At 35.1% G+C, this 72,089-nt stretch overlaps 3 protein-coding genes across 5 annotated transcripts; 2 read left to right on the forward strand and 1 right to left on the reverse strand.

The window, feature by feature from the left end:
• The first annotated feature begins 10,608 nt into the window (after nt 1–10,608).
• On the forward strand, nt 10,609–24,845 carry LOC121264610 (ERBB-3 BINDING PROTEIN 1). 2 transcript variants are annotated; one of them, XM_041167873.1, is made up of 11 exons: nt 10,609–10,619; nt 18,713–18,721; nt 18,919–19,019; nt 19,169–19,253; nt 19,391–19,540; nt 19,686–19,839; nt 23,388–23,603; nt 23,918–24,054; nt 24,148–24,239; nt 24,326–24,505; nt 24,627–24,845. In XM_041167873.1, the coding sequence occupies exons 3-11, from the start codon at nt 18,929–18,931 to the stop codon at nt 24,707–24,709; spliced, it is 1,188 nt and encodes a 395-aa protein (XP_041023807.1). In that variant the 5' UTR covers nt 10,609–10,619; nt 18,713–18,721; nt 18,919–18,928; the 3' UTR covers nt 24,710–24,845. The 2 variants fall into 2 exon arrangements, with proteins under 2 accessions (XP_041023807.1, XP_041023806.1); XM_041167872.1 differs by lacking the exon at nt 10,609–10,619 and having other exon boundaries at nt 18,620–18,798; nt 18,901–19,019.
• Nucleotides 12,149–15,429, forward strand: LOC121264611 (mitochondrial succinate-fumarate transporter 1). The gene is made up of 2 exons (XM_041167874.1): nt 12,149–12,831; nt 14,732–15,429. The coding sequence occupies exons 1-2, from the start codon at nt 12,430–12,432 to the stop codon at nt 15,266–15,268; spliced, it is 939 nt and encodes a 312-aa protein (XP_041023808.1). The 5' UTR covers nt 12,149–12,429; the 3' UTR covers nt 15,269–15,429.
• Nucleotides 24,846–27,688: 2,843 nt separating the features above from the next.
• On the reverse strand, nt 27,689–52,264 carry LOC121264612 (importin-11). Of its 2 annotated transcripts, none has more exons than XM_041167875.1 (24): nt 51,825–52,264; nt 51,594–51,703; nt 51,098–51,170; nt 42,589–42,650; nt 41,389–41,530; nt 40,940–41,158; nt 40,748–40,811; nt 39,236–39,635; nt 38,605–38,752; nt 38,313–38,473; nt 37,256–37,355; nt 36,309–36,383; nt 36,038–36,172; nt 35,525–35,614; nt 35,083–35,259; nt 34,889–34,993; nt 32,609–32,767; nt 31,672–31,716; nt 31,362–31,583; nt 29,949–30,055; nt 29,800–29,856; nt 29,643–29,730; nt 29,299–29,551; nt 27,689–27,982 (listed from the first exon to the last, which is right to left on the reverse strand). In XM_041167875.1, the coding sequence occupies exons 1-23, from the start codon at nt 51,963–51,965 to the stop codon at nt 29,390–29,392; spliced, it is 3,042 nt and encodes a 1,013-aa protein (XP_041023809.1). In that variant the 5' UTR covers nt 51,966–52,264; the 3' UTR covers nt 27,689–27,982; nt 29,299–29,389. The 2 variants fall into 2 exon arrangements, with proteins under 2 accessions (XP_041023809.1, XP_041023810.1); XM_041167876.1 differs by having other exon boundaries at nt 29,643–29,715; nt 51,825–52,263.
• Nucleotides 52,265–72,089: the final 19,825 nt, after the last annotated feature.

Raw genomic sequence — 72,089 nt, forward strand, 5'->3', positions numbered from 1 at the left:
TTGGTATTAAAAATTCTGGTACTTAGTTGACTTATTTATATTACCCGCTGCGATTTTTGTTGTGCACTTTTGCATATTGCACACACTTGAGCACATTTCATTGGAATGTGTGATCCGTGTTGTCATCATCTCGACGTCACGATTCTAGCGTTTCCGTACGTCGGAGTCGGGGCGTCACAATATATATACTGGTCAACTGCATTTTCAACAAAACCAAGTGAAATTACAACCTCATCAAACTTCAAATACAACTGTTGAGATGCTTGCTTCAGGGCATATAAGGATTTATTTAACTTACAAACTAAGTTTTCTTTTTCCTTCTCAACAAAACCTTCAGGTTGTCTCATATAAACTTCTTCATAAAAATCTCCATTCAAAAATGCTGTCTTTACATCCATCTGATGAAACTCCAAATCATAGTGTGCCACGAGTGCCAGAATAATTCTAAAGGAATCCTTAGACTAAACTGGTGAAAATGTTTCATTATAGTCAATGCCTTCCCTCTGAGTGAACCCTTTTGCAACTAATCTTGCATTCTTTTGTTCAACATTCCCTTTTGAGTCTAATTTACTTTTGAAAATCCATTAGTTGTCAATGGCTTTAGCATCTGGAGGAAGTTCAACAAGTTCCCATACTCTATTCTTTTCCATAGAATTCATTTAATCTTCTATAGCACTTAACCACTTATCTGACTCAGGACATGTCAAGGCTTGCTTAAAAGTGACAGGATCAACTACATGCCCAATATTAAAATCACTCTCTAACAAATAGACAATGTAATCATTAGGCAATGCAGACCTTCTTTCTCTTTGAGATCTTCTGACTTGTGACTCAGAAACTGACTCAACCACTGTTGATATGAACCCGCGGGAATGAATTCCCTTGAACCCACAATCAATTTGAAAACTCCCCAAGAAAGCCAAAAATCAAGTCAAGGATGGAGAATCTAGACCCGATGAGAACCCGTTTCAAGAACCTAGATTATATTAAAATCTAGACCCGTTGAAAAACCCGTCTCAAGAACCCAGATTACAAAGGAGGAACGCCACAAAGGTTGTGATTTACCTTTGATAAGTTCAAGAGTTCAATCAAGAACAAGAGGAGAAAACTCAACTCACAAATAAAATTCAATATTGTCTAACCTTCAAATGAGGTTACAAGGAGTATTTAAACTAAACCTAATTAAAACCCTAGCCAAAATAAAGTCTCTTTTTACCCAAAATGCCCCTGATGAATAGTGTCGCACTACAGTACCGCGGCTACAGTAACGCTACAGTACCTCTTAAAACCCTAATTCCTAAAAAGTAACTTTCCAAATAAGCCCTTGGCCAAAATACAAGGCCTTCTTGAAAACCCTAGTTCATTGAAAATAAGACGTGTGGGCCAGGCATCTTCAAGCCCACTTATTCTAAACTAATAAAATAAATCATTTAACCAAATTTGAAGTCTCCAATAACAATAGGCCCTATCTCTAAGTCACGTCTTCCACAGCTTGAATCAAGTGGATCAAAGCTGGTTCTCCTTCTTTCAAGCCCATCTTGAGTGTTGGGCTCTTGCTAGCTTCATCCCAAGTGGATTGCACCAATCCGTGCATTGCTTCCTTGATCTTCTTGGCCCTTGATCTTGTAATTGGCCCATCTGGAATTTGCAAATGATCTTTAAGACTAGGCCCACCTTGGTTCCCATCATTCCCCCTCTCCTCAAAATGATTCGACCTCGAATCTCCACCTGGATCAAAAGGAAAAATGTTAGTAACATTGAAAATAGCAAAAACTTGATACTTACTTGAAAGATCTACTTCACGTGTATTTTCATTAATTTTCTCAAGAAATTGAAAATGTTCATCCAAGCTACTCCTATCATCAACAAGCAAAGCCATCAGAGGTAAATGAGTAAGTGGATTAAAACCATAAACAACCTCCAATGGAGAATAAGAAATAGTAGTATGCAAGGTTTTATATGCACACTCTAATAAGGGCAAATGATACTCACGCAAATGTTCATCTAGCAAGTCAATGAATGGCAAAAGATACTCCCACAAACGTTCATGAAACACACCTGAAGTTTTTCTTACACCACTCCATTCATATGCAAACTCAATGAATGGCAAGTAATACTTCCACAAATGTTCATGCAACATGTTGAAAGTCTTCCTTACACCAAAGTTACCCAACAAACTACCATGTCTATCACACACAAGCAACTTAAGCATAAAACTAGTTGGCACACAAAATCTATTCTCTCTAAACAAGTACCAATCTAATTTATAGAACTTACCAAACGATGCTTTTTCACATGTTCCATAGACACTAGCAAAGTCATCATCATTAGCATGCAATTCCTTATTATATGCAAGTCTCAACAATTTTACATCTAAAATGAAGATAAAGACGTACCTTCTTGCTAAAGCATCAACCACAAAATTTTCCATACCTTGTGTGTATTTAAATACATGAGGAAAAGTCTCAACACAGTCCTCCCACTTAGCATGCATTATAGTCAACGACATACCTTGTCCCTTCAAGTGTGTAAAAAACTCATGTTCTTCAAAGAAAGGTCGGTTAGGAATTGTCGCACCTGGCACAAAATCAATGTAATGCTTTATCTCCCTAATAGGTGGCAATCCACAAAACACGCCGCTAGGAATCATGACCTCATATCCCTGCAACAAAGAAACAACAACACTAGGCAAAGAGTTGTTAAATTTGTTAGTATAAAAGTTTGCCTTAGCATAAAAACTCACTTTTGTCTCTCTGTTTCTCTTTGCAATCTCTCTTTCTTTTTCCACTTGTGGCACCACTCTTTTTTCTTGACTCTCAGCCACCTCTATATTTTCTTTTTCACTCTCTCTTTCTCTTGATGTTTCGGCCTCATTATCTCTTTTCATCTCACTATATTTTTCATTTGCACTCTCTTTTTTTCTTTCACTCTCCTCTTGTTCTTGATTGAACTCTTGAACTTATCAAAGGTAAATCACAACCTTTGTGGCGTTCCTCCTTTGTAATCTGGGTTCTTGAAACGAGTTCTCATCGGGTCTAGGTTTCTCCATCCTTGACTTGAATTTTGGCTTTCTTGGGGAGTTTTCAAATTGATTGTGGGTTCAAGGGAATTCATTCCCACGGATTCATATCATTTGGTATTCAGAGCAAGGTTTCCAATCAGGTCTGATTCTATCTTTTAATTTCTTGCATCCTTAAATATAATTCTAGGGCTACATTGTTCTAGAGTTGCCAAAAAAAAAAAAAAAAATTGCAGAAGCGAAAAGTAGGCTGCCAAAATTCTAAGGGTTTTGGGTTTGGCTGAAATTTGCATCACCTAGGGTTTCAAAATTCTAGGGTTCAATGCATATCTGAGTTTGTCAATTGCTTGGAATGTCGTTCCATTGATTCTCTTCTATTTCGTTGTCAATTCTTGTGTGCTTCGATTCAATTGCTTGATTTTTACAATTGAGTATTTCTGTTTGTGATTGAATTAGAAAAAAAAGAAAAGAAAAGAAAAGAAAGGAAAGGAAAAGAAAAGAAGAGAAAAGAAAAGAAAAGAAAGGAAAGGAAAAGAAAAGAAAAGAAAAGAAAATTCAAAAAAAAAAAAAAAAAAGGAGAAGAAGATAAAGAGAGGTAGCATATTTAAAGGTTGCTACATAGTTACAACAAAGACAAGGAAAAATATTTGTTGATTGTGTTTTATCGTCAAATGAGTTGAATACATATTTGTAGTTGGTATCTTGTTCTATAATTACTCTTTCCCTCATATAAATTCTTTGAGTCTCGTGTCGTTTTATTCTTTCCTTGTTTCTTGTTTCTTGGATCTATATTACTGGTTGGAATAATACAAGGTTGTATTGTCTTGATTTAGTTCAACTAGTTCTTAAAGAACTTGAGAGGGAAAACTCTTGAGGTAAAAGGCAAGAGAGTGTGAGACTATATTTATCAGGAAAAAGCCAATTAAGAGTGAAACACAAGTGGAGTGCCATTATTCGAGTTTAAACACGTAAGGGAGTGTGTGAGGTTTTCTTTTTGCCACTAACATTCTTTTGTGCAGCACCTTATAATGTCTCAGCGGAGTAACGCATCACCAAGGGGGAGAGCAGATAACTCATCCTACGTGTTGCAAGCCATGCAACAGCAGTTTGAGCGATTGAACTTTGTGTTGGGTGAAGTGAGAGATAGGATGGATCATCAAGAAGCAGCGATTAGAAATCTTCAATGTGGGAGAGATAGGAGGCGACGTGAGTATAGAGTTGAAAATGAGTATGAGAATGAGGGAGATGGTGAGGATGAGGAAGACTTAACATATGAAGTTGGATTGGGTAGACATAGAGGAGTTAGGCGTGGAAGGGGACTTAGGGCAAAGCCGGGGGGTCGAGATGGAGTAGATAAGAACCTTGGGAGCATCAAAATGAAAATACCATCATTTCAAGGTAGAACTGACCATGTTGATATGAACCCGCGGGAATGAATTCCCTTGAACCCACAATCAATTTGAAAACTCCCCAAGAAAGCCAAAAATCAAGTCAAGGATGGAGAATCTAGACCCGATGAGAACCCGTTTCAAGAACCTAGATTATATCAAAATCTAGACCCGTTGAAGAACCCGTCTCAAGAACCCAGATTACAAAGGAGGAACGCCACAAAGGTTGTGATTTACCTTTGATAAGTTCAAGAGTTCAATCAAGAACAAGAGGAGAAAACTCAACTCACAAATAAAATTCAATATTGTCTGATCTTCAAATGAGGCTACAAGGAGTATTTAAACTAAACCTAATTAAAACCCTATCCAAAATAAAGCCCCCTTTTACCCAAAATGCCCCAGATGAACAGTGTCACGCTACAGTACCGCGGCTACAGTACGGTTACAGTAACGCTACAGTACCTCTTAAAACCCTAATTCCTAAAAGTAACTTTCCAAGTAAGCCCTTGGCCAAAATACAAGGCCTTCTTGAAAACTCTAGTTCATTGAAAATAAGACGTGTGGGCCAGACATCTTCAAGCCCACTTATTCTAAACTAATAAAATAAATCATTTAACCAAATTTGAAGTCTCAAATAACAATAGGCCCTATCTCTAAGCCATGTCTTCCACAGCTTGAATCAAGTGGATCAAAGCTGGTTCTCCTTCTTTCAAGCCCATCTTGAGTGTTGGGCTCTTGCTAGCTTCATCCCAAGTGGATTGTACCAATCCGTGCATTGCTTCCTTGATCTTCTTGGTCCTTGATCTTGTAATTGGCCCATCTAGAATTTACAAATGATCTTTAAGACTAGGCCCACCTTGGTTCCCATCAACTGTTGGACTTTCTTCTTGTTGTCTAGGTTCTTCACTAACAATTTCAATTGGCGGAGAAACTACTCTTTCTTGTACAACATGAACTGGAACAACAACCGGATTAGGATTAGGAAAAAGTTCCTTCAATACAGAACTCCCACTGACACCAACATCATTCTCAAAAAATTTTGCAGTAATGGACTCAACAATTCTGGTGCTACGATTAGGACAATAGAACTTATATCCTTTTGATCTATCTGAGTACCCAATAAAATAACCAGGAGTATATTTTGGGTCTAGTTTCTTTTCAAAAGGATTATAAATCCTAACCTCTAAAGGACATCTCCAAACTCTGAAATGAGCCAAACTTGGCTTACGGCCAGTGCACAATTCAAAAGGAGTTTTTGAAACAGCTTTACTGGGAACTCTGTTTAAAATATACATAGTAGTTTTCAAAGCTTCACCCCATAGATATTCTGGCAAATTTGTTCTGCTCATCATACTCCTAACCATGTCCTTTACAGTCCGATTTCGTCTTTCAAAAACACCATTCTGCTCAGGTGTTCCCGGCATGGTGTATTGAGACACTATTCCACACCATTGTAAAAATTTTACAAAATCGCCCATGTTTTGACTAGACTCATCATACTTTCCATAATACTCACCACCACGGTTAGATCTTACAACTTTAATACTTTTTCCACATTAATTTTCTACTTCTATTTTGAATATCTTAAATTTCTCAAGAGTTAGAGATTTATCATTAATCAGATAAACATATCTATAGCGTGAGAAATCATCAATAAAAGTTATGAAGTACTTATGCCCACATATGGTAGAAGGTAAAGGTCCACTAATGTCTGTATGTATTAAGTCCAAAATACCATCACTCCTAGTAGAACCCTTTCTTATGGATTTAGTCAGCTTTCCTCTTATACAGTCCACACATGTGTTAAAATCTGAAAAATCAAGAGAGGAAATTATCTCAACTTTTACCAATCTCTCAATTCTTTCATTTGAAATATGTCCTAACCTCTTGTGCCACAACATAGAAGATAATTCATAGATTAAAAACTTTTTTTTTGCTACATTGGTAACACAAGAGACTTCACCAAAAGAAGCCAAAGACATTCTATATAAACCATCACACAAAAGACCATTTCCAACCAAACGAGAATCATAAAACAATTCAACTTTTCCATTGCCAAACTTAAAAGAAAAATTAGATTCATCAAGTTTTGATATAGAAATCAAATTCCGTCTCATTGACGGTATAAAAATTGTGTTCACCAAAACAAGAGAAAAACCAGACTCCAAAGATAATTTTACTACTCCCATAAACTCGACTTTCACTTGAACTCCATTCCCAACGCACAAGCTCACTTCATTCTCACTTGGCATCCGTTTGCTTACGAACCCCTGCAAGGAATTCGCAATATGAATACTTTCACCTGAGTCTATCCACCAAAAATTTAAAGGCACATCTACTAAAGAAGACTCAAAACAAACTAAGGCCAATGAGATACCTGCCGAGTTCTTCTTTTTCTTCTCCAACCAAGCTTTAAACTTAAAACAATTCTTTTGCCAATGACCCTTCCTTTTACAAAACTTACATTGATAATTTTTCTTTATAGTTTCTTTAGGACCACCAGAAGTCTGACTTTCAAACCTTTTACTGTGCTGATTTCAGTGTGACTTATTTCCCTTGTTGAATTTAGACTTATGATTATGAAATGACCCATTGTTCTGTTGTGGCTGAAAAGCTAATTGCACAGTTTCAACAGTCTCACGACGCATCCTACACTCCGCTTGGGCATATGTTACTATCAAATTATTTAAATCTTATTTATCTCGCTAAGCACTGTAAGCTACATTTAGCTGATTAAACTGGTTAGGAAGACTGTTAAGAACATGATAAACCAGAAAAGGCTCAGCAATAGAAATTTTGAGGGCTTCTAGCTTAGAGGATATATGTATCATTTTCATAATTTACTCTCTAACTCCACTAGAACCATCATATTTCATACTCATCAGTTTATCCATCAGGTTTCCAGTTTTAGCTTTATCGGATTCAACAAATCTTTATCCTATGACATCCAAAAATTTCTTAGCATTATCATTGTCCGGAATAGCTCCCATAATGGAATCTGATATAGAACGTTTGATGATCTTTAAACAAAGCCTATTTGCCATATCCCACTTTTGATATTCAACCACATATTCAGCAGTGCTCTTATCAGTAGGTTTTGAAGGTTGCTCCTCCAGGGCAAAATCCAATCCCGAAAGACTAAGAGCAATTTCTACGTCTCGTTTCCATCTCACATAATTATTCCCAGTCAAGGTTTCAATAGCAGATAATTAACTTGAAATAAAGGAGGCACTCAAAACTGTAGAAACATGAAATAGTACATTTTATTTAATTATGATCCAAACAAAATGCATGCAGTCAATGGATGATATCAAATCTTTCTAATTAATATGGGTCATTAATTAGACAATCCATAATTAAGCTCAGAACCATATGAGCTTCATTACGGTAAGAGGCTTGGTGCATCATTGTAAAGTCACCTTTGAGCTGACTAAACAACATGCTATAAGGTATTCTTAAAACATATCACAAAGCTAATTAATAAAATCACATCAGTTTTGAAATACCGTCGCCTTTAGGCAGAAGAAAATTTCTAGACTAATGCAATCTCATTAACTAGTTCACACCATTTTCTAAAATATCACACACAATAACACATTTGGGCAAAATATTGTGTGCAATAAATTAGAAAACATAGATATCTTTTTTTTTTTTTAAATATTAATGAGTGTGCCACTTTGGCTATTACCACCCACTAATATTTCAAAATTTTCACTTAATGGAAAAACAAGGATAATTTGAATGCCCATAAATTACAATCACAAAATAATAATAATAATAATCATCAACTTGACACAATCAAAGTTAGAGTTCAAATGTGATTGTGAGACAAAAATAGTGTGAATAGTTCAGGTATATAAGACAACATATATGTCTAAAATTAAATATGAACTTGAAAAGTATATATGTACAAAAAATACTTATAACAAGTTGCAAAATTAATATGCATCCAACACATGCTAAGAGAGAGAGTACATTTATGCACAGATCATATAAGATACTGACTATTCACCATAAAATTTATCATAATATACAGTACACTATAGCCCTTAGAAAAAAGTGAAAATATGTTCAAAAATATAAAAAAGTGTCTTATGATGTTACAAAATTTTTTCAAAAAATATATAAAGAATTAATAGGGCAAGTAAATAAATATATGAAAAAGAAAATGACAAAAAACACTGTTTGTGGGGCTACACGCACCGCAGGCGCCACCTGATGCGCGTGGGCAACGTTCTTTCTGGAGGAGAATTCATCTTCAACCTCCAGTCCAGTCTGAAAATGGGTCACGGATCAGCAATCCCAGTCTATGAGTTTTCAAATGGATTTTTCTCAATTTCTTGCAATTCTTAGGTCAAAAAATAAAATTAATTTAGGGGAAACAATATTTAATACCTGAAAAATACATATATGATGTTTTAAAACAATGGGTATCCATATTTAGTGTGGATTAATCAAACTTTGAAAAGGGTATGAACCCTAGTTTTATAAAACTCATCACGGAAACAAAGCCACGAATTAAACACATCTAAAACAAGTAAATAGTATTCTAAAAACGATTTTGATATGAGTTTGATCAATCGATAATGTAATACGATTTTCTTGCCCAAAAATGGTTCCAAAAAAATATATATATATTAAACGAAACCATAACAGTAAGGCTGCGGAAGGAATGAAGAGAAAATAAAAGCCCAAACGGTTTGAAGATTTACAATAAATAAATTCTACGAATTTGATTTTGAACGATCGATTTGCATAGAGAAAAGAAAACCGAAAACAGAACATCCTCTCATTCTTACGAAAGATTCTAATCTTAGCATGGTGGCTCTGATACCAAATGTAAAAGCACGAAAATACATGCTAGAAAGTAGCATCTGAATGAACCAATACAGAATACGAAAATGGTGAAGATGTACCAGCAGAAGCTATGTTTGGAGAATGCAGACAGACAGATCTTCCCCTCCTTGCTCCTCACAAATTATCAGCTATCAATGGAGCAAGCCAATAGATATATGGAGAGGAGGAGGGACCTAACCTCTTATAAAAGAAAACTTATGGAGTCCTCCCATTAAGGACTCAAATTTCAATGGATCTATAAAAATTTCAGAATAAAGACCATTGAGTTTCCAGGCCTATATAAGTAATTTTACCACAATATAAATAGGATATAATCATATATTACTAAGGTGCAATAAATTCTAAATGATTACTCAATTTAATGGGTTAAAATAAAATACCATTGTGAGCTATATATATATATATGTCTAACCCGTTTTATAAAACATGCAATTAAATGAAGTCCCTATTTAAAATTATTCTAACATTTTTTTGTTAACAGTAGTGGACGGAAAAATTCTAAATTACTCATACCGTAGGCTGTTATTTCTACAAAATATTGACATAATCCCAAGTCGTCCATAACACAAGCGGTGAATAAATTTATCTTAAAAATTTCATAATAGAAGGGAAGTGCTAGGTTTACAGCGAGTACCATAAACGAAAGACTTGCAAAATAACGTGATTTAATTTGGTATGTTCACGACCGATTCATCCACTAGGTAACTTAGGCTGTCTCCTAAGGCCTCTAGTTAAAGAGATCCCAAATAAAATCTTTCAATCCTTCTAAAGTTATAAAAAAAAAATAAAAAAAAAAAACCCACAATTAAAAAAAAGTTGATTAATTTAATAGAGAATATCGACAATATTGAATGGATCATATGTAATTGATTTTTGATATTTATCTCTTTTTCCTTCTCAATACTTGTCTGTTATTCAACTATCTTCCTGTATAGTTTTTCTTTTCTATTAAAACTCACAATTGATCAAGCTTAATTACCAAAAATGTACTCGTTGTAAGTCATTAGTATGAGTTTTGTTTTGTTTTTTTTTTTAATTTTTTAATTTTTTATCTTTTATGATCATATATCTTGTCTATCTCTTTTTCATTTCTAGTGTCGAGGTTGAGACATGAAGTATGATTCCAAATTCTCATCTTTTCTCCGTAGAATAATAATTTTACATACTATCATTTTAAAGGTACATTTGCTTTCTCCGTATAAAATGCCTTTTTCAATTGTTCATATAAAGGTTTTCATATAAATCTTTGAAGAAGCAGTAATCCACTTTTTTTTTTTTTTCCACCAAATACATGGTCGTCTTAGAATATTATTTACAATAATGATCATAATTACTTCTAAAAAGCAATTTGAAAAGTTAAATTTGATAAAATCTTACCTAAATCGATAACGTCTCAATTGAGAAGGTGTATAAATTCTTGTTTTGCAAAAACAGTAGGAGTGATTTTTAAATAAAAATATAATATAAAATTTAATTGAATTAATTAACTTTTAAACATATATAAAAGGGTTAACAATCTATGTTATTAGCACCGTTTCAAGTGACTGCTAGGTTAAATTGATTTTTTTATTTTTTGTATTCATATTTTTTATCATTTTAAGATTTTTTGAAAATTATAAAAAATATATCAATCACTTTTTTAATTATTAAGTAAAAAGATAACTAAAAAAAATTGATTAGACATATTGATTAGATAAAAGTAGCATTTTTCTATATTTATTTGACCGATCCCATAACTTATTTTATTTTATTTTAACAGTAGTTTTAGGGGCAACCGGGGTTGCGTTCCCGCCACTTCCCCACATGACGTGGCATATGCCACGTCATCTTTTTTAATTTAAAAAAAGAAGAAGGAAGAAAGTGGGAAGTGAAATGAAATAGGTCGTGTGAGAGCTATTGGATCCCAAGCTTCAAGCTCTCCTCGTCTGGTCTGTGGTAATCTTTTTTTCTCCTCGTTTCATTTTTGTGTGAGAGCTACTGATTTTCAACCACTGGTAAATCCATTTCCGTCGGCCGTTCATCGTCGTGGGGAGAGAGCGACTTCAGCATCTGGTTTAAGGTATATTATTCGAACAAAGTAGCTAGATCCAGTAAATAGATCTGCTAAAATCTCACAAATGACTCTACATTGAACTGTAAATATCATGTGAGTTGTTCCCAATGAGAGGAGACTCACGTTTATTTGTTGTAGTTTGCATAGATATTACATAGAAAAATTATTGGCTTTGATCGGTGAACAAAATGGAGAGAGATTGTGAATCGTTAACACTAAATGCTTGAGTCAAAAATCGAGAAAATGCTCCCAAGAGAAAATGGGGTGCAGTGCGTACGAGAGAGAGAAAGATGAAAAGGGTTTTGAAGTCCAAACAAATGAAGGAGATTAGGAAGATTTTTTTTTTTCCTTTGTGAGCCACAGTGGCTGAGTCTTCATCAACGTGGGTCTTCGATGCCGTTGGCTAACAGTGGTTGTCGTGGTTTAGTGGTTCTGCGGCTTGGAGCAGCAACAGGAAGAGGATCAAAGGAGATGCGGAGATCCAGAAGCTCAGAAGATATGCAGAGATGGAGAAGATCAAAGGAGACGAACCTGACAAAGATGAAGATGGAGAAGATTAGTTTCAGTCCACGAGCTCAAGACTTGACTTTTGATAGAGAAGCTCAGTTTTAGAGGAAGGATATGAGGAGATCATTTGGATTTCCAAGTGAGCAACGGGCTCAATTCTATTATTTCAAATGAAACGAACCGTTTCATTAACCTCTAACTAACACACGGTTACACACCGATACTGGATCCCAAGACCATTGTATTCAGCATTTTTCATATAATAATTAAACTGCTTAACTTCCATCTTCCGCGTCACGTATGCATTACAATAATCTGCTCGGAAACCGATAGTCCAAGTTGGCGTGGACACCGTACAGTTTACAGCTCAGCAACCACAATCTTGCCACGTGTGTCACATGGGCCGCTTCTTTGCTTAAGAGAGCCAACCCCATAGCCGAGAGGTTCCTGCCTCCTTTTCCGGGAGGAGTGGTCCATTGGACAAGGAAGAAGACAAAACGCAGCTCTCTTTTCCTGCTTCTTTCTTCTCCGCCCCTCCCTTTCAAAACCCTAAAGAGTTTCAATTTCTCAAATCTCAACCCCTAATCGAAGGCTAATCCCAAACCATGAATAAGCAAGATCAACCGCAGGGAACCCCCATGAAAACGATCCCACCTTACGTGAAAGCCTTATCCGGCTCGCTCGGTGGAGTCGTGGAGGCTTCTTGTCTGCAGCCCATTGACGTCATCAAAACCAGGCTACAGCTCGACCGCTCTGGGACCTACAAGGGGATTATCCACTGCGGTACCACGATTGTGCGCACCGAAGGTGTGCGGGCTCTCTGGAAGGGCTTGACCCCGTTCGCCACGCACCTGACCCTCAAGTATGCGCTTCGGATGGGCTCCAATGCTGTGCTCCAGTCCGCGTTTAAGGACTCCGAGACGGGAAAGCTCAGCAACCGTGGGCGGCTACTCTCCGGGTTTGGTGCTGGGGTTCTTGAGGCTCTTGTTATTGTTACGCCATTTGAGGTATGGTGAAGACAATTTTAAGGTTGCTTGAAGAGCGAGATGAAATGAGAATTCTGTGAATAGAAATAAAATAGTTTGTGAATAATAGTAAAATTGTTTGAGTTGAATATTTTTTAGTTTTTTGAAAAAGAAAAAAAAATTGAATAAAAAATATTATAAAATTAAAATATTAGAAGAATATAATTTTATAATATTAATTTTTGAGAATTTGAAAAAGTTAGAATGATTTTTTATTTACAAATTTGAAAATGTTATAATGATTAGTTTGAACAACAAGGAACATACAACGAGGTAAATCTGAAATTTTTTTGTATTCTCTCTTTTTCAATGGTTTTCTATTATTGTATTGAAGAAAGGGAAAGTTCAGTTTTTATCTTTTTTTTAGCCTAGTAGAATGTAATTAGATGTCTCACTTTGCATACTTCTTGTGTATTTGGGCATTGCTTAGTTTCATTCACATTAATAAAGATTCTTACTTGTAAAAAAAAAGATTATGTTTAGAAATAAGATGTGATGAGATAAAATGAGATGAGATGAGAATTTTATGTCTCTTCCCATGTCCCAAACATGTCATTATTAGTCTCTTGCAATTTTTTTTTTTTTTTAAATCTCAATGTACATTTTGTTTGTTTTATTTATTTGGGTGAGGGATATCAAACTCCAAACCTCCATTTTGGAGGCCGGAGGTTATGTCAACCAGGCCACATGTCTTTGGCTCAATGTACGTTTTCTAATTTATTATTTATTTGATTTGGTATAATTTCCAAATCTTGGATTGCTTAGGGTTGAATAAGGTTGATGCATGCACCTGCTAGGTTCTTCTTAGGCTTTGTTTGGATCTCGAGCTTTGTTTGTTATCTCTAAGCTTTCTAATGTACTTGATTCCTTCTCCATAATATCCAAACGTAGAATGGTAAAGGTGAAATCAACTCATTTGGCGCCATAAATTTGGTCTAGTTTTGCGAATGAAGAGGAAATTATGCCATTTTTTGTTCTAAATTGCTTAAAATTAAGTCAATACATGCTATTCATCCCTAAAGAATAAGTTATTATCACAATGGAATTAGACTCGTATATCAAGTAAAGATTCTGTTGTATTTGAGTACATTTGAATCCTAAAAACAATAGAGAATTAATATTGTTACTATAAATATTAATTCCTTTTTTTCCGGGTGTAATATCTCTTTCCATCATTATTAAAATTTCTCTTGCTTTAAAAAAAATGTTTATGCTTAAGAAAATGAAACACTTCCTTAATTATTCTCAAGCCTTCTCCATTTATTTTTTAGATCACGATCCAAATGGAGAATGATTTCAGAATCGGATTACCAGACTTTGTTATACTTGATGTCCACTAATCCAATCGTGATACTATAATACATGTCTTTAGGTGCACCTATTTAAGTCTCTTTTCATTGCGCATGTGTGCTAATTGGTCGATAATCCATGTTGGTCTTCACTACATGGGTGCAACATCAGGTATGGGATGGATTTTTCATCCAAGTGTCCCATTCTTACTTATAGGAAAACAAAGAGAAGAATCCCTTTATCTCTTTCTCATTCACATCCAATTCTTCTTCTTCCTTGTCTTGTTTGAAATGCATCTCGACATAAAACTTACCATGTCAACCAGCACTTCCCCACAAGATCACGTGGAGATTGGCTAAGTTTCCCCCAGGGTAAGATATATGTATAAATGACAAGTTTTTTGTAAATTCTGCTCAATTTGACATGGTATGTTGTATGCTTAAATGAAGTCTACTTTTGGTGATAGGGATACATTAGGAGGTACTACGTTACTTTTTATATTTGGATGGAATGAATGGACTCCTAGCTTACAGGCATTACTTATATTATTACATTCTGTGTCCTATGAGAAAATCCGGGATTTTTGGTGCAGGTGGTCAAAATTAGATTGCAGCAACAGAGAGGTTTGAGTCCCGAGCTTCTGAAGTATAAGGGTCCTTTGCACTGTGCTCGCATGATCATCCGAGAAGAAGGGTTCCTTGGGCTCTGGGCAGGTGCTGCTCCGACTGTCATGCGAAATGGGACTAACCAGGCTGCCATGTTTACGGCCAAAAATGCATTTGATGTACTCTTGTGGAAAAAACATGAAGGTGATGGGAAAGTCCTCCTACCATGGCAGTCTATGATATCGGGATTTCTTGCGGGTACTGCAGGTCCTGTCTGCACCGGACCATTTGATGTTGTGAAAACAAGGCTGATGGCCCAGAGCAAGGTTGGGGGTGGGGTGAAGTACAAAGGTATGATCCATGCCATCAGAACCATATATGCAGAGGAAGGGCTTCGTGCGTTGTGGAAAGGACTTTTGCCCCGGCTCATGAGGATTCCTCCTGGCCAGGCTATAATGTGGACTGTGGCTGACCAAGTGATTGGTTTTTATGAGGGTAGATATATCCGCAGAGCACATTTGTAGTTATCATTCACGTTATTTTGCTCGTACTAGTTTTCAATTCCGTTGCAGGCATGGAATTTTGGATAGTTGCTTTCGACAAATTTTAGTTCTTACGGTCAACGCCAGTTTCAAACTTAAATCAATAATTGGGGACGAGAGTGAACAATCCCTCACTCCGGAAATCTGTTTTGTATTAGTCCTAGGCATTTGATGTTGTCGAGGAATTGGTTCGAGGATGCAGATGTCTAAGATATTTCTCTCTTTAACATCGTTTCGGGACAATCCATTTATTGATACACTATTTAACGTCCATCAATTTTTGGGTATATAGTTGGTATGAAAACTATTATCCATCATTAGCAGGAAAACTAAAAACATCAACACTAATCACATCAGTATTCAGTATTTTCCGGTAGGGGGGAAGAGAGAGGTGGGTGCCGTGCTTTTGGAGGAGGGGAAGGAGATAAGGTGGGAGGAACGTATAGCTTGTGACTGTTGAGGGACGGACAGAATTGCGCCTAATAATTTGCATTAAGCGAGAGCATAACATTTAATAGTTTTTTTTTAATGATATAATATTTAATAGTTACTAGAAATTCTCAATAGATATTATTGATGCGGGAAAAATTGTATAACAGGTCAGAATGAGAGAAAAAGTCATTCATGGCCTACCGATTGACTTGGGTCTTGATTGGTGTTGTTTAGAGCCTCCGACAATGTTTCGATGCTGCTGTAGGGTGTTAATGCGTACGTTTATGATTGTAAATAGAAAATAAGTGCAGAGAAAATAAGAGAGAGAGAGACACAGATTTACGTGGTTCGACATGTTGCCTACGTCTACGGACGTTCGAGGAGGAAAAATGTACTATAATATATTTGTTTACAATCTCTCATGGCTTCTCATTTCTTATTGTACAAAGAAAGTTATATATCTTCTTGCTGGAAAAAATGTCTTCCTCGAGAGGTTGAAGAAGAAGAGTCACCCCGTTAGTCATCCGATCCCTTCCTTTTATCTCACCCCAAAAATTGTACAACATGTCAAAACGAGAGAAAAAGTCATTCACGGCCTACCGGTTGACTTGGGTTTTGATCAGTGTTATTTAGAGCCTTCGACAATGTTCCGGTGCTGCTGTATGGTGTTAATGCTTATGTCCATGATTGTAAATGAAAAATAAGTGCAGAGAAAATAAGAGAGAGACACACAGATTTGCGTGATTCGACATGTTGTCTAGTCCACGGACGTTCTGGGAGGAAAAATTTACTATAATATACTTGTTTACAATCTCTCATGACTTCTCATTTTTTACTGTACAAAGAAAGCTGTATATCTTCTTGCTGGAAAAAATGTCTTTCTCGAGAGGTTGAAGAAGAAGAGTCACCCTGTTAGTCATCTGATCCCTTCCTTTTATCTCAACCCCCATTATGTGTGCCTGCCTGCCATGATGTGATCGATCCCTTTGCGTGTCTGTCAGCGGAGGTGAGGTTTGACCCTTAGCATGTCTGAGCATCCCTTCCTTTTTCCATTTCCTTCTGATTCCCTCCTCTTACACCTCTTACACCTATAATCACTTCTTGTCTGCTACTATATTTCTCTCCATTTTGTCCTCTAGTGTGGCTTGATAGGCTGGTCTAGCTTTGAACATGCCAATATTTTATCCTCCACAGATATATTTCCTTATAAAGTCAGATAAATCTCATATTAATGGTGCCTTGAATAATTGAATTTCATATCTCATATTTTTGGGTATTGAAATCTCGTTTAAAATAAGGAGAAAAATATTAAAAGTTGTTGATTTTTAGACAATCAAACTACCAAAATAGAATCAATATATTATTCGAATTTTTATAAGTTCTTACATTGAACGTTAATATTTTTTTTTAAAGGAAAATACGTTAATTATTATCATTGGAGGAGATGGCTTAGCGTTATAACTTGCCACCGTGAGCAATAATCGTCAGGTCATATTTCTGCGGCTTACGAGAACAAGACTCAAATGAAAAAGAATATCTCCGTTATCTCTATGCATATCTATTTTCTAATGCCATGTCTCTAGGGGTAAGGAAAGTCATTAAGCTATGACTTCCTTATGAGAGCATCTATCTACTAATTTTTTTTTATTTTGACTAATAATGTTAGTACAAATTTTAAGATAAAAAAGTAGATGTTATTAGAATAAAAAAAAGGGAAATGCCACTATAGAAAAAAAAAAAAAAAAGAAGCTACCAACCATTTATTATTATTATAATTTAATGGTTAAAGAAATGTTTTTAATGACTGTAATTTTTTTTTAATTGTTCAAAGAGTTTAAGAAAATGTTTGAAAGAAAAGTAAAAACCAAAAAAACAAAAAACAATTTACAACGTTTTACAACGTTTGGTGAGACTTCTCGGTGGGTGTAGCAGGCTAGCAGCTTCCTAAAAAAAAAAAAAAAAAACTTTTTTACACTTTTAGGTGTATTTCTTTTTATATTTTTAAAATTTAGTTAATATCACACTTTTTTATATTTATCTATTCTATTTAAATTCAATCTTTATATCCATTCACTTTTTATATAATAATAAAATATTATTAATTTAATAATTTTTTTATTTAATTTATTTTTATCACATTTTGTATTTCGATCAATTAAATATTAATAATAATTATATTCTAATTAAATTAATATTAAAAAAAAAGCATATTTTCAAAACTCATTTAATGCTAATAACAAAAAAATATTTGATTAAACTCATTTAAAATTCTATCTAAACTTCTTAATTACGAACTAAATAATATTTTTGCTTTGAGTGATAAACTAATATTTTAATGTTTGGTGAATCAATTGTGGTTCTCTATATTTGGCCAACCACTGCAGTAAAAGTCTAAATTATTTAGATTTATCCAATTCAATGTAGAATGTTTTTGACATCAATTATGCAAATTTTAGCCAACCTCTTCATTTGGCCAAGTCAATAAGGATGCTCTTATATAAACATATTTAGGCTCCTTTGGGATATAGAAATATTCTCAATCAATCTCATCTCATTTCATCATTATAATTTTTTCAAATTTCTATACAAAATATAATAAATAATTTAATTTTTTCAAATCTCAAAATAATAATAATATTAAAAAATAATATTTTAATAATATTTTATTCAACTTATCTAAAATTATCTCATTTTCCTATCCAAACGAACCCATACTATATACTATTTACAAGCATAATTTAATTTATAAGATTTAAATTTTAAAATTTATTTTTTAAATTAGATTATATGAATGTGTGATGTAATGAATTTGTATAAAAACTTACTATTTATATATAGAAGGACGGGGCCACGGCCAAGCTTATTTAACACACCAATCCCTATATAAGACAACGTTGCGCAAGGTGCTCGTAACCCTAGCAGCTTCTAGTGAGCCAACTTTCATTCTGTTACCAGTACTTGTATTTTCTTATTATTTTCTCTGATAAACCCTAGTTCCCAAATTCTACCTTATTCCCTCCATCGCCCGTCAAGTTCATACGTGCAAGTCCTGGTCTTTCGTTCTTTCAAAATTTTCCAGTGTAAAACTATCTGATGCTCTTTGTTCGGCAACCAATTCTGGTTTCTTTCTATCATTTTATGGTTCTTGGTTCCATGTTTTCATTTTCCTTCTCAAATTTCAGTTGCAGGAGGTTCTGAAGCTTCGTAACGATGTCGGACGACGAGAGGGAGGAGAAGGAGTTGGATCTTACTTCTCCTGAAGTCGTCACGAAATACAAGAGCGCCGCCGAGATCGTTAACAGTACCACCCTCTCTCTCCGTCTTCATTTATATATATATAAATATTTCTTGCTTGTTTATTATTATAATTATGGCTTAGTTCGTTTATAGACTCTTCTATTTTGTTGTTTGATTGTCGTATACACTGATAAAAGATTTGGAAATCTGCAGAGGCTTTGCAGCTAGTTGTATCCGAATGCAAACCTAAGGTCAAGATTGTAGACATTTGCGAGAAGGCTGATTCGTACATCAGAGAGTGAGATTTTTTTTTTCATTTTTCTGAAATGAAAAGTTTGTTATTTCATTGTGCTTGCGTCTTCAAGGTTGTAATCTTGCCTTCAGTAATTCTCTGTGTGATGATATGTGGGTCCTGGTGTGTGTATAAAAATGAAGGCAAGCTGGCAACATGTACAAGAATGTTAAGAAGAAGATCGAGAGGGGCGTTGCTTTCCCAACTTGCATTTCTGTAAACAACACTATCTGTCATTTTTCTCCGCTTGCCAGCGACGAGACTGTGTTGGAAGAGAGTGATATGTTAAAGATGTAAGCTTTCTCTCTCTCTCTATTTCTTTAAAAGAAATTATCTCAATTAAACATAATAGTTTAAACGTTGTGTTCATGATGCTAAACACAACGAATTAATTCTTGGTAATTTCTCAGTACGACGGTTCTATTTTTCTGGATACAGTGATATCGGTTGCCATATAGATGGTTTTATTGCTGTGGTGGCACATACTCATGTTCTTCAGGAAGGTCCAGTTACTGGGAGGGCAGCTGATGTAATTGCTGCTGCTAATACTGCTGCAGAGGTTGCTTTGAGGCTTGTGAGGCCGGGAAGAAAGGTATCTATAAGTATAGTTTATCTATTGTACTCCTAGGATATGAGACTTTTATTTTTATGCCTATATGGAATTTGAGATTTTTTATGAGATACAAGTTTTATTTATGTTCTTGTATTAAACTTATGCACGCTTTCAAAATCTTACTCCACATATGCTGAACAGATTCTGCTATGATGTTGATTTCCAAGTGCTCTTATGAGTTGCGTTATCATAGAAGTTATTTAAAAAACTTCAAGTGAGGCTTTTGTCTTGCTTGTACTTTTGGTTCATCAATTTCTCTGCTTTTAGGCACGTTCTCGGGTTGTTTAATTCATCCTTTACTCTGCTTTTAGATAGTGAGATGAGAATTTTTGGTTTTAGATGAAAGTTTAAAACCCCTAGGGGTTGGCTCAAGTGATAAAGGTCTTGGGCTTGGGGGTATGCTCCCCCAGGTCCAAGGTTCAAATCCCCTTCGGTGCAAACAATCTCTTGCAGCCACACCCCTCGGTGAAAAACCAGCGATTTAACTAGTTCCGTGTATGGAAACTTTTGAAGGTGCGGTACACGGGACCGGGGTTTACTCTGTAAGGGTGGGTCCGAAGGGCCCTGCATTGGAGAGGTTCCCCGACATAAAAAATAAAAAATAAAAAAAAAATAAAAAAAAAAAAAGATGGAAGTTTAAAATTTTATTTTCTAATATTATTATTATTTTGAGATTTGAAAAGTTGAATTGAGATTTGAAAAAGTTGAATTGTTTATTATATTTTTGTGGGAATTTGAAAAAGTTGTAATGATGAGATGAGATGAGAATTTTGTGTCTCATCCCACTTGCCAAACCTATCATAGTTTCATTTAATTTGTGGAACTTATCAAAAAGAAGTTTCATTTAATTTGTGGTACCTCCAAACATTTCTTTCCGTGATAAAGTTGAGAATTTATAAAATCTTTTGTATCACGTTATTTTTTCTTATCGTTTTCTTATGACTAGCTCATTTCAAATGTAGTATTATTCCATCCCAAAATTTGTTTTTTGGTTTAGTAACAAATTTCTCTCTCCCATTTTAAAATTGGAAATTGTTTGTTTAGTTCTTGGTTTCCCCTAAATGATGAACTTCTGTAATAAGCCATGGATATACATCCAGATGAAGCTTTTGTCATAGTTACTCTGATAGGGGGAATGCTATGCCTCATGACACTTGTGAAAACCTCCATTTATTTTGGGATTGACTTCCTGGATTAGTATTAGTCTCTCTGCCTTTTCATACGCTAGTACTCATTGTAGTTCTGGTTGGTGGGGTCATATTTCCGTGATTTTGTCTCTAATGGTGGATCTAGAAGGCTGTGTCTGGGTGAGGTCTGTTCCACATCATAAAAAAAGGCTAGTACTCATTGAGCCTAAATGAAAAAATTGTTGAATTGTCTTGTGAAGTTTCCATTGTAGTTGCGAAAATGCTGTCAAATTGACTTTTTTTAAGGTTCCCGTGTTTTTGAAAGTTCCCATTTGTGTGCATGAGAGAGAGAGCACAAGCGGTTAAGATGGGAGTTATATTTTGTTTCACATGCAGTTATCGTTTTGAATCAAAGCACAATTTCTCTACGATGATTTCAAAACATTAAAAACAAGGCAACTTTGCCGAGGTGATCAATGGCTTGTTGATTTCCTCTTTTCCCTGTTGCCTATATTGTGTCTGGCCATGCTTGGGGTGCTTCTGGTGGAAACCTTTTTATTGTCAAATTCTATTCCCCCATGTTGGCTAAATCGGTTCAAAATCATTAGGGCAACTTTGATTTGGGTATTGTAGGCCTTGTTTTGTTACAAAAAGAGTTATAATTTCATAACTGAAAGAATCAAAGCAAAATAACTATAAGATGATGCCAAAACATTAAAAATTAAGGCAACTTTGCCGAGGTGATCGATGGCTTGTTGATTTCCTCTTTTCCCTGTTGCCTATATTGTGTCTGGCCATGCTTGGGGTACTTCTGGTGGATGCCTTTTTGTTGTCAAATTCTATTCCCCCATGTTGGCTAAATCGGTTCAAAATCATTAGGACAACTTTGATTTGGGTATTGTTGGCCTTGTTTTGTTACACAAAAAGTTGTCATTTCATAACTGAAAGAATCAAATCAAAATAACTATAAGATGATGCCAAAACATTAAAACTTAAGGCAACTTTGCTGTGGTGATTGATGGGTTATTGATTTCCTCTTTTCCCTGTTGCCTATATTGCGACTGGCCATGCTTGGGGTGCTTCTGTTGGACATCTTTTTGTCTTCAAATTCTATTCCCCCCATGTTGGCTAAATCAGTCCAAAATCATTAGGACCTTTGATTTGGGTATAAATTTTGTTTTCTTGCACTTAGTTGATGTGGGATATTACTTTTCCTCGGGGACAATTTACTCTTTCTGAACTGAAAATTAATCGTATGTGTTGGTGAGGATTCGAAGCTGTGAAGCAATGTCGTATTGTTTTCATTTAACCTCTATATTTGAGGTTATTTTAATCTTCTGTTTGACATGATCTCTAGATGATGAATAATTATCATGGGCTACGGATAAACTCCAATGAAGCCTCCTTTATTGTCATAGTTACACTGATAGAGAATCATTTTTTGCCCATTTGATTTGCATAGTATTCTCTTCCTTTGTGAGTGATAATTTTCACTGGGATTTTATCAGCTTCTGTAAGCGCTATTGTGCAGCTTGTAATAGAAAATTTGTGATTGAAAAAAGCTAGTTGAATTATTTTCTTTCTTTTGATGCAATATTGAATTCAAGTCACTGAAAAAGTCTTGTTCACCCGCCAGAATTGTTTTTTTTCCCCCTCTTAGAAGTGGTGGTCTAGGGTTCTATTTTCAGAAAGGCTTATAGGACTAGGATCTTCATTACGTGATCTAATCTTCCTATATGATGATTGCCTATGAATGCCAGCAAATGATGTCCAAGTGAGGCAGGCTCCTGACTGATCAGAATTCCTCTGATTGGTCTATTTTTGGGTTGACAGTCTTCCTGAATTACTACCGTGAACACTATTTGTCTAAAATCCTATCCTCTGCTAACGATCCAAGCTTTCAAATCTGTCGTTCGGACTGTATATTTCTTTTTGTTAAGTATATTTGACGTCCACTTCGTTCGTGTTTGATGTTTTCATTGGTTTAGATAGAATAACATGTGTTTCCATTTACTTAGGATCTCCAGTGCTCATTTATTGATTAAGATGGGCAACTTTGTTGATGATGTTAAAATATGCTGTTGTTATATGGATACTTGCATGGATATGTACGCTTATATTTTATTGTTCATAACATAGGTACTTTATTAAGGGATTCATTTTTTCTTTGTCCGATCCATGAAAGGTTTAGTGCTTAATGTTTGGATTTAGTGCTTGATGCTTATATAAAAATATGGATGATATTAACTGATGGATGTATAGTACTTGTTCTTCTTCTGCCTTTTCTTTTGAGTAATTTAAATCTAGCGATTATTATTAGTATATTTTTACAAGTAAAGCAGACTTCCCATCTACTTCTCCTTTAATCAATTTGTTGATTAATCTCTGTTTCCTTGGCAGAACAAAGATGTAACTGATGCTATTCAGAAGGTTGCCGCTGCTTATGACTGCAAAATTGTTGAAGGTGTTCTTAGCCATCAACTGAAGCAGTTTGTTATAGATGGTAACAAGGTTGTACTGAGTGTATCTGCTCCAGAGACCAGAGTTGATGATGCAGAATTTGAGGAGAATGAAGTTTATGCTATTGATATTGTAACAAGCACGGGTGAAGGGAAGGTAATTGTGGATATTAACCTAACTCTATTTAGATTCCATTTGTTGAACATTGAATGCTGCACAAGAAATTCGTAAGAGAAATTATTTGTGCAGTCTTAGGGTGTGCAAGCCCTGCATGCTTACTCTCTTTGGAAAAAAGTGAGCAAATTTGGGATCCACATGAAAAAATCTTTTTTTTTTTTAAAGGTGGGCCTCCTTTTTTTTTTCTTGAAGTTTGGATAAGAGTTTTAGGGGATATTTATCCAATCTAAAATGCCATTTTTGCCAACTTTTTTATATTTTAAGCTGTCAAATCTACTTTATGGAACATGCAGCCTAAGCTCTTGGATGAGAAGCAGACAACTATTTATAAGAGAGCTGTTGACAGGAACTACCACTTGAAGATGAAAGCTTCTAGGTTTATTTTCAGTGAAATAAATCAGAAATTTCCTATCATGCCGTTCACTGCTAGGTATGCTGTGCCTTCATAGAATATCTTTAATATTATCTTTGTCCTGTATTCTTCGACCTTTTTCATAGTGCATATGGAGTTTATTTCCAATAGGGCTCTGGAGGAGAAGAGAGCTCGGCTGGGTTTGGTGGAATGTGTTAATCATGAACTCTTACAGCCATATCCCGTTCTTCACGAGAAGCCTGGTAAGAAACTTCTATCTAGGTTGGAATGATGCAGAGTTGGTAATGAGATGATCTGATAATACTCCAATGGATTGTTGTTTTTGCAGATGATTTGGTTGCACACATCAAATTCACAGTTCTATTAATGCCAAATGGGTCAGATCGAATTACATCTCATCCTCTGCAGGAGCTGCAGCCCACAAAGACAATAGATGATCCCGAAATCAAGTCCTGGTTAGCCTTGGGCACAAAGACGAAGAAGAAAGGTGGTGGAAAGAAGAAGAAAGGTAAGCTGGAACATGACTCCGATTATCCATCCATCCGTAGACTAGAACTTCATTAATTTTGAGCCATTCTTTGTGGATTAAATTTGGTGGATTGTTATTGGGATTTCTTGCGTGCTCTCAGGTAAAAAAGGAGACAAAACTGAGGAGTCAACAGAAGCCGAGCTTATGGATACTGCTACAAATGGTGCTGCTTCCCAAGAATGAGTCTTTTTCACCCCCTTTTCATTTTTCAACCACCCCCTCGTCAATTTTGGTACTTTGTCCGCTCCATTGTATCAGGTTGGATATGAGTTGGTCTATTATAGTGTTTAGACATGAATCCTACATGTGATTTCCTGCATATACGCCCTATGTGTATCTTTTCAATTTCTCTTACTTTCTTGGACAATTAATTTAGAAGCACAGAATGTTAGCTTCGGTCAGCACAAAAAAATGTTGTCACTCAATGAGTAGAAGTCATAATCGGAGGCTCAAAATGAATATTTGGTAATTCGGGTCCCCATTCTGTGGTGGGGATTACGTTGAACCTTGACTTAAGATGATGGACATTAATTATTTAAGATGCCTTCTAACATGGGGCAGTAATAGGGATGTGCAGGTCTAGGAATTTGTCTAACTTGGGCAATTTGTGCCATTGGGGGAATTTTTAGGATCTACAATTATTACTTATGTCACTAGTATCAGTTTATTAGTTTTTTGTCTAAAGATGTGCTATAATTATAAAGAGATCTTACCAAAATAAAATATGGCTTTAATATGATTTTTACAATCTAACTTGTCACATTAAGAAATGTTAGCTTTGTATTTACTTTTATGGCTAAATATTTTGTTTCCCAAAAACCCACCCGTGTTTTTAATTGTGAGCATGGTGGTCACACATTTATGCCATTTTTGAAAGAAAAATTCTAAATGTAAGTTCTATACTCTTGCACACTATTTAAAAATTTGTGATTATATCATTTTACTCTCATATTTCATGAAATATATTTAATGAAATATGCGGGTAGAAAGTGAAATCACATGTTTTGAAGTGGTGTGCAGGGTGTGTAGCTTCTGTACAGCACGACTCAAAAAATTATTTTTCACTACAAATCACGCTCTCTTCCAAGGTCCAGCACAAGACTGACACATTCTAGGGCTATATGTAGCAATAGACATACAAACCTTAGACCAACAAATCTAAAGCTTAGAGATAAAAAAATACAAATCCAAAAATAAATCCAGAGATCTAAAATGTTTCAAATCCGGGCAAAAAATAACTGTGCACTGAGGCCATGAGTCTGTGTAGAGACCCATAATTGCGGATATGTGGAGTGGAATGGAGTAGAGGATGAGAAAGAAGTAAAACAAGAAGAGAAAATAGACATGAGAAAAAAGAGTCGTGGCTGGAAGGGAAGAAACTACGATTGGAAGGGAAAGAAAAGGGCGAATGGTAGAAATATGTAGTTTTATATTTGGGATTTAATATGCATCAGTTATTATTCATTCTCACATTTCACACCTATAGTTTTTTCATAAGATATGAGAGTATTTTTCATAAGGTGTAGAGTGGTGAATAGTAGTTGATAAGAAGAATTTTTCTTTATATATATATATCTAAATGACAGATGAGTGAAAATCTAACGCATTGGATATTCGCCTACAACTTGCCTGTTTAGAGAAGAATAGCTTGAGCTACATGTTTGCACCTATGCCTTAAGTGGGTTGCCCACCCATCCCTTATTAGGACAGGTGGATTGCTAGGACAGGACTTGTCCAGATGACCCGCCCTCCTCATTGGACGAGCAATCTCCCACACTTAAAAAAATAAAATGGAAGCTTTCTAGTTAGAAATACTTTACATTCTAGATTTTGCCATCTCCAGTAGGCTTTGCTAGCCGGGTACATGCACCTTGCTTGCCTGCCACCTCAGCTTGGGCCTCGCCCATCACAGGAGGGTAGTGAGGCTGGTGGGCGGACGAATTAGAGGTTAAAAATAAAAAGTTGGGGCGGGTGCTAAGTGGGGATCCCAACTTGCTCGCTCGCTATAACATATATAATAATATATATTGAAGATATTATTTTTTTTTTTATTTAAGTGAGATTTTAACTTCATAAAACGAGGTCATTCTGGATATTCATTAATTAGGTTCAAGAATATCCTCGCGTGACCCACTCTTTCTACTCTCTCTCAACTCAATCTGTCTCTCGACACCGTCCCAATCTCAGTCGTCGTAGTTTTTGTCATTACCATCTCTTTGAAACCTCGTTCTCTCCATTGTAAGTAGCTCAAACCCGAAATGATCAAAATCCTAAAGTAGTGTTGTAATTCCATGAAATTGGATTGTGGTATTTTGTTAAAGTCATTTAGATTTTGAGATTTTAGATTGAAACTCAAATCTAATTTAGGGATTCAATTTGAAACCCTAAATTAAATTAAGATTTAGGATTGGAGAAGATTTGAGAAAAATCAACATTTTGTTATATGTTGCTATTGTTCTTGACCAATGCTACAAAATTGACGGAATGATGCATAGATTGAAAATTACTAATGAGACGGTATGGTTAGATCAACTTGTGTTAAGGGATAAGAACACCCTTAAGAGGTTGTTTGATGGGTATGCCTCGTTTAAGAAAGTTCCATCATCCATCATTTTGCCTTTTACTAACGTCAGAAAACGAAAATGAGACATGAGGTTTGGTAATACATACGAACGAAAGAATAAGATGGAGTTTAGATAGTAAGTTGAGATGAGATAAGTTGAAATGAAAATAAAATAAAATATTATTTTTTTAATATTATTATTATTTCAAAATTTAAAAAAAATTAAATTATTTATTATATTTTAAGTGAAAATTTGAAAAAATTATAATGATAAAATGAGATAAAATAAAATACTTCTTGCATCCAAACGGAACCTAATTTAAACTGCTAATTGGATTTGAAAATATACTTGTTGGCAAAGTTACACCCATATGTAGTGTTTTGAAAATTTAGATTGATGAAGATAAATGTTGTCAAATATCTCGTCATCAAAGAGATAGCTTGTACTATTTTAGTCATCCCTATTTCTAGGGTAACCCTAGAGTCCATATTTAGTATAGGAGGATGCATATTAGATCTATTTAGGAGTTCATTGTCTCCTACAATTTTGATTTGCATTCAAAACTAGATTAGAGGAAAGCCGATTGAGATTCGAAAGATGGTGAAAGAATCGACTTGCATTTTCTTCCCTTCATTTTCTGGAAAAAAAAAAAAAAAAAGGAATTTCATTTCATTTGTTTGCACTCCTCTCAACTCACATCCGCCATCCTCTACACCCCCTCGTATACAACACGTACAGCTTCGCAACCTATTTACAAAGTCTCATGTTGTCAAATTTGCAAATACAAATGAATTTCAAAATACAACCTTAAACCAAAACCCATCGCAAGCAACAGCAAAGAAAAGAAAGGATGTAGAACTCGCACATCCAATCCCAAAAGCTTCAATATCATCTGGAGGAACATATATATATATATATAGCCTGTTAGATGAGCATAGTCCCCATATGTAACAATATAACAATCTGATCTATGTTGGAAAAGTGAAGTTTAAGGGTCCGTTTGGAAACACACTGTTCTCAAGTACTCATATATTTTCTTTCTAAACATCACTGAAACACAAAACACATTCAATTTAAAATTTTCAACTTTATCTCTAATCATTTCTTAATCATTACAACTTTCCCAAATAAAACACAACTATACTACTTTTTAGCTTGGTTTATTCCAAGAGGATAGGAGGTAATGGGAGCGATAGAATGTTGTGAAAACCTTTAGGGAGTAAAAAATGTTGTGTTAAATCTTTCTTCAAGGTGCTGACAAATTATCAACCCCTTGCGTTTCCATGGAAGGGTATTTGGAGAGTTCATGTGCCTCCCAAAGTTGCTTTTTTTTACTTGGACTAGGAAAGATTTTGACGGCTGACAACTTGAGGAAACGGGGATGATCGTAATGGAGTGGTGTTATGTGTAAGAACAATGGCAAATTGATTGACCATCTTTTTCTACATTGCGAGGTGGCAAGAGAGTTATGGGATGGCCTACTTAGTAGGGCCGGGCTGTCTTGGGTTATGCCCAAGAGTGTGGCGGAGCTCTTAGCATGCTGGAATAGGCATCATCAGAGTCCTCAACTGGCTGCGACGTGGAGGATGGCTCCTTTGTGCTTATTGTGGTGTATTTGGATGGAAAGAAATGAGAGATACTTCAACAAGAAGGAGAGAGCTAGGGGGAATTATGGAATTTTTTTGTACTTTCTTTGATTCAATGGCTTTCTGCTATAGTTTTATAGGGAGAGAGTGTTCATGAGTTTTTGCTTTCTTTTCAGCTTTCCAGTAAAAATGAGCATGCATCAACAATCCCCCTCTAAGAAGACAATACCAGCGGGAGGAAGTATTGTTTTTTGTGTTTTGTTTGGGAAGTTGTAATATGATTAGATAAAAATTTTGAAAATTTTGAAATTGAAAAATGTTTGTGTTTTACTCATGTTTGAGAAGGAAATTATGAGAAATGTTGAAATGAGATAGTTTGTGTTCCCAAACAAAGGCTAAATACCCAAACAAAAAAATAAGAAAAATTCTACTCATCATCCTCACACTACACACCACATAATTTTTTTTTTTCTCTTACTAAATGTATGGTGTATGGATGATGAGTAGAAGAAATCAATTAATTTAGAAAGACTAAAACAAAAAAAATAAAAAAAAAGTGTGGTGTATGGGTATGATGAGTAGCAACGCTCGAAAAATAAATGCATTGGGTTGAAAAACTCACCATATCTCTAGATCTATGGAACAACGGAAGACTTGAAGAGCCTCGGACAAAAAGGGCACCAATTGATGAGAACAATTGAGTGCTTCACGCACTATGGCATCTTCAATGCCTGTTTCAATTGTTCTAATGATGCTGGATGCATGCTACCAATGGCTGTATTAAAAGATTCTCCATGAAGAGTAGCACATGTTTGAAGATTTTCTCTGACTGAAGTCTCTAATGATATCTGATTTATTGGGTCAGAATACTTGATCTACAGAGGGAAGAACAAATCCATCAGGTAAAAAAAAAAAATCCACAATATAACTTTATTCATCTGAATTCAACACTTCCAGGTATGTCACCTGTCTTCTCCTTAGCTCTATACTCGGAATGCTTCCCTCACCATGGGACCTGCTGGAGCTCAGATTCTCACCACTGCCATTCACAAGACTAGGAAATAAAGGCAAAGGATACAAATCAATTCTAGAATGACCACTACTTATCTCGATAACAACATACCTGGACTCTTCCTCAGCCAAGTCATCGTTTCCACTCAAAATTACAGTTGTACATACACTGCATGAATAAAAAGTATCATTACAAGGCTCCTAATTTACCAAATACTCAGATTGCAAATGATTTTAAGAAATACTTGGATGAACCCATACGTCAGAATCTGATCAAGCATATCGAGGACTTGAGGCAGTCTCAACGTGAGAATTATCGAAAGGGCTAAGCCAAATGCCTTCTTTTGTAGGGAAGATACATTGTCTACCTGTGACCAAATGAAAAAATATATATAATAAACAAATGAAGCAAGAACTCAAAGCAGTCAGATAAGCTTGAGCTATTGTGTTATATTCATTTGATTAAAATCATTCTATTATAAACATTTTCCAATTCCAAGCATGTTGCCATGAGACAGACCTCAGAAATTCCCAAAAAGCGGACAGTGCCTTAGATAATCTTGAAATTACTGTACTTTTTTATGTACATGAATGAAATGTGGTACTTTTAGTTCTTAAAAATTATCCTCCTAAAGTCAAATTAGAGCAGGACGATATCATATAAGTTGAAAAGTATTATCTTTCCCCGTAAGGTCTAAGTAACTAAGTTAACTGTACTTAGCAGGAAAAAAAGGTGAAAGTTACAGTTATGTTGCAGTAAGTTTTCTTACTTCCCTTGGTTTGGGAAGTTGAAAAGTTCATCTTTCCCCATCAGGTCTAAGTTAACTGTACTTATCAGGGAAAAAAAAAAGTGAGTTTTCTTACTGTATCAAATGTTGCAGTAAGTTTTCTTACTTCCCAAACCAAGGGAAGTTAGAAAATAAAATCATGGATTAATTACACTTTACCCCCTTGAACTTTCAGGCAATTCACAATGTGCCTCCGAAACTAATAATTGCATTAAAGTGGACTCTCGAACTTTCAAAACTTCCCAATCCCCCCCTTCCGTCTACCATCAGCATCAAATCTAACGAAAATTCACTGCAAAGATGTAATTTTCATCTAATTTACTATCATTAACCATATAAAATATAAAATAATATATGCTGTCAATTAATAATAAATCATTAATCATTATCCATATATAAAATTATTTTATACCTAAGTTGCAAGCAAGTATGAATAATCTATGTACACAATAAAATTATTTGATATTCATTAACCATATATAAATTAATAATTTTTTTTAATGATTTATGATTAATTGATAGCATATATTATTTTATATTTGATATGGTCAATTATAATAAATTAAATAAAAATTAAATCTTTGTAGTGAATGTTATGCACGTGAGCAGCACATGCATTGAATTTCCATTAGATTTAACGCTGATGGTAGACAGAAGGGAGAGATTAGGAAGTTTTGAAAGTTCGAGGGTCCACTTTGATGCAATTATTAGTTTTGGAGGCACATTGTGAATTGAGTGAAAGTTCGAGTGGGCAAAATGTAATTAACCCTAAAATCATATATCTATCTATACTCAGTATAGGTATAGCAATGCAACCTAGGTAGCAAACAAACACTTCAACCATCACCAAAAGTATCCTCATAATGGAAACACAAGCTGTACTGACCTTGTCAAGCCAGACATCAACCAGACAAAGAAGTATATTGTCTTTGATTGGAATACCCGCCTTCTGGAGCAGTAAAAAAGTTGATTGTTCTGATGTTAACTGGGCAAGGTAATTGGTATTCATCACCAAAAGCCTTGCCAGGATGGCAGCAGAAGATGCTTTAACAGCTGTCTTAGAAGGATCACGATCATCTCCTCCTCTCAAACATACAGTAATCAATTTCTAGCAACATTAAACAAAAGGTGCGAACTCTATAAGAAATTTATTGATCGAAATCAGCAGAATCACACAGGCATACAACCATACTTACTTGTAAAGTGCTGCTGATCAATGGAGGCACTTCTGCAGGGAAACACTGCAAAGTAACATAAACAAATAAAAAAGAGATTTGTTGAACAATTATTATCAATTAATGCTATAACAGTTCTAAAGCCTCAAAGCTACAATGAGCACATGTTACGAACTTGGGAAAACGAATCAAATACATTTTGTTTTCTATAGTGCAATTCCTTTAATGTATCATAAAATGGAACCATTACCACATATTCTACTGAAAGTGAATAAAACATCATTCCATTAAATCCTAAAAAGCTAGGATGCACAAATATCGGCAAGGGGTTTGGATCCAGTAGAACCTTAGAAAAATTAGGATTTGATATGACAGGGACATGTTAATTAATTATAATATACTTTTTATGTTTGAAGGAAAGGAATGAACGGTGTTTTAACGAGGAGCGTACTTTGGAGCAACTTTGGAATTTCTTTGTGCGCTCTTTTCTATTTTGGTTTTCTGCTTTAGTGATTAACGGATCTTCCGTTCATGATTTTCTGATGTTGCTTTCCGTTTCCTAGAGAATGTACTTGGGTGTTTTTTTTTTTATACTTCATGTGTACATGGGCTTCGCCTATACATTCGTTTCTATAAAAACTTCTTCTTACTTATATAAAAAAAAAAATGTTTGAAGGAAAAATAAGAATCAAAAGGTTTAAAAGAAACACTAATTATGTTTTTTTTTTATAGGTAAGAAACACTAATTATGTTATAACTTACCCTTTATATATTAAAAAAAATTGTTTCCTTCAAACTGTCAGGCTGCATGGTAAGTTTATTAGAGGTAAAGGAAAGAGGTAGTATTTTAAGGGACAGAGTTCATCAATCATCTTGCAATACAAAACAAAAGAATATCAATGCCTTTCACACTACCTACAACCCGAAAAATCTACTTGCAAATATTAAATTAATGTACCTGTATTAGAGTATCAATGACTGGAAGAGTTGAAAGAATCCCTCTGTCATTGACATTTCCAACAATCAGATCAAGAATTCTAGCTACACTAGAAGCATGCATCTGTAGAAACTCAGTTCCACCCAAAATAATGTAATCCTCAATTACGGTGACAGCAACCTGAAAAAAACAAGGTTAAAAACAATACAAACAACAGATTTTTAATTTTAAAAGTACAATACAAACAAGAATATAAAAGGACACTAAAACTCTAACAAGCAGTTCAAAAGATGAAAAAGACAAAATCAACAACCAAGTACAAAAATCCCAGCGTACGTACTTGAAATTAGTGATACCTAGTCTTGGAGCCAAGAAGCAATAAAGCAACAGAAAAGGAGCACAAAAAGTGATACTGGTGGTCAACAAAGAGAAGCCTCTACATTAAACGAACAAAAATTATGATACTTCTTCTTCTCTCTCTCTCTGAACAAATTACATAGCTAGGCAATACCCGACTTTTTGACAAACCAGTTTTTTTTTTTTTTGGATGTCGGGGAACCTCTCCAAGTCAAGGGCCTTTTGGACCCACCCTGCAGAGTAAATTCCGGTCTCGTGCACCGCACCCTCGGAAGTTTCCCTACACAGAACTAGTTAAATCGCTGGCTTTTGACCAGAGTGTGTGGCCCCAAAGGATTGTTTGCACCCATGAGGTGTTGAACCTTAGACCTTGAAATGGAGTGATACCCCAAGACCAAGGCGTTCACCACTTTGGAAGTAGGTATATGCCCTCATATCTATAAACAAACCTGGATTTCTCACCCAAATCAACTAGTCAGTTGTACCAGCTCCCTTAAATCACATCTCCATCCTAGTTTGAACATTTATTCATGCAATGGATTTGTTGCATCACCATGCCTTTATTGTTTGACAGGTTACAGTTCAAAGTTGAAACCAGAGTTGTTGAAAGTGTTAGGAATGCTAAAGCACAAAACACTGCCTGGAGCCTAAGCATACAGTGGCAGCACGTGCCTAATTGAAGTAAACGCAGATTTCTTTTGAAGAACATATAATAACAAAGTATTCCAAAAATACAATAAAAAAAGGTTGAAAAAGCAATAGAGTAATATATTTGGCCTATTAACTTGATTTGTTAGAGTATCATGCAACATGACAATCAAGATCAACTAAGTACATACAATTTAAACATAACATTTTATGCAGTTCTCTTGTGCTTTAGAACATCAGAGTACCATTATATTAGATAGCCATTATAACAAAAAAGTACACGCTTGAGTCAGAATATACCCAAAAGGCAATGAACAAAGATGCGCAAGAATTGTTTTTTTTTACAAGTAAAAAATTATATATATCAAAAGGAGAAACCAAGTACACTGAATGTATAAGATGCACAAGAATTGTAGGTATTGACTCTATGCTAATATAAGCTATACAATGCAATCCTTAAGTAATAATATCCTATCATTAAGTATAGGGCCATTATCATTGCCATCTAAAGATTTGTAACCCTCATTATCTTCCCTATCTACTTCTTCTAAATTAATGGTCTATACAAGTAGTAATAGTTAATACACACTCACACGCACGCGCACATTTGCAAAAAACTGCAAAAGCATGCTTTTTGAGCTCTGCTCCCTAAAATAGCACCAAAAGCATTCTTAAAGTGTTCTTTTGTAAATGCACTTAGCTTTTGGTAAATGAAGCACTCCGGCCTTGATGCTTAGAGCTCAAGCACACTTTTACTAATATTGCTTGAAACAAGAAATATATTGTAAGACCGTAGATTGAGTATTGGAAGGTGGTTAATGGGATCCCACATTACTTAGGAGAGAGAAGTTCTTTCCCTTTATAATGATTCTTAGGCCTCCTTTGTTTTCACAACCATTCTCATCTCATCTCATCTAATCATTACAACTTTCCCAAATTTCCACACAAAATAAAATAAATAATTAAACTTTTTCAAATCTCAAAACAAAAATAATATTAAAAAAAATATATTCTAACAATATTTTACTCAACTTTCAATTCTTATCTCAACTCATCTCATCTCATCTACGAAAACAAACGAGGCCTAAGAGACTCCAATTGAGACCTTGACTAGTCCTTTTGAAGTATAAGCCCAAATGTGACTTGGGCTTCCATTGGGCTGTTACATATAATAAATATAAAAGAGGGCAAAATCACACAGAAATTCTAATCCACCAGGGAGTAGTATGTGTAAATGACGAATATAACAGCACACCATAGAGGATATCATGCTATCAGACATCCACTGGGTCCAACCTGCAAGTGATCAAAACTTCTTTCCATGATTTCCACAAGATATGGGAAACATGCCAATAGTTGAGGCACCAATGAAGGGGCATAGGAAAGTGTGGCTTCCCATAACTGCACAAAAACAACTGATTGAACTTAGCATGATATGCTACAATGGAATGATAGCCAGTTAAATAACTAAGATCAACTGTCAGACTAACCAGCATGCTGTCCTCTAGAAGTTCATCGGGGCTATTTACATCAATTCCCTTCTGCAAAATGGGCAGTAGCATGTTGTAGCAAACAGGTGATTGACCACCAAGAGCAACCACAAAGTTCCGCAAAGCAATAAGAAGCTGAATCAGTAGCAAGCTTTCACCAGAAGATTCCTCCCAAACCTTTTTGAAATAAGGAAAGAAAAAAAGTGAAGTCTAATAAGTGCAGAGCCCATTAATTTCAAATGAAACCAAAGTTTAATATGATGAAAAAGGTTACCAACCCATTGCTTAAATTTAGTATGACAAACTCAATAATTCAACATCTTGATTGAGATACAATAGGGAATAGTGAACCCAGCCAGAAACTCGGAATCATAACCCTTATATCTGTCATTAAGTGTGTAGTTCGAGCATTAAGTGACTAAAGACATAAAAGTGACAATACCTTTTGAAAAAATTGAACCAAGTTGTCTGCAAATGGAATGACTCCACTAACATGCGCAATAAGAACAGAAATCAAATTCAAAACTTGAACCTGAAATAAATGGAAGGATAACAAGAGTGTCAGTTGGATCACCAGGAAAACATCATCAAAATTCGAGTTTCAAATTTCAATAATTTTAATAATTGTTTATAAGTTTTGAATATAAATAGTATAGTATCCCAAAGTCAATTTTGCCCTTGCAAAACCTTAACCACTGTTTGATATGAAAATTCAAAGATTTGTAAAACATTTGGACAGGAGCACTGCTCTGCAAACACGCAGATATCTGCATTCTTGTATCAAAGAAAATAAAATTATTGAACACCCAAATCTTCATTTCACCACTTTAAACAAGGAGGACATGATCAAATTATGCAGAAGGTCAATAAAAAAAGAAGGGAAACATCATTAATCTCAATGTACAAAGGGTCTTGCAGTGCTACGCACAAAAGTGATACAAAATCCCTGTTTTACCTTTGAGTCAAACTCCTGAACTTCTTCAACCAACTTAAAGCACGAAACCCAACATACTGGAAGAAGATCAATAAATTCTCGTTCTGAAAAGTTTGCATCTTCAACATGTAAGCACAAAGATCGACAGGCTGCCAGCTTTACAAGGAATGCAGAACTTCAATAGGTGAAAGAGGATATAAAGATACAGATTCAGGAGGCAGGAATATGTCGCAACCATTCAGAAAGAGCAGGAGAGTTAATGCACACAAGAAAATGAACCAATGGGGCATACCCTGACAGAGAGGTTTTTGTCTTGAAACAATTTGATCAAAGCACAGTATACTGGTCTTTTTGTGTCATCTTTAATCTGTCAAAAGTGCAAAAATCAGAAACCCATCATCAAATACTCTCTCTCAAATTATTTTTTGAAGTATCAAAGACTCAATTTAAATTGTGATTCAAGTATGCAAAAAGAAAAGAAAAAAAAAAAAAAACAGAGAGAGAAGAAAAAGGCCGTCAAAACCAAAAAAAGCACTATTTGCTATCATAGGATTGAATCCTATGAATTTCCACGACAAATCTCAATTCAGCTGGATAGAGCATCATAGTTTCATTGACCATTGCAAGAGTCAAAAAAAGGAGCATCTTAGTATCCAATGGCACCATAAGAGAACCTTGTCTCTCACTTCTGGCATATCTTACGGGAGGAACAGGCTTAGAACTTCAACCCAGGGCACGAGTATCCTTGCAGAGGACACATACTAGTAATTGATGTAACAGATCAAAAAATTGAGAGTCTAATGTTTATCAGGACTCTTCCAATTTTTTCCCTTCTTATCAATTACTTTTTTCTACCTCGGTTTCATCACTTGGAGAAACATATTTATTTTCCACCTGGATAATGATAATAATAATAATAATAATAATAATAATAATCATCATCATCATTTTATTATTATTAAGGATAGAATGGGCAGTATATTAGTATATTATTATTATTATTGTTGTTGCTGTTGCTGTTGCTGCTGCTGTTGTTGTTGTTTCTAACATAGAAGTTAGAAACAACCGCCTCGGACTCTACAAGGAGGTCAATATGGCATCTTTGTATGTTTCACAGACTATTTTGTGTTGCATCACCACATAGAGGGGAATCCTATGCAAGCACGAACCCTCTTGACAACATTGCAAGTGTAAAAATCACTACTACTAATGCACTACACAGCGTAGAAATTATACTACCTCAGAAACCCACTGTCCCAATATAAGCGCAACTTTCCGATGGATGATATACATATTTGGATGATCATTTGAGAGTTCTAGGGATAATGCTCCATTATACCTGCAAAACGATAGTTTCAGGGAAAAAGTCACAAGTCCATGATTTCCAAATAGACAATAAAAGTGTGACTAAATGAAAGAGCCTATTTGGTAATGTGATTACAATGCTATCTAATAACCTCATAGTACGGAAACAGATACTATAAAAACAGCAATCAATCTTACAATCAGAAGATACTGACCAAACCTCTTAAATGAAAATATAATCTTCTTCCTTTTACAAATGGTAAATAGTAAAGCAATATGCAACTCCATAACAGGAGTCACAGTAAACCATACCACCAAGTTTTAATACTTCCGAACCACATTTTGTTCTATTTAAGTTACACTGGCAGCTAGAAGTGCCTCCACAAAATCTTCCTCCTGCTTCCAGTCATTATTGCATCAACTGAAGTACAGCAAGAAACATGGTACCAAGTGATCACAGACAGAAGTCATTTTATTTTATTTTTATTAGCACCGGGTGTTTGGGAACAGCGTCCCGACTAATTCCAGGGGTGCACAGGCCCTCGACAAGTAGTTTTCCGCAAGTGCACCTCGAATAATTCAATAGAAAAATCCTCCAGTCCAATGGCCCCTAAAGATTGTTTGCACCCAATGGGATTCGAACCTTGGACCTTGGAAGGAGCATAAAGAAGTCATTTTTTAAGTAAAGAGAGATTTTATTCATACTACCAGAAAAATGGGCGAAGCCCAAACGCAAAGAACGCATGCACGAGAAAACACCTAGTTAGAGCTAGAAATATATACAAGGAAATCGAGGAAACTGATCCCATTAAAGGCTAATCCAATAACCCATAGAAACAAAGTATTAAATAAGAGAATTCTATGTTGTTCCAGGGCACAAACAACAGTCATTTGAAATGCTGCATCAGTTAAAATAACTTCAAAGTTTGGATAGGTTATGCAAGATATAATAATTGCCAAACACCATATATATAGCGGGGAGTGGACACACCAATCTTTGAAGCTCAGGTAGTTTGAGAGCTCATAATAAACATAAGCAGCAGCACCATAAGTAGCATCCTTTAGAAGCAACCCTGGCGTGATCTCAGTCACCGAAGTCGGACAACCCTTCATTGCCTCTTGAAGAAGGGAAACCACAACAGGACCAAGTAGCTAAAGCCAAAAATAAAGATCACAAGAGCGCTCATACTTCTTATCCAAAATAATTGAAGTGCTTAAGCCCTAAAAAATAACACAAGATGTTATAGAAGGTAATTTGAAAAAAAAAAAAGAATGCCACCTACTTGGCTATGTTTTTCAAACAATACAATGTATAAAGCTTCAGCACACGGCCTCAATTTTTCAGTCCACTGAACCATATCCTGCTCATGATGAAAAGATTCAGGGTTCTGGTACAACTCCTCCAAATCACTTGCATTCAGAACGAAGTACCTATCGAGTCGTCAATACACAGTTTTTGAGCAACAGTTATCTGAAAAGCACACACAAATAACCAGAGGGACCCAAATATTTTATACTTTTTTCTGCATAAAATTCTTGTGGAATAATAGCACCCAAAACTTACCACCAGACGACAAATCCTAGTACAGTTATTTATTTAAAAATTAATTCACCATACCACTATGATTACAATCAAATGGGTGCACCAATCAAATGGGTGCACTAGCTCACTACGTGCATTTCAGAAGCCATACAACTTGTCTTCCAAAGATTTTTTTTCAATAGATAAATGCTTGATCTTTGGTGGAATAATTGAGTCATGACATCAAGCAGTATGGCTTGTTTAAAATGCATTTTCTCCCCCTATAAGGCCCCTTCCTTTCTGTGCTCAACGGCCCAAAAATGGATAGGAATTTATCAAGCAAAATACTCTGTAGGCAAACCAATATGTCAGTCAGAGATCAGTGTGAATACCTTCTTATCAACACATTACATAGAAGAACTATCCCTTCATCAGGCAAAATTGAAGTCAAAACACCACCAACAGCATTCGAAATGTTTTTCTTGATCTGTTCTTGTGTAATCCCATTTTCATCCATTACCCGACCAGTGAGACTACGCTTGTATTCTTTACATTCCAGTACACACTTCACCATCACCATACATTGAATCAAGAACTGCTCAAATGACAACAAATCTGGCCCAGGCTCTGTTATCTTGTTTAAGCAGAACTCCATAACAGGAAGGAGCACGCATTTATCCCCAAATGAAAAAGGATGCCTTCCCTGTAGTACTACTAAGACCTTCATCAATTTAGTGCATGCCCTCTTTGTGAAGTCCCAAAATTTAGGATGCATCTTCTGAAAAGATGAATCTGCAAAATAAAGAACATATGTAACAAAAAAATATAAGAAAAAAAAATTGCAATCACCCAAGAGGGGGGGGATTGAGATGGATTTAGTTTTCTTTCTCAAAAGGTTTGGAAACAAGATGGCCAAAAATTATGAGGGAAAAATGAAACTTCCCCTTGAAATGAAATGGCAAGATTTCATCCACGGCATATATAATACACTGCTTGTGTGCAGCCGTACACATCAGACCCATAACTTTCCCTCGACCCTTGTTTTTTGGGATGGGCAAAGATGCCAAAACCATTTGGTACAGGTCATTTACAGGTCACATCCTACGTCATTGAACAGTTCTTAATGACTGAACGAGGGAATTGTACAAACCACAAATGAACTCAAATGCTATATCGAACTTTCAGGCATCATTTCATGCAAGGCCAAAACTGAAAAACTTTTTTAAAGTAAAGATGCTTAATACTCCATAGCGGGTAGTATTTTAATATGCTGGATACTAATTCATATTTCAATTCATTTTTTTATAAGTAAATGAAGATTTTATTAAAAGCTGAATACTAATTCATAAACAATTATGGAAGTTCATGGGTGACTTATAAAAAATGACAGCGATTAATTGTAGCTTTTAATAATTCAATTGTTCATATTTAAGATCAGTACACATCTTGGGAGAAGTTCAGACGACAAAGAGCTAAAGATCCATGTATAAGTGAGAGAGAGCTTATTAAGCTCCGGACAGGCCAAATGTAGTGGCATACATGAAAGTAGATCCCTTTTTATTCGATAAGTAACATACAATAAAGTATATCTAGTTTGCTAAACCTTTATCATTCATTCTCCCAAGTGCTCGTCTCCATTATCATTAAGTCCAAGAAGATTAATCATAAAGGGCAATCAACCCTAATTTGAGATGTCATATTTACACCAAATTAGAAAGATCAATATGCCGAATATAAAAGTAAGGGTCTCTGTAAGTATGCAAAGTTATTATTAGTTATGTGAGGCATAAATCAATTGCTAATCATGGTAACATGTAAAGAAGGCGGGGGGGGGGGGGGGGGGGGGGGGGGGGTGGGTGGGTTGGGGGGTGTGTGTGAGAGAGAGAGAGAGAGAGAGATCTCACAGTATGGAAGAAAGGACTGAATCGCATTCAAGAGAACAGGGAGACTCCTTGACTGCCGGACTTCCTAAAGATAGAGCTAAGTCAGTAAAAACACTCCCTTTACTTCATCGGGAAAAGAAGGTGCAGGGTAGGTGCACCAAATCCTGAAACAAAAAATAAGTAAATAAAATTCGCAAGGGAAATATAACCTACCTGTACACATTTTGCATCACTTGGAAACCCTGAAATTATAAGCTGTCGTATAGTCTTTAAGCACAACAACCACCTCTCGCATATTAGATAAAGTTCATCATGATAATGGTTTGGATCAGTCGAATTATAGCTTTGAGAGAGGGTAGAGAAACCATTTAATATGGTCTGCACATCTCTCTGCCAAACATGCCAGCTATAATCAAAGAAATGGGTTGATATCTGTAAAACAAAGTACATAAGCATGATCAGCCCCCAAAAATACATGGTTATGTAGATTTCATTTCTATATGGTTATGAAAGAGTAATTACTTGTCCTTCTATTACCGTAGAATAGGTGCATAAACTGAGCTACACAATGAAACTTTTTTGGCTTCCGTGGGGGAGAAATCTTATGATAATGGAAAACAGAAAAAGAGTCTGCAGTATTAAGAAAGTACAGCACCCTATACCTCTGCAAAGGTCTTTTGGTCTGAAGTAAGACGTTTACTGGACAATTCCTTCAAGGTACGAAAAATAGTCATAAAAATCCGGTGGGAAGTAAGAACATCTGCTGATTGAAGCTGATGTGCCAAAACAGAAAAGAGCTCTGGCCTGGATAAGTTATTGAATTGACAGATCAGAACAGATGGTCAGCTTCCAGAGGGAACATTCAAAATAACTGATGGGAAGATAATGTGCATATCAACAACTATAATAGCCATCAACTATGCTTAAGCAAAAATTTAACACACATTGCTCCAGCTGACCACAGAGGAAAAAGAAAATACCGATAGAAAAACAGCACCTTTATATAAGAACCAAAATAAGACAAGTTTTCACTTTTGGATGAAGCTAAAGTTCATTCCATGCAGTTTGGATCATGGTCAACTTACCACCCTGTGATTTGGAAACAGTTATTCTGCTCCCATGAAGTTTATTTGGTTATGTTTTATTGTGGGAATAGATGGATCATGCACATGAAAGGCACAGTTTCAGGAGGCACAACTGGAATAGCTATCATAATGAGAAAATGTAAACAGAAATAACTCGGGATAACTAGGTTACACTTTCTAAACAAGACACAATAATTATAAGTGAGCCAGAATGCAATGAGGCAAACTGTCAAATCCTTATTTATCTTTTTTCCAACGTAAGGAAAGACGTCACTACTTACTACTCATAAGATATCTGTCCTGATGATTAATTTATCTTACAAGAGGTTAAAAGGTTTTCCACCCAAGAATGCATCCCTAAAAACATATGCTCATCCCAGCCATGCATCTGTCTTGGCTACACACAAGTCTTCAAGACCAGGCTCTTACACTTTAGGAAAGTACAAATAACCGTGCTTGGGAATTTCATAAACATTCTATGTTTTTTTTTTTTTTCTATGACAGGAGAACCACCCCACGGCAGAGCCCTTAGGACTCACCTATGGAACCTAAACCCCTGGGGAGACTAGCACAACAACCCACCGCCATGGCCTCCCACTTAAATCACAATTTGATCCCAAGGGGAATTGAACCTGTGACATGGGGCTCAAGCACACAAGTTCGCCCTTACCATTTGGGCTACCCACGGATGGGTTCATAAACATTCTATGTTAAAGCAGCCTTTATAATTCCAAAAAATTTGAGAATATTAAAGGAGAAATAGGTCAAAATATGTACCATTCTTTGGGGTAATCAATACGAGCAATTTTGGATATGAGCACAGCCAACATTAGAGCAATCTGTGTAGGGACAAACATGGTAAGTACAGGGAATTAGTAAATCTAATCACAAATAGAAAAGATTGCTGAGGCATTTTAGTGTGTGTGGGTGTGTGGGTGTGTGGGTGTGGGTGTGGGTGAGAGAGAGAGAGAATATTTATCTTCGACATCAAGTGTACTAGAGATAATATGAAGAAGGATCTTAATTTCTCAAACTACTGATTGGCAAAGTCATTATCATAGTCATGTAATAAGGCTCTTTTGGGCGTCCCACAAGGATTTAATTGCCCCCATTTGTTTCGCATTGGATTCTATGTGTTGAGTTTATCAACTTCAATGGACCACTTCTACAATGGTAGCCAGTGACTTTTTTTTTTTTTATAATAATCAAAGATTGTATTAAAGAACACAAAAGTTGTGGCACATGTACAAAGAACGCTTACAAGATGAACACCTAATAAGAAGTATAAATATATATATATTTATAAGAAAAGCATGAGAACTCAACCCATTAATATCATAACAGTCGTTTAAAGAAACAAGGAGTGACGAAGAAAGTTTTAAGCTCCTCTTGTCTACACATAATAATCAAAATTCTATAGTTGATTCCCTCCATATACACTATAATAGACATAGGGACTTCTTCAACAATGCTGCAATTTATGGGTTGCCGTATAACCCTTTCCAACTGACAAAAAGATCTACCAACCTCCTTGGCATAACCCAAACCAGCCCAACTCTACCAAAAAACTAGTTCCACGAGGCTTTGGCAGTCACACAGTGGTCTACTGATTCTCTGCTCTTTTTGCACATACACTACAAATACGTCACAATCAGCAGTAAGCGCACTTAAGTGCATAAGCCACCTAGAGCCTAGGCACAAGCGCGCGCCTGAGCTAAGAAAAGCGCGCATTTTTTAAAAATGATCAAATAAAATAAAAAAAGGCAATATAATAATACATATAGCATATTAATTCTTATTACAGTATTATGCAAAATGACAACTAAGTGATCAACTAATTATATAAAATCCAAACATAAAAATTTATATACTTCTTGGGGCTTACAAAATATACACAACCATGATATTTGATAGCCATAACCAAAATAAAGTACAGTTGAATAAAAAATTCAAATGCAAAATGACAACTAAGTGATCAACTAATTATATAAAATCCAAACATAAAAATTTATATACTTCTCGGGCTTACAAAATATACACAACCATGATATTTGATAGCCATAACCAAAATAAAGTATATAGTTGAATAAAAAATTCAAAATACATCTAAAAGACAATGCCCAAAACAACACAAAAAATGTTGGAGTATACTAGAAATTTATACAAGGCAATCCTAGAGTATATGATCATCTGGACTATTTTATTAACCCATTTGTTAGAAATCTATTACTTTTGGTGTCGGGCTAGAGAGTTACGTGCTTAAGGATTGAAGAAACTTATTTTTTCACTAAATGTAACAAAGCACACTTTTTGTGCTTCAAGCTCACCACTAAAAGTGCAAAAAAGCATGCTTAAATAGCACTTTTCGAAATGTGCTTCTCTTTTTTTTTTGATAAGTAAGAAAAATATATTACTCAAAGAATAGGCCTAGCCCAGTATGTACAATGGAGAACCCTGACTAAGAGGGTGCCAGAGAGACAAGAAAATCATGAAGGGCCATGCCATTGAAGTCAACAGCAATAGCCCAAATACAAAGAGTGCTACAAAATGATGCTAGCAGTTCCTCTAGCGATCTCTCCTTGTCTTCAAACGTCCGCGCATTACGTTCCTGCCATAAACACCACATGATACACATTGGAATCATCTTCCAAACCCTTTTAATCTGATGTATACCTCCAATGTTTGGCCAACTAGCCAGCACTGCCACCACTTTCTCCGGCATGACCCACGCCAACTCTACCCTACTAAGTACCTCATACCATAAAGCCTGTGCAATCTCACAATGCAACAAAAGATGATCTATCGACTCACCCCCACCCTGCACATACAACACCAATCTACTATAATAACCCTCCGCTTCCTCAAATTATCAGTCGTGAGTATTTTACCCAATGATGCTGTCCACACGAAGAAAGCAGCTTTAGGGGGTGCCTTATTCCTCCAAAGCCTTCTCCACGGAAATAGAGAAATGGGCTCTTGGGAAAGAGCTTTATAAAAAGAACGAACCGAGAATACACCTTTTCCAATGGGTAGCCACCACAACCCATCTTCTTGTTGATTACTTGGCTTCACAGAATACAGAAGCCTGTAAAAATCTGCCAAGCTGTCCATCTCCCAATCCTGTAATGCCCTACTAAAGCTAATATTCTATTGAATTTGCCCACCCACCATCTCCATAACATCCGCCACTGAAGCTTCTTTAACACCAGCAATTTGAAATAGAGGAGGAAAACGATCTTGTAGAGCATTATCGCCACACCATATATCTTTCCATAATTTAATCCTAGAGCAGTCACCCAACTGAATATGGGTGTGTCAAAGAAAAACCTCCCAACCTCTTCTAATGTGTTTCCACAAGCCCACTCCATAAGATCCTCTAACTTCTTTTGTGCTCCAACACCCCCATGAATCACCATATTTGCACCTAATTACCTCTCTCCACAATGCGTCTGGTTCTTTACTATATCTCTACAACCATTTACCGAGTAACACTTTATTGAAGGTCCTCACATTTCTAATACCCAAACCACCGTGAGATATAGGGCGACATACTGTTTCCCACTTAACCAGGTGAAATTTGAACTCCTCCCCCAAACCTCCCCACAAAAAATTGCGTTGGAGTGTCTCAATTATGTGCGCCACATTTGCAAGTATAGGAAATAGTGAAAGGAAATAGATTGGTAAATTTGAGAGTGTACTCTTAATCAGTGTGAGCCTACCACCTTTCAACAAATACATTCTCTTCCAACTTGCTAATCTCTTCTCGATCTTCTCAATCACTGACTCCCATAAAGAGGGTGTCTGTGCTCTTGCCCCCAACGGAAGCCCCAAATACATCAACGGGAGAGAAGCTAACTTACAACCCAACGTGCTCACCAGTTGTCGTACATTTGGAACCTCACCAATCGGCACCAATTCGGATTTATCAAAATTCACTTTTAACCCGGAAACTGATTCGAAACACAAGACCGCCTTCAACGTACGCACCTGACTTTGATCTGGCTCGCAAAACACTAGAGTATCATTTGCAAACAATAAATGAGATATGTTAATGATCTCCCTATCTGGGGTTCCCACCGCAAAGCCCTCCATAAAGCCATTATTCGTCAAGGCCAAAATCATCCTGGCTAATCCTTCCATCACAACAACAAATAACAAAGGCGACAGCAGGTCGCCTTGTCTCAGACCTCGCGTACTATGGAAAAAACCTGCTGGACTGCCATTTATTAATATAGAGAATTTCGCCGTTGATATACACCAACGGATCCATGTTTTCCACCTCTCTCCAAACCCACATCTCCCGAGAAGGTAGAGAAGAAAATCCCAATTGACATGATCATACACATTCTCCATATCTAACTTGCAAATGATCCCTGTTGAGCCTGCCCTCATTTTGCTATCTAAGCATTCATTAGCAATAAGTGCCGCATCTAGGATTTGTCTACCTTTTACAAAAGCATTTTAAGGCTTGGTAATAATCTTCCCCACCACCTCACTTAGCCGATTTGCTAACACTTTGGAAATTATCTTGTAAACTCCACTTACCAGGCTAATGGGGCGGAATTCCTTAACCTCATTTGCCCCCACCTTCTTTGGGATCAATGCAAGGAATGTGGTATTTAGACTTTTCTCAAATTTACCAACTACAAAGAGTTCTTGAAACACCTTCATAATATCTTCCTTAATAATGTCCCAACAGTCTTGGAAGAAGCCCATAGAGAACCCATCCGGCCCTGGAGCTTTATCCTTAGCCATTCTCCTCACTACCTCAACGACCTCCTCTTCCTCAAAGGCCCTCTCTAATCGAGACACATCATTTAGACCAATGGAATCAAAAGCCAGGCCATCAAGAGACGACGGCCAACTTACGGGTTCAGTTAGGAGTTTGCTCATAGAAGCCAACTACATGGTCACGAATAACATGTTCTTCGCTGCACTCCACACCTTCAATTCTCAACATCTCAATGTTGTTGTTTCTCCTGTGGGAATTTGCTACACGATGGAAAAACTTCGTGCTTCGGTCTCCTTCTCTGAGCCACAATGCTCTTGACTTTTGCCTCCAAGAAGTCTCTTCAGATAAGATAATTCTCTCCATCTCCGCATCCAACAAAGTCTTCTGAGCTACTTCATCCTAGGTAAGGGATTTGGTTTCTTGGAGCCTCTCAAGTTCTTGTATCTCCCTTAACTTGCCTTTCTTGTTTTCTCCTAGATCACCAAAAAATTGCCTGTTCCACAGCTTCAAATCTTTTTTCAACATTCTCAATTTACCAGCCAAGATGAAACTAGGGGTACCTTGAAACTGATACGAGGACCACCACTGCCTTACTCTTTCAACAAAACCGTCAAATTTTAGCGACATGTTTTCAAATTTAAAGTACCTTTGCCCTCCTCGGATGCCACCACAATCAAGCAAAATAGGCCAGTGATCTGAGCCAATACGAGGCATGCGCTTTTGCCAGACATCTGGAAAATGACTTTCTCATTCTGGCGAAATTAAGAAACGAACCAACCTAGACCAACTTTGGTTATTAGCCCACGTGGCGAGGCCCCCGGCAAGAGGCAAATCTACCAAATTCAAGTCAGAGATGCATGCTGAGAATTCTACCATAGTTGGTCGTCCTCTTCTATTTCCGGATGACTCGCTTGGGAATCTAGTAATATTAAAATCGCCCCCTATACACCATGGGAGGTTCCACCAGCTGTGGACTCCGGCTAATTCTTCCCACAACAATACTCTATTACTGTCTATACTTGGGCCGTAGACACCTGCAAATGCCCACAAGAAGTTATCTGCAACACTCTTAAAAGAGCACGCTACTGCATACCTTCCTATGAAATCCTCCACTTTCTCCACCACTCTTCTATCCCACATTACCACTATACCTCCTGACGCCCCATTGGAAGCCAAATAAACCCAATCCACGTGTGCACAACTCCATAAGCTTCTCACAAGTCTCCTATCGATTAGCTTCAACTTGGTCTCTTGTAGACAAACAATATCCGCCTTCCACTCTCGAAGCAAATTTCTTATCTGACGACGTTTGTTAGCCTCATTGAGCCCGCGGACATTCCATGATACAATTTTGGGTTTCATGGAGACACAGTCAGCCCCTTCCCTTTCGATCTGCCCCTACTTGAACTACCCTCAATGTTCAACAACCACATCAACCTCTTGAGTTTCCGCTGTTTTTTTTAACCAAGTTTCCGATGTTGCTGGTGCCCCACCTCAATAGCCGTGAGCAAGGCCATGAACTGATCTTCATATCCTTCATATTCCAATCCCACAACTTTCTGAATTTCAGCAACCTTCCTAAAAACCCAATCTGAAACTCCAGTGTGCGTAGGGAACATAAAATTTAGCGGGATTGGTTCACCCTCCCTGTTGTCCATTGAGGTACCTCGAGTCTCTTCCACCACCGTAGAATCCACCAAGTCTACTATGGCCTAATCATTTTCATCATCAGAAGACACCCCGTCCTTTTCAGATAGTGATCCTTCTATTTCACAGTCAGTAAAAGCCCCGTACTTTTCGGTGTCCACAGAAATATGCGTAAAGGGGTTCGTCGGAGGCAGGGAGACCTCCTTTCCCTTCATTGGCACTGTTTGGCCCCCGCACGCCGGCGGCAACCCTCCCATACCTGTCGCAACGCCTGTCGCAGAATAACCCCCTGCCTGCCTAATATCCCACACCTGCAAACCGTCGTCGGAGATAGCAGCTGTCTTCATCGGCGATCTCTGAGTGTCGGCCGACATCCCGCCTGCGACGGCAAGTTGTGCGGCATCCCCCCCTGTGACGGCGAGTTGCACGGCGTGCGCTGCGCACCAGACGCACCAGCAGGCGAAGCCCTCGAGCTGTCTTCGCGAGGCTTTGGGTCTCTAGGCCACGACCCATCCGTAATTGAGCCATTGGGCTGAGACCCATTTTGGCCCACCACTTTCGGCCCAGTCACACGTCTCCACCTACGTTTACCTAAGTTGGGCTGGAAGGGTTGTTTCAACTCTCCAACAAGGCCCGGCCCCTGCAGCTCCTTCCCCCTACAAGTATTCCCATCCATATTTCGCCCAACCACCCTTCGTACATCCTCCAACTCTTTTAGTAAGCAAAACGCCTAACCCTTGGGGCTTTGCACTTAAGAGTGCTTTTGACAACACTGGTCACAACAAAATGAAGTTTCCTTAGATCATCCATGGTGAGAATCTTCTCTAAAGAGGATGTCCTAACAAAAAAAGAAATGTGCCTGCAGAGGTGCCTTAAACTACCAAATACTCCTCCAAGGAAAAGAGTCACTATCTTGAGGCATATGGATCTGATAGAAAAAAAGAACAGAGAACTTCCCTAGGGATCCAAAGAGACTTTTATGCACCTCCAAAGAGCATATATGTACAGCACCACATGTTGTCATTATTTATGCATATGCTTTGAACTTGATATGATAGTCCAAGTTGGCTTTCTAGATGGATTGATATTTGATTGTGTACATTAGCATATAAGTCAATACCTATAATTCTTGAGCTTCTTTGGTCATGGGCTTCATGGTATATTTTGATTCAACCATATATTTTGGTTGGAAAATTCGATACACCACACTATCATCCCACTTTCATCCCACTATGTAAGACGTGGCACATTTATCATCATTGGAGGATTTTTTAATCATCCAATGATGATAAATGTGCCACGTCATAATGGGATAAAAGTGGGATAGAAGTGTGGTATATAGCATTGCTCATTTTGATTTGATTCTGACCATCAAATATCATTGATGTTTATATTTAGTAAAGCACAAGGGAAGTATATAAATGTTAAGTTTATGTAATTAGTTAATTACTTGATTTTCACATTGCAGAATACTCTAACAAATTGAGTTGATACATAAAATAGCTTACCATCTTCTTTTAAACCTTTATATTGTATTTAAGGATTTTTTGTTATTATATATCATCTTTAAAAATGTGTGCTTTACTCCAATTAGGCATGCATTTACGTTTTGCACCTAGGCTCTAGACGATGCTTGGGCTTAAGTGCGCCTAACACTTTTACCTACGTTGAGAGCTCGATTGAACAAGAACAACTTTCAAACTCACAAACTTCCCTCAAAGAGAAGAGCACATGCTGACCAAATATATTAGGAGAAATTCGAACCCTTTACCCAGCCAGCTCCATGAGAAACTTTGAAATGGCTTCTCTATCATATTGGTCACACTGGTAGGAGCAAAAACAATGACAATAAATGTATAGGAGACTTGGTGAGAGCATTCTTGATCAAAATGATCCTACCACCTTTAGATAGATGCATCCTCTTCCAACTAGCCGATCGGTGCTCAATCTTCTGTGATACCCCATAGGGCCATTCTGAGTGAAAAGTATAGGTGGTATATTGGATCCCATATTGCTAGGGATGAAAAAATTCTTACTCTTAATAATGATTCCAATGGGGCTCCAATTTTACCATTAATCAGTTCTTTTGGAGTACAGATACGGATGTAGCTTGGGTCTTCCCTTAAGGTGTTACAAATAGTATTAGAGCTTATCCCAACTAGGAGTGTGGGACATGAGCCATGCCACCTATAATGGAATGACTCAATGAGGACATTGGGAATTTAAGAGGGAAGATTGTGATACCTCTTACAAAGCGAGGAGTATAGGTAGTGTATAAGCTCCCACATTGTTTGGGAGGTAAAAGTTCTTGCTCTTTATAATGATTCCAATGGGGCTCCAACTATACCATTGACTAGTCATTTTGGAGTATGGTGGCTTTGGCATTCCCTTGAAGCATTACATCTTCTCTATTATACCATCCCAAATACCTTGCATGCCAATATGCTACCTAAACTATCCACATTAGATATATTACCCATAGGAACTAACTCTAACTTGGCCAAATCCAGTTTTGACCTAAAAATCATTTTTTGATCGGTAAACAATATTTCATTAGGATAGGCAAGAGCCCAAGTACACGGGATAGTTTTGACCTGAAAATCATAAGCACTATTCATATGAACTTAAAATTGGTAGCATTCTAATAAATCATAAAAAAACTATTCATATAATAGATTATGGAAGGGGTACCGACCATTCAAGAAAAATGTACAACATATTCCATGAATCCATATGATTTCCATAAAACAACAAACATTGGCCTAAATGTTGTTTTAATCTAAGAAATACATTGTCATAGTCCCAATTATACACACAGACACACACACACACATACATATTTCAGAATATACCTAAAAACACGAAAAAAGCAGGAAATGTAGGCATGAGAATGAGAACTGGCACAACCTGATAATTCTCCTCTCTCAAGTGCGACAACAGTTTTTGTCTCAGGTGTATTTTCTCCTCGCTGCTGATTCCCCTGCATAGAAATGAATAGAAATCGTTTCCACATTACAATCCTTCCTACAGCAGAAAAGTACATGTTTCATACACAACTAAATAAATATAGCAGTAAGAGACACAAAGCAGCACCGTCATCATTACATTCCAGTGTATCAATTATGACTCTTCAAAAAACTATTTCTCAATTTCAGTCTTGGACGGCAAGCACATTTACACGTTTTCCACTGAAATAGACTTAACAAGAAACGTAAACAGATACACCGATCCTTGCATTCCACTACATCATATGGCACTTTTGAAGACAATCTATAAACAACAATTTCGGTGCCTACCGCAATAAGCATTGCTAGTACATGACCTTTCGACACTATTGCAGAAACCGTCGAAATATAACACTTTCAAAATGATGAAAATAGAAAATAAAAGATGGATGACTTACGAAGAATCGCGCTTATTCCTCCAGTACCGATTAACACTATTCTTGAAATACACCGAAGCCATCAACCGGATATCCACCTGAGATACTAAATCCTTTGCCATAATTACTTCCTGCATTTACATAGATAATACGAACGCGAATTTGAAACATTGAGCTTGGTCTTAACGAATTATAACGAAACAAAAACCATAAAAGAACCCTAGAACTGAAGATTGAAAGGGCTAAGAGTACCAAGAGACAAGAGCAGAAGCCAGGCCTGCTCTCTGACTGAGAGAGCGCCGCCTCGGCCGGTTTGCGGACGCTCTCTTCGCCGCTCATTGAATTAGCGAGCAACGAGTACATCGCCGGTACGTCAGAGGCCGAGAGCGCCATCGCTGTCCGTGCGAATCGAACCGGGTTGGAAAATGGTGATCCGAATCGAGTAACCTCGGAAACAATAGGAGAGGGTTTTGTTATGCTAATGTATCTAAAAAATGGCTTTATTAGAATATTGAGGTTTGCACAGGAAATCCAGAAGGGGAAAACGGCGATGGAAGTGTTATCTTCCAGGCCTAGAAACGGAAGTGAAAAAAGTGATTGGGACGCTCGTCGTCGTGGTGGTCATTTGCCGACTTTATATGCTGCTCCAAAGCTGGTCGCAAAGAAAGCCTTAACATCTGGCCAAAGTTCCACACCGATGCCTCGAGTTATTAAGGCCTCGTTTATGTTAACATCCATTAATAATGGTAAAATATTGTGAAATAATTTGAGTTAAAAAGATAGTTTTATATAATTTTAAAAAATAATAATCAATTGAAATAAAATTATACAATTAAAATATATTTAGAATATAATTTTTATTTTAAAATTTAAAAAAATTAAATTATTTTTTATGTTTTATTCAAAAGTTTAGAAAAAATTTAATAATTAGATAATGATTATATTAAAAAATGTTTATTTTTAAGTGGCCTAAGCTGTCAACGTGAGAGAGGTATATGTATAAGTATAATTCTATTATATTCAATCACCATATAATCTTATTTGAAGTTTTTTTTATCCGTGAATAAAATTTTTTAGATACTAACGACAAGTATACGGTACAATAAATAATTTTATTTGAGAAATTTACGCAAATAATAATCAATATTTTAAAAATACTATTAATTATGTTATTCTCTCTCAGGTTGTGTTTGGATGTTGAAGTGAGTTGAGTTGAGTTGAGTTGAAATGATAAAATATTGTTAGAATATTATTTTTTAATATTATTATTATTTTGAGATTTGAAAAAGTTGAATTGTTTATTATATTTTATGTTGAGATTTGAAAAAATTATAATGATAAATTGAGATGAATTGAGAGATGTTTGGTAACCAAACGAAACCTCAGACTCTCACCTAGAATGATTTATCTTATTTTAAATAATTTCTTTATCAACCACTTAAACGACACTTGCTTAAAATCTATCACATCAAGCATGATTGGGAATGATAAATATTAAAATAAAGAAGAATATTATTCTAAATATCATGTCATTAATCAAAATCCTTGAAGAGAGAGAGGGAGAGAGTTTAAAAATTAAAATACTTAAAGGGTGCTTGAAGAATGAGATGAGATGATAATTTTATAAATAGTAGTAAGATAGTTTATAAATAGTAGTAAACTAGTTTGAGTTAAATATTTATTGAGTTTTGAAAAATGACAAAAAAAAGTTGAATAAAAAAATTATAAAGTTAAAATATTGTTAGAATATTATTTTTATTTTAAAATTTGAAAAGGTTGAATTATTATTTTTTTATTTGAAGGTTTGGAAAAATTATAATAATTAGTTTGACAAAATTATAATAATTAATTTGAAAGTGTTTGTATTTGAATAATATTTAGAAATGAGATGAGATGAGATAAAATGAGATGGAGGCAACCCCAATGCTATGAACAAAATTTAATATTTCAAGCAAACTAAAATTTAATATTTCAGCTATATTATTTTCTTTTAAACACATTAAAACATAGGAGAAGATAAATATATAGCCATCATTAAAGTTCTCTAAAAGTTTTGTAAAGATTTTAATAATAATTTTAATTTTGACGTTTGCTTTGTATACACTTTTTAATTAAAAACTTTATATATAAACTTTTTTGTTGCTACGATTTTTGGGAAAATGCCTATTTTTTAGGTTTTGAATTTAGTTTTTATTTCTTACCCTTTGATCACTTTTTCTTATTATCATTGTGTTAGTTGTGTTTAGGGGTGATTTTGGTCCAATCCAGTCGGTCCTGAGGAGGTTTTGCGGACCAGACTGAACCTATTCGGTTTAAGGTTTTTCCACCCTAGACCGAACCAAACAGCATAATGATCGGTCCAATCTAGTCCGGTCCTATTCGGGACAGGCTGGTCCGATTGGTCCAACCCTATAACAAATGGGCCAATGGCCCAATCCCTATATCCCATGTTTAATTTTTTCGGCCCACTAACATTTTATCCAATTTTAAGTAAAAAAAAAAAAATCTTGAAAGGAAAATAAAAATAACCATTAAAAAAAATTGTCTATATACAATAAATTTGAATAAAAAGATTTACTGCAAAAGAATATAAATTTTCTATATCCATCCATTCCAAACAACTTAAACAAGATTATCAATCATTCATTGTAATAAAATTAAAAAAAATAGAAATAAAGGAATTTAAAACAATCCATAATCAGTAAAATCCATAATAGGTAATAAGTTATAACTAATAAGTAATCATCCAATTTATCCAAATTTCAAACTCCGAATAATAAAAGAAAAAAAAATACAAAATACAATTACATAAATGCACAACTCTCAATTTCTTAGCATCTAATATTTACATCAGTACAAAACACAAATATATATAAACCGAATAGACTAGCAACCAAATGAAGTTCCTCCCCTCCTACTGCTATTACCGCAGTCTGTAGATGCCATATAGCAATCATTGTTAATATTGACAAAAACCATCCACACCCAAACAAGAGAATCAGAGCCATCCATAAGGAATTTTAAGAAATAGTTTCCTGGATAACCCCCTCTATTTCCTATATTGTTATGCACTTCACATAATGAAATCAGAGCCACAAAGTTGCGTGTTGTTTCAATGTTGCTTGTTGTTCCATGCACTGCAGTTTGCACATGCCAATGCTTCATCAACTATCCAAATGCAACATATTACTTTCAGATAAAAATTAATTGCATCCAACGGAAATTTGATATTAAAATTTTCATCAACAACATAACTCACTCTTTTGATCTTCATCATATTTTCAAGCATGAGATCAATACAGTGTGCTACACAAGATATCTAAAATAAATTTTTTCTTTTTCCTTCTAACATTTTCCCTACCAACTTATAATTTGTAGCATTATCTATAATAAATTGTACAATTTCATCAAATAATTTAAAGAAATATACACTAATTTTTTAGATATTAGAGGAATCAATAGATCTAACAAAAAAAATACCTCATCTTTATTCATAGGCAGAGCCTCAAGGCATGATTAAAAAACTATAACCAACAATCTTCTCACATCTTTAGTCTTTAATCAGTATTGGGTGTAGCGCCGGTAGGCATTGAATTTGACGTCTCTATAGAATCAGCAAAGTCCCCAACAAGTTCTATCCATAAAAATTTAAAACAAAACAAGTTAAATAAAGTTACATAACATAGAAAATAAATCAAAATAAACCACAAAAGATATCAAAAGTAAATGCATTACATACCCATATTCAACTGCTTCTCAAATTCCTCCACTTCATCCATTAAAGTCCTAAGGCTTATTAGAGTAAAAGAAGAATGAAACCAGTTTTGTACACATATGAGACTCTTAACACTCATCGGATTTAAACTATTTTGAAAAGGGTCAAGTACACGACCTGTAATGATAAATGTAGATTCAGAGGCTACAGTATATATCGATATTGCAAGTACATCGCATGCAATCTTTGAAAGTACACAATATCTAACTAAATTCACCTTCCACTAATTTAAAAGGTCAAAACTATCATCTTGTTTCTCACATCTTTCAGCTAGATATCTATCAACGTCTGACTTATTTTCTAAACTGTCTTCTAACTGTAACTGTTGCTTAAATTAGGCCATCAAATGTGCCTTTCTACTGGCAATCTTGTTAGCTAAAGGACCTACATTTTCATGTGGGGAACTTGCGAGCTGAGGAGAACTCCCTTCTTCATTTTCCATGTATACATCATACATGCAGATAAATGCATTTCTCACCTTTTAACCGAAACCAATTTTTTTTTGTATGATCATGTGCATATATTTGTCCCAACCCAAAATCAAGATATCGCATCTTGCAGCGAGAATCAAGAAGAACCCCAACATACAGCAACATATTCTGATTTTCCAAGTTCTCCTAATACTTTTCAAACTTTCTCTTCATATTTGTGGCTATTAATCCCATTACGGGGTTTCGTTCTTCACACTACATGTTAATGGCATCTTTAATAATAACCAATTCGGAAAAAAAAAATTGCAAATTACATATTCACCCTCCGAGAAGCGTAAAGTTGCATCATGAAATAATTAAAAAAAAACTCACAAATAACTTTACCTTCTCCCAATCGGATGCATTGGGAGGCCCTAACTTCTTTAACTTTCTCATATTCACCGCATCCTCATCATCAACATCATCATCATTGTTATCTCCAGTACTACCAAGGAAGCACGGATCTTCTTCCTCCAACCGATCAAAAGCCTTTTCTAAATTTTGAAGCCCTCTATAAGATAGGTGGAGTTCCACCTAGGCGATACATTTAGACAAACTTGACTTTTAGATTGAATCTCTTCCAACTCCACACATTTCTTAAATGTACTCCACCTTTGAATGGATGATTTAACATAATTCACAACACTCCTCACCTTCGTAATAGACTCATCATATTCTTTCAACCCCTCACAAATGATTAAGTTTAAAATGTGGGCACAACATCAAACATGCAAGAATTCATGTTCCAAGATCGTGTCTCTCCTATACTTTGGTTTTTTTTTTTTTTCAAATAAGAAATGACCCTATTATTAGAACTTGCATTATCAATAGTTGAGTACAAGTATTTTTGGTCGCCCTCAATTATGCAAACACATTTCTATGCCCTTACTATGTGTATCTCCCTTGTTATTTTCAACCAAAGAAAAAGAAATAATCATCTTGTGTAACTTTCAGTCATCATCAATAAAGTGTGATGTGAGACATATATAGTTTACGTTTTACACGGATATCTATGTATCCGTGGTGAGGGAAATTCGTTGCCTTCGAAGTGTATTTTTCAACTTTTATTTTTCCTTCAAAAACAAACTAAAGCAGTCCTTGGCATCTGTCATACGGGATGGAATCCCTACCCACTTAGGCAAACCACAAGCATAAACTTCATGAAACCTTCCCCTTCAGCATGCCTAAAGGGCAACTCATCAAGAATAATCATCTCTACTAAAGCTTGTTGGCAAGCCTCAACACTTAATGCAATGGGCACAAGTCTCCCACTACCACTTCTTCCCTCCACCTTCCAACCTATAGTCGTCTGAGACTTATCCGTCTTCTTAAACAGACGTTTCTTACATTACTTCTCAATGTGATACTTCATGGACTTCGTACCATTGGTCTTCGTATCACATGCATACAAAACATCACAATAATTACAAGCAGCCCTAGGTTTACTAGGATCACCTTTTGGCATTTTTGTATAGTTATCCCAAACTATTGACCTAACTCTACCACTTTGTGACCCACCAACCGGTTTATTACTTACATTGGATGGGGGTGGGGCTGGAAGCATGTCTTGTGTTGACTCTTGCACATTATTTATAGAAGATTCCATCTAAAAAAATGGAGAGACTTAACTTAAATTCATAGGAAACTTTTAAAGAGAAAGAGAATGCTTGATACACAGCACACTTTAATATATATACATTCCCCCAATCGATGGAACCAGCACACTTTAATATGAATTTTATATGGCATAAGGTTCCCCAATCCATTCATTAATTCTACTACCTTTATATATATATATATATATATATATATATATATATATATATATACACACAATCCATGGAACCAACACACTTGAATTCTTGATCCATGAAACTTGATACATGAAACTGAAAGCCACACATAAATGAAATTGAAAGCCCCAAGACACAACAGCACACTTGATACATGAAATTGAAAGCCCCACATACAGAGAGACTAATGATATGCTTTGTTAATGGGGAAGAAAAACAAAATTATTTTGTCAAAAACAAAATTACATGCTTTGTCTTGTAAATCATCATTCTGCTTATTGGGATCTACATTACGTACAAACTTGCACCAGTATCACTTATCACTTATCCGTTATCATGGATTCATGATTCACATGCTATATGGTATCCACAAAAAGAGAGGGAAAAAAAAACTTAACGATGCAAACGATAAGAGACTAAGAGAAAAATTAACAAGCTGAGAGAAAGAGAGAGAGCGGGGGAGAGAGTACCAATCGACAAAAATAAAGGTGTTGTGAGCCTGCTGCAACGGAGGGGCAAGAGAGGGGGATCACGGTGCTAGTGTTTCTCATGCAGGAGGGGGGAATTGGGGAAAATCGAAATGAATCCGGGGGGTGGGGAAGACCCTGTGTTGGAAACGAAACGGCGCCGTTTTAGGGACATTGATTTGGAAAAAAAAACTGCACAACCCAGTTATTATTATTATTTTTTTGCCTGCAATTACTTTGACGGCGCTGTTTAGATCCAATTTTATACCTGACGGCGCCGTTTTTGGGAAGGCAGCTTATGTGTATTTTTCACTTATGATTCTTCTATCTTTTTGGCACATAAATTAATTAAAAAATTATTTAAATTAGTAAAATTAAAATTAAAAAAACTATTTAATGTGGATTATTTAATTAACTCATTAAAAAAATAATTAATGATAATTATATTTATGATGTTAAATGTTAATTCTTAATTTGTTACTAACTTAGAGTAGGTCAATAACTCAATGTATTATAAATTATAACTCTATGAATCTATGATAATTTTCAATTTCTCAATATATTAAACTTTTAAGTTTTTAAATTTTGTATATGTAATATGATTAAAAAATCATTGTATTAGGTATATGATTAATAAATAATAAATCATTGCATTAGCCTATTAGGTATATATAGTTATTGTGATATTAATACATACTATACTATTATACATATATTATGCTATAATCCTATAACTCCTATAATATATTAATATATAATAATACTATTATTACTATATACTATATTAATAGTAATATCAATACTATATAATAATATATGGTCATAGTCTCATAGACTCATAGTAATATTAATAATTTAATACTATATATAGACAGGAGACTTATAGTGATTTAGTTTAGTTATAATTATATTGATGATATTAATTATTACTTTATTACTAACTTAAAGTATGTTAATGCATAATGAGCCATATACAAATTTTTACATTTTGTACATGAAGCAATAAACATAAATTATTTAATTATCCATACTATTATAAATTTATAAATTATACATATATTATAATTTATACTATAACTCTTAATAGTATTAGTAATACATTAAAGAATATAATAATACATTGATACTAAATATATATAGTTATAGACTTATAGTGATTAGTTATTATGATTAGTATAACTATATAATAGTATTAGTATTAGTATTAGAGTATTAGTAATATAATATAGCTATATATTAGTAATATTAGTTATAGTGATTTAGTATAAGTTATAACTATATTAATATAAGTATAACTATAGTCTATATTAGACTTTTAGTATATTTTTTTTTTTGATACCATATTAGAGTCTAGACTATTAGTATTAGTATAAATATTAGTATTAGTTAATAATTACTTAATGGTGAGTTAGTGATAGGATTATGTTAGATGAAAATTATATAATTAATATATAAAAATTATAATATATATATTTTTTATTTTCATTCGATCCAGGGTGAAAAACCGATAGACCCTGGACCGGACCGAATGAATTCGGTCCTATGGAATTTAGACCGAGATCGATTGGGACCAGTCTTAGGTCGGTCTGGTTTAGACCGAAGTGGCTGGTCCTGTCAATTTTTCTGGTCTAGACTGGCCGATTCTCACCCCTAGTTATGTTCCTAAAAAAATTCAATTATATTATTTATTCCAACTTGAAATACAGCTGCATTTAAACTTATCTCAACCCAATCATTAATAGAACTTGCTATTTTTTCAACTTTCATAAAAAAGTTAAACTCATCTCAACCCACTTCATACATCTTAAATACATATCTCAACATATTTATATTCAAACACGTCTCAATCTGATCCACAAAATAGATCAACTCAGATCATCTAAGATTATCTCAACATCCAAACGTAGCTAATCCCTCTAAAATTATAATCTAACTTTATCCCTACTTACAACTTTTATTTTGAATTAACTAAATGATAAATTTTTCGTTGCAATAACAAATGGTTAAGCCAAGAAAAAATGTAAAATTTAGTTTCTTTCCCTTTCTCTCCGGGCGATAAAAACCGTCCTTCACAGCTCAGCTATTTCTTTCTATTCATTGGCTAAAGGGGGGTTGGAGATTCGGCTCCACCCACCCTCCCCTTGTCAGCCCTTCGCCAGACCTGTTCTACAATTGCTTTCCTTGTTTTTCTTTACTTTTCCATCCATAGCATCGAAATATACCGATTTGTTGTCTTCCGACCTCCTTCGACCAACACACACCCCACCACTAGATTCTCCAGCTGCCGATCTACCAGAAAATAGAAGAAAATGGTTCAAAAGTGCGGCGTGTATGTCTCACGGGCCGCCGCGCCTTAGAGAGCCTGATTCCTCCACGCGTGGCACCATTGGGACCAGCGACATTGGATCTTCTAGATCCGACCTATACTTTCACTCCTAGTGTAGCGTGTGAGCTTCACAAGCCGCCACATCTAGTGACGGTCTTTCGCTAGAGATTCGACACAGTTTTCAATTAGTTGCTACCATCCCATGTTCCCGCTTTCTCTAACCAATGATCAAGTTAAAATGGTCATGAAAGTCTTTTTTAGTTAGTCCAGACCAACAAAATGAAGCACATAACTCTCTACTACGACTTCTAGATGTAATTTTATAGTTTGTTTATTAGATTATATAAAAACCACTTCAAGCGACTTCTCCTTACTAGAAATGAGTATTTTAATTGCATGTCTTCCTTTTTAATTTTTGAAAATTTTACTTTAATAAGTTTATAATATGGTCAGTCTTTCATAAAAAAATAATTAAGGGGTATATATTATTCATAATTTTTAAAGTGGACCCTTTTTGTCCTCATTAAATTAGCTTTAGGTTTCTAGTATTTTTTCTATTGTATTTAACTTGAAGAAAATTATAATTTAATATTATATTATTTCTCGTTTAAAATTTATAATTATTTTAATGAAATATATTTAATAAAAAAAACTTTTGACTAGATAGCTGCAACACAGTACTTAAAATTTTTTAATATAATTTACTATTATACATTATTTAGAAAGTCCAACACTTAAAATTATCTTTTTTTATATAATTCATATATAACTCATTTTAAAGTTTGGCATATTTCTTTATAAATTTTTTTAAAATTATTAAAAGAATGAAACTCTATTTTTTTTACTCACTTTAGCATGTCTTCCTTTTTAATTTTTGAAAATTTTACTTTAATAAGTTTATAATATGGTCAGTCTTTCATCAAAAGATAATTAAGGGGTATATATTATTCATAATTTTTAAAGTGGACCCTTTTTGTCCTCATTAAATTAGCTTTAGGTTTCTAGTATTTTTTCTATTGTATTTAACTTGAAGAAAATTATAATTTAATATTATATTATTTCTCGTTTAAAATTTATAATTATTTTAATGAAATATATTTAATAAAAAAATCCACATTTGACTATATAGCTGCTACACAGTACTTAAAATTTTTTAATATAATTTACTATTATACATTATTTAGAAAGTCCAACACTTAAAATTATCTTTTTTTATATAATTCATATATAACTCATTTTAAAGTTTGGCATATTTCTTTATAAATTTTTTTAAAATTATTAAAAGAATGAAATTCTATTTTTTTTACTCACTTTAGTATTTATTATATCAATTTGTTGATAATATTTATAAGAAGAAATAATTTTAGGAGAAGCCACTGTTTGGGAGCAGCCACTTTCCACACCCTATATGGCATCATTCCAACCATCCATCTGGAGAGAAGAAATTAGTGGGCTGTAGTGTGTGCATTGTGTGCACCACTACAGTGGATGCTATATAGCACTACTATTGCAAGAAATTTTAACTGAATTCTTTATTGTGGCACTACAACCACCAAAAAATATCCCGAATAGTGTATTTCACTTCTTTTTTTTTTATGTATTTTTTTAATCATCATAAATTTTTTTAAAAAAATAAAAAATTTACAATATCATTAAAAAGCACCTTCTTAATCATCAAAAAAGAAAAAAAAAAAAGAAAAAGCCATTCCGAACCCAAATCGGGACCCTAATCTGTCTTCCCTTTCTTCACCGCCTATCACTATGATTATTTTTACATGAACCGGCATGACGTTACTAGTCAAATTAACGTATGTCTTTCCGTCCCTTTGTCGTTTACATTCTTGAACAAAAATGAAGTAAATAAAAAAAAAGGGTTCGGCTTACCTCCAGTGCATCATTAACAGAACATCTCCTGTTCTAATAACTAAGCATTGGCACGTGCCTTCTATTCCAACAAACGGTGAAAATATTGATATTATAACACTCAGGTCCAATACAAAGCCTAAGCTAATCGTAGGTTCTATAAAAATTTTCTTTTGGATTAATAGATATCAAAAGTCCACTTGGTATGTAACGAATAATTTTGGGATAGGCTGCAGACCCAAAATTTATTGTGTTCGAGTATAGATTCTTATTGAGGTTCATAATAAAGTTAACCACATTCTAAAAGTTTTGGATTTATACGTATGAAAAACCAATTTGAGACTAACGAGTAATTCTTGGAAAAGATTACAGGCTTAGATTTTAATTTTGGCGGGTATCAAATTTTTATTATGCTTACTAATTAAGTTAAAATCATTAAATATTTTTAGACTAGATGAAATCTTTTTATGGGCAAAAGAAATTTGTGGGACAAGTTAGATCATTTTAGAGGTTGAATCGAGGCCCAAAACTCAAGGAAAAAACCCAAACCTTGTGTGCCCAAAAACCAAGCCCGTGAGAACCAACTATCAGTTTGGGATCAGTTTCCCCACCACGCACTATACACATGCACGTTTCTCCTTCCCTCATCTCTAGGGTTCACGGCAACAATATATATATATATATATATAGAACATGGACACGTTAAATCCCATGCATCTTGATCTTCTTCCTCAAGCTAGGGTTGTCGCAGCCTTGGGTTCCTGTAAAACTCCTCCTCCATAGGTTTCAGCAAACAAAACTCCAACCAAGAGGCAGCACGTTGCTGCCAACTAGCAGCAAAACAGTGAGCCACCTCATGTCCAAAACAAAATCACCGCGAGACATGGCCTCAACCGCAGCAGTAGGCTGTTGCAGTTGAGAACGTCCTTCCCACGTGAAGTCCAGCAACCACTCCTCCTAGCCACCATGTTGTTGCCCTTTTTAGCCACCATGTCAAGATCCTCCACAAAGCTGTCGTACACTATCGTCGCCTGGCCATTGAAAACCACTAACCGTAGCACTCTGTTCTGCTTCACCAAAAATAGAGTAGTCCCACAACTTGAACCTGCCACCACTACATCTTGGGAGAGCCACCGCATGCTGCCAGCCCCCACCTAGACGCCGCCACCTGCATAGAAAGTGCTGTCGGGCACCTTACGCCACCCCAAGCCACTGCTATCTCTCAGTAACATCTCACTCCTCCCTCACGTCGTGCTCACTCTCTCTCTCTGTTCTCTCCCTCTCATTACTCATCTCTCTCAATGCTCAGCCGCCTAACTCGCCGAGGTCTTCGTCTCACCACCCAAATCTGTCACGCCTCCCTAACCTCTCGGTAAGCCACTGTCGCTTCTCCATTCCTCCCTCTCACGTTATTTCTCTCTCGCTCATCACTCTCTCTCTCTCTCTCTCTATTTATCTATCTATCTATCTCTCATCACTTCCTCATCCCTCTCCAATTGCTCTGCCACCACGCCTAGCCACCTTCCACCACTCGTGCTTCTCTCAGTAAGTCTTTGCCGCCCCTACCCACAATGAACAGCTGGGTTGTTTTCAAGTAAAATGAAAGGGATTTGTTTAAGATTTCCCGTAAAACTTTTACGCAAAGTAGAATAAACTTTTTTAGATTTGATTACATTTATGCCCCTTTAAGTCACAAGCCAAGGCAGATGTGTTTTGAATTGGAAATTTAGGTTGGGCTTATTTTTACGATGTGCCTCAGTTGGATTATAGAAAATTATTATGCTATTTTAAGTAGGCTTTGTCTCACTTTAAATTCGTCTAAAAAGTTGTTTAACATAAAATATTTAAGGGTTTAGATTATATTATCTAGTATTAATTTTTTTATAGTTAGATTTCAGAAGTAAATAATTTAGAGTTTATTGCCTTAGTCAGACGAATTAAGAGAATATAAATGAATTTGAGAAATAATAATATTCTAGGGTTAAGAGAATTTTAAACATTTAGGAAAAAATATGTTATTTGAGAAGTAATGTATGTTTTATTATGAAAAGAAATTTGCAACAACCTCATTTATTTGTTCTGCATTACTCATGAAATTTATATGAAAGAGAAAAGTATTGTTGTCATGATTAGTGTAAACATGAGCAAATTTTTGACATTCTGTTTCTGAACTATGCAAGAAGAACGAATATGAAATTTATAAAAATTTGTGCATGTGATGTGAAGATGTTCTGAATCTGTGTTTGAATATGTGAAATGATTTGAATCTGTTCAGTACTATGTTTCTTAATATGTTGTAGGATCTGAAAACTTTTGACATGACTTTCTGATTTTGTATCTGATTTTATTTTGTTTCTGATTTGTTTTCTTAAGGCCCTGCCATGGGTATAATAGTGGTATATGACTCCGCCACGAGTATAATAGTACTTTATAACTCTATCACGGGGTTAAACATGGTATATGGTCCTGCCACGGGTATAATAATGGTATACAGCCTCGCCACGGGTATAATAGTGGTAAACGGCCCCACCACGGGTATAATGGTAGTTTATAACCTTACCATGGGGGATTAAACATGGTATACAATCCCGTCACAGGTATAATGGTGGTTTATAACCCTACTATAGGGGTTAAACATGGTATTTGTTCTGAAGTGATGCTCTAATATGATATGAAGATGATATTTTAGATTTTGATGTGCTAAATGATTTTTTTTTTTTTTTTGAATAAGAATGTTTCTTGAAAATTTTGCTTTGATATTTTGATAACATGATTTGATTCTGCATTCTGAAAACAAATGTTCTGATTCTGCATTATGAAAGTAAATATTTTGTTCTACATTCTAAACTCAGTAAATACTCATGTTTACATACTAGTATATGTTCTTTACTTACTGAGTTGTTGATAACTCACTCTTTATCTCCACAATATTTTTCAAATAATTTTGATGTCTCAGCTGGAAGTCAAGAGTATGAAGTGTTAGCATGGTTTGATGATCGTAGATGAATAAATACCAAAAGGGTACATGTATTTATTAGAGAGTCTTATTTAGTAGGTTTATGATTTTATGTTATTTTGATAGTTTGAGTTATGAATATTTCCGAGCCTTCGTGGAGTTTTTGATTTGTTTCATTGAGGTATTTATATGGTGTCCTGGTGGAAGAACATATATATTTGGTTTGAATAAATGAATTTGTATTTATGAGGAATTTAGAGTATATAAATATGTTATAGGAGATGATTTTAGGTTACAAGAGCTAACTCTCCAAACCTACGGAGATAGGGCGTTGCACATATTTTAAGAAAAAATATTTTGACATGATATCTCCTATTACTAAAATTATATACTTGCAAGAATCTTCATTTTAAATATAGGGCTATGAATTTGTACACCTATCATCATTTTTAACGTAGAAATTAAACCATAAATTCCTTTGACAGTTTCACAAGTTTGGAATTTTAGCAATATGGAGCAAAATTCATTAAACTCTATGGAATTTTAGGCAATCACTTACATTTAGGCCTCGTTCGAAAAATAAATGAGATGAGATGAAAAAATTGTTGATAACAATAAAATATTTTGTAAATAATAGTGAAATAATTTGAATTAAGATATTATATTAAGTTTTTAAAAATGAGAGAGAAAAAATTAAATAAAAATATTATAAAGTTAAAATATTATTAGAATATAATTTTTCTATATAATTTTTATTTTAAAATTTTAAAAAAATTGAATTATTTTTTGTGTTTTGTTTGGAAGTTTAGAACAATTGTAATGATTAGATAAAAAAATTGAAAATTTGAAATTGAAAAATATTTGTATTTGAGTCGTGTTTGAGAAGGAAATGAGATGAAATAGGTTCCCAAACGAAGCTTTAATCCTTTCATATATTCAAAATGTTAACGTTCACATTATCTACTAAACAAACTCTAAAAACATATTTAGAGAAGTCAGTGAACATATGATTGGTAGTGAAGCTCAATAAATACGTCTTCCTTTTATATTAATAGCACAACCCCAAAACCCGAATGTACGAGATTCTTATGCTTTAGATCGAGAAATCTAATTCCTTAATCTGAAAGTTGTTTAACAATCATATGAAGGGAGAAAATCCCTTATATTGGGCCGAAGAATGGGTCCAAGTCACAACCCAAATACATGGATTGAGCCAGAGGCAAGGCCCAGCCAGATCACATGGTCTGGGTCAAACAAGTAATACCTAGATCAAAGCTCGAGTAGGAGATTCGGGTCGGGTCATGCCAAAGGGACAGAAGCCGTAGGCAAGGATTGAGAATGAAGGAACAGGGGCATACAACCACCAGGTGGGAGTGTCAGTAAGATGGGAGGGACTCGGGACAGAAAGCATGCCGCATTCAATACGGCCCAGAGCAAAAAGCATACCGCATTCAATGCGGCCCAATATAGAAAGGACGTCGCATTCAATGCGTCCCAAGGCCAGAGCAATGAACAGCAAGCCTGAGCCCTTCATAGCTCGGCAAGGTGACGACCCAGGAGCAGCTCGGTGAACAAACAACACAAACATATTATCTCCTACTATGCAACACTCCATTATGGTGGGGACCTAGTCGGTAACTATAAATAGGACACCACCAGTAGCGAACAATGTATTCAGTCAATCAATCATTATCACCTTATACTCTCATCTTCATTTCTGTTTATCATCTCTCCTTCTATATTACTGACTTAAGCATCAAAGGATTAACAGACCCCGAGGTCCCCCATTTAGTTACTGTGCAGGTGATCGCTTGAATACTGACGGCATGAAGTTGCCTAGGCCCGCGAAACACAACATCAACAAATCAGATTTCTCAACCGTCCTGCTATTCAGCATGAATGAAGTAAAAGACACCCTAAGTTGGGGTTATAATTTTCACGCAAGCATCCTTCATTCATAATAAAAGGAGGGAGAAGTTATAGTTATCTAATCACCACGTAAACTGCTGAAGAAAATACAAACACTTGAAAAGTGAAAATAATGTGTTTGAGATCGAAGTAAAGTATGTGTTGAAAAAATGAATTACGAAAGAAAATATATTGCAACATATAAAGATAAACAGAAAGTGAAATAGTAGATATCGTATGGAAATTTAAAATTAAAATGGTTAGAAATAAAGTTGAAGAAAAATGAAAGGCTTAAACATTATTAACATGAAAGCTCATTTTCAATCCTCAAACCCTCGATCAAATCATGTTTGTGGTCTCAAAGTGGATGCTTTTTTTTTTCTTTCTTTTTTTTTTTTTTTTTTTTAAGTAAGCACCTTACCCAAATTTTATTTATATGCCTTTACGTATGTCGGATAAATAATATCATATTACAACAAAAACGGGAATTACAGAAAAAGAAAAACCAAATCAAGGCTTTAAATCCTTATTTTTCTATTATATATATCAGTCAAAATATTAAACAAATAGCAACAAAAGGCATATATACACAATTATAACAGATGAATGATATAGAAAAAGAAATTATATCCATCTAAAACTTGGTAAACTTGCCCTGTCAACTTGTCAAGTACTGCCAAAATACCATACAAATTTATAGGCAGATGACAAGATGAGAAGAAAGTCCAGCTGCTGCATTTCTTACCCCCCTGTGTATATGCTTGTCTCAAAAGACAAGAGAGTTGCTAGTTCAAGGATACCCTTTCAAATATCTATACAGTGCTAAGGAGGTTTTTGCTGTTAATGAAACCAATGTATTGCAAGTAGAAGAGTTTGTTTCCTCTTGAAGATCATAAATGCCCAATCGATAATACAATATCAAACCAGCTTTAACTGCAGAAAATTTCCCATGAATATGTGAGCCAACCCCGAGAAGAGTGACCGAGATGATAACGAATTATAAACCCCCACAACCTCATGGGCTTGAATTGTCCCTAAAAGGCTCCAAAATATTAAGCATCATTTTTCCAATTGGAGTCGTCTAGGTCTTTTTATTTTTTTTCTTGCAGTATAGGAACATGTAGCCAAGACTTTAATATCATTTGACTTGGATAGAGCCTTTCTAGGCTTGATTATCAAGTTCAACTAACTCAACCATTTAAAAACCTTACAATAATGAAATTAGAGGATTTGAGAACAATGTAGTAAAGGGACATCTATAGTGGACACCCCTTCCCTTTTTCCTGGGAGTTATGAGGTGGCTTAATAGCTACTTCACGAGCCTTAATGGCCAGCCGAGGGTTACACTAAGAGGGACTATTTATATAGCCCATCTCCCCTTTGGATGAGAACTTGTAGCACAAAATAGAAAATCTCTCTCTAGTATAGTTCTCTCTAGTCTTGACATTTAGTCTATAGAATATGTGAGTGTTGCTCTGGCCTTATCATGTAGCACACCCCACCATCGATACATGAAGATTTCAGATGAACAATGGCAACGGAAAATCCATGAAACAATTGCACTAGATTCAAGATATTTTCAAAGAGGTAATATCGCTTCCACTGTATATTCTGATTTAGTATTTCTAACACATTCCTATCTTGATGTGAGTTCCGAGCTAGCCATAATTCTCGAAGAATTGAGCAAGATGTTAATTGTGCAACTAGTGGTAATTGTGCAAGCATGGAGCAAGGCCTCAAAGTGGACTCTAGATGATGAAATCAACATAATTTGATAGTGAAGATCCTTTATTATGAATTCTCAAATACAATAATTAGTTATATTTCTTCACATATGATTGAGAAAAGTACAACTCGGTTTACAAATAGCAAGTGTTAGAGACAAAATTGACTAGGTCCAACCCATTATAAACCTATCACTAATAATAAGGGAAGAGATAAAATCAAGATACAAGGCAAGGAATAGATAAACCAAAAGCAGTTGATATAGACTCCTGAAAGGAAAAGACTTCACAAGGCAAGTTGGACTCAATCACTCCAAGGAAGAAAATAGATCTCTATAAAATGAGGAGATTTCTACAAATGAAGGAGACTCTCCACAAACTCTTTATGTACAAGCTCCATTACACATACCGACTCCACCAGATCTCTCTCAAGGGAGGCATCGTCTTTAACCTCCTGAAACCCAAGATTTCTCCATTATATTGAGCGATATGTAAGGCCATGAGAGGTTGTCAAATCATCTATCATAGTAGATTTTGCCCTCAAATAACTCGTGGATATATGCTTTTATGCCAAACCACATAAATTTCTGTGTCTCTCTTTATTTATTTTTATTTGGTTATTTATTATTATTTTATGAATGAACGTGAAGGGCACCATATCTATGCCTAAATCGTTATTGTGGGCTGAGGAAAATTCTTTCTTTCTTTCCGGTCTATTATGTAAATTTAGGCATTAACAACAAGAAAATGTCTATGCTTTGATTAATGAAGCTTTTTCTTAAAAATTTCTAAACTTGCTAACAATATTTTTATTTAGGAGTTGAGTTTTTCAGGGTTTGTGAAAATAATGGAATCCTTGCCAAATATGTTTGATAGGATCTTTGAGATATATTTTTATTAGGCTTTGTAAAAGTAGTGGAACTATTTAAAGTATATATATGTGTGTGTGTTTTGGATTATTTTGAAAGTTGCTTTGGATTATATATATATATATATATTGAATTGAGGCAACTGATTGCAAGGATTTTGTTAGAAAGAAAAATTCTGTCTTTAAAAGATGTATAGATTGAGGGTAAATAAATAAAATTATATTATTTATAGGTTGGCGCGTAAATACACTGCTTACGATCAAATTTATAATTATAAAATATTTAAAACAAAAATATTTTTTATACAACGTGTCATTAATCAGATTGAAAACTAAAATCTTTAGAAAAATGTGCTAAAATATTTCTATAATTGTTTCAAAATCAAACATAATATATAAAATATAGTCTATTTTTAAGTCGGTGTATAGAATACATCATCCATATTATGTAATGGTAAGATTTAATTTGTAAAATTTTAGAATTTATTTACAAAATTAAATTATAACATGTACAAATTTTACTAGTGTGACACACAAGCTCAATAATAGAGTTTTTCCATATATATATATATATATAAAAAGAAAAATGCTAACTGTATTTAAGAAAACTTATAAAAAAGTTACTTTTTCACGTGTTAGCTATTGATATCTTGAAAATTATGAAATTTGATGAAAACAAATGACAAAATAAATCTTATAGATAAAACTAAAAGTAAAATTATAACTACATCTAACACTGTCATATATAAAATGTTCTCTTTACGTTCCTTCAATGAACCGAGCTATTAGCCCAAAAAAGAGAGAGAGAACCGAAATTAGTAGGGTTATAAAAAAAAAATTTGAAAAATCGGTGAACTGGACCGAATTGGTGGGTTTGGACTAGTTTTGAACTAGTCCGGTCCGGTACCGATTTCTATTAAGCAAAATCTGTTGAAAAGCGATCCGGTTCAGGTTTTATTTTTAGAGCACCGGTTCGAATTGAATCGGACTAGTACATATATTTATTATTTTTGATTTTTTATATTATATGCTAAATTGTTAATTAATATAACATGAAATTTTAAAATCTTATTATTTATATATATTAATCTTATAACATAAAATTAATATAATATTTGATATAATATAAAATTAATTTTATAATTTTTAGGGTTAATTGCACGTTGTCCCTCGAACTTTCACTCAATTCACAATTTGCTTCCCAAACTAATAGTAATAATTGCATCAAAGTGGATTCTCGAACTTTCAGAACTTCCCAATCCACCCATTCCGTCTACCTGTAGAGTTAAATCTAACGAAAATTCACTGCACGTGCTGCTTATGTGCATAACATTTACTGCAAAGATGTAATTTTCATCTAATTTATTATCATTGATCATATAAAATATAAAATAATATATGCTATCAATTAATAATAAATCGTAAATCATTAAATAATTTTTTTAGTAATTTATATATGATTAATAAATATCAAATAATTTCATTGTGTACATAGATTATTCATACTTACTTACAAGTTAGGTATAAAATAATTTTATATATGGTTAATGATTAATGATTTATTATTAATTGTTAGCATATATTATTTTATATTTTATATGGTCAATGATAATAAATTAGATAAAAATGACATCTCTGCAGTGAATTTTTGTTAGATTTGACGCTATTAGTAGACGAAATGGGGATTGAGAAGTTTTGAATATTCGAGGGTCCATTTTGATGTAATTATTAGTTTCAGAGGCATATTGTGAATTGAGTAAAAGTTCGAGTAGTTAAAATGTAATTAACCTTAATTTTTAATATAGTATTTAAATTTTGATATAACATGTAAAATTTAATTTTATAACATAAAATTAATATAATATAAAAGGAGGATATGAATCAATCGTTTGCTAAAGTTTTGTAGAAATATGATATTATTTATCTGTAAAATCAAAAAAATTGAGTTAAACGGATCTGAAATCGAAAATATCGAAAGTTTTAATTTTGATAATCAATCGATAAGAATTTTTAAATTTTTAGAATTGATATATACTAATTTGATTTTAAAAAATATCTAAAAAATGTACCGTTACGTATGGGTGAGCACCGACTGACCCGATTAGTGTTTAGGACTGACCCGACCCGTCAAACAGAACAAAATAAGCGGCCCGACTCGACCCGACCCGAGTTTGATGAGTAATAAGATACAAACGAGATTGATGTCAGATCGAGTTTGCAAGGGGGTATAGGGACACAAACGTAGAGAGAAAGCGAGAGTGAGAGGAACTAACATAGGAAGTCGACGACATCGCTACGTTCGACAAGAAGGGATGGGTCGCCATGGTTGGGTTGGAGCTCACCATAACCTCAATCGTAACAGAGTGG

This window comes from Juglans microcarpa x Juglans regia, chromosome 5D (assembly GCF_004785595.1).
Source record: "Juglans microcarpa x Juglans regia isolate MS1-56 chromosome 5D, Jm3101_v1.0, whole genome shotgun sequence".
Taxonomy (NCBI): domain Eukaryota; kingdom Viridiplantae; phylum Streptophyta; class Magnoliopsida; order Fagales; family Juglandaceae; genus Juglans; species Juglans microcarpa x Juglans regia.

What these genes read in the sequence shown, in the direction of transcription:
- LOC121264612 (XM_041167875.1), bottom strand. Translation starts at nt 51,965, where the DNA reads ATGGCGCTCTCGGCCTCTGACGTACCGGCGATGTACTCGTTGCTCGCT. An exon ending in TCAGTCCTTTCTTCCATACT is followed by an intron (nt 39,636 to 40,747) that starts GTGAGATCTCTC and finishes TTTATTTTGCAG; the next exon opens with ATTCATCTTTTCAGAAGATG. An exon ending in ATGCTTGATCAGATTCTGAC is followed by an intron (nt 29,857 to 29,948) that starts GTATGGGTTCAT and finishes TTATTCATGCAG; the next exon opens with TGTATGTACAACTGTAATTT.
- LOC121264610 (XM_041167873.1), top strand. Translation starts at nt 18,929, where the DNA reads ATGTCGGACGACGAGAGGGAGGAGAAGGAGTTGGATCTTACTTCTCCT. An exon ending in CGCCGCCGAGATCGTTAACA is followed by an intron (nt 19,020 to 19,168) that starts GTACCACCCTCT and finishes GGAAATCTGCAG; the next exon opens with AGGCTTTGCAGCTAGTTGTA. An exon ending in GCTGATTCGTACATCAGAGA is followed by an intron (nt 19,254 to 19,390) that starts GTGAGATTTTTT and finishes ATAAAAATGAAG; the next exon opens with GCAAGCTGGCAACATGTACA.
- LOC121264611 (XM_041167874.1), top strand. Translation starts at nt 12,430, where the DNA reads ATGAATAAGCAAGATCAACCGCAGGGAACCCCCATGAAAACGATCCCA. An exon ending in TTATTGTTACGCCATTTGAG is followed by an intron (nt 12,832 to 14,731) that starts GTATGGTGAAGA and finishes TTTTTGGTGCAG; the next exon opens with GTGGTCAAAATTAGATTGCA.